Here is a 72,089-nt window from a genome sequence, read left to right as displayed (position 1 = left end):
CATGGGGTATAGTAAATGAACAGACTGGTAGAAAGTTAAGGATAGAGGATAAAATCACACTAAATATAGAAGGACAAAAGACTGAAAATGCACATAAAAGTGCCAATAAATTCAACAGCTATCTTTCAGAAATTTCCACAAATCTCCCAACCAACTCTTCAAATACTGTTCACTCTCCTCCCACAAATCTCCCGACTAACTCTCCAAACACTGCACACTCTTGTCTCAAAAATAATACTCCTCTGAACTCCTTTTTCCTATCTCCTACAACACTGTATGAAATTGAAGATATTATTAAATAAAGAGTCAGAAAGATTTATTCTGCAGGGCATGATCTGTGATACCCTGCTTCTTACTTCATAAGTGTTCAAATTACATCAGTGGACCCCTGTCAGATATCATAAATACCTCATTTCTAGAGGGAACATTTCCAAACCAGCTAAAACTTGCTAAAATTATACCTCTCTACAAGAAGGGAGAGAAAATGGACATGACAAACTATAGGCCAATTGCTATACTATCTGCCTTCTCAAAAATATTTGAATACTGTATGTTAACTAGATTAGAAATGTGTTTAAATTCTAACAACATAATCACATCTTCCCAATATGGATTTCAGAAAAATTGGTCCACCACACATGCTCTGTATGCATTTCTAGAAAAGTGCTCAAGGTTTGTTGACCATAAACAACCTGCTGTCGGTATATTTCTTGATGAGTCCAAGGCCTTTGACATGGTCGACCACAAGCTGCTACTTATGAAACTCCATAAGTATGGGATTAGAGGTGTAGCCCACAATTGGTTCCATAGCTACCTTAGTCAAAGAAAGCAATATTTAGAAATAAGAAAATCAGAGACATTCAGGCACTGCAGGTCAGATATACTACATACAACAAATGGCATCCCTCAGGGATCTGTCCTTGGCCCTGTTCTTTTCAAATTGTTCATAAATAATCTCCCAGAACACATACCAAATGCCAGCTCCTTTGTGTATGCGAACGACACAAATATCCTGATAGCCAGTAGAGGTGACACATTGCAACAGGCAGCTAATGAAACTACTTGTCATTTACAATCGTGGTTTGAAGCAAATAGACTACTCATAAATACTCAAAAAACTGTAAGTATGAACTTCCATACTAGACAAAATCTAACCCCCTTCAATTCAGTTATAGTTATTGGCAAAGATGACATTACGTACAGGCAGGACACCAAATTTCTTGGACTTACCATCAGTAACACACTAAATTGGCAACCACATGTTGAGGCATTGTCACAAAAGCTTTGTAAAACCTGCTATCTATTACGATCATTAAAAGACACAGCCAGTGTAGATACCTTGAAGCTGGTGTACCATGCCCTGTTTGAGTCTGTCTTGAGCTATGGCCTAATCTTCTGGGGAAAGAGCTCTGATTGTCTCACAATTTTCAAGTTACAGAAACAAGTAGTAAGAATAATGAAATGTAAAAAAAGAACTGAACACTGTTAACCACTATTTCAACAGCTAAAAATCGTGCCACTGCCATGCCTCTATATATTGGAACTAGCTTGTTTTACAGTACAGCACTTGGGCACCCTCGACAGAAATGCAGACCGCCACACAAATGACACCAGAAACAAAACACAGCTACAAATTATAGCCCACAACACAAAATTGTATGTGAATGGGGTTAAATGTATGGGCATTAAAATATACAACCACCTCCCAACTGACATAAAAACAAGCAAAAACCAAAAAATGAGAACTAAATTAAAGGAATTGCTACTAAATCACTGTTTCTATTCCGTGCATGAATTTCTTGAAACAAAATTTTAATTACTTGCAATAAGCTGTTTATTCAGTTGTAGAAGTTTCTACTTAGTAAGATAATTTAATTATTGTTTGTCACTCATATTCTGTCTGTATCTCATATATGTATTCTGCTATGTGAACTATGTACCACAGTATTTTAATTACTTCTAATAAGCTGTATATTCACTTGTAGATATTTATACTTAGTAAGATAAATTAATTATTGTTTGTTATTCATATTCTGTCTGTATCTCTTATATGTATTCTGCTATGTGCAGTATGCACCACTGTCATCTCTCATCACACACAAGCTTTTTTATATTTTGTCTATATATCCTGTATGAATTCTGCTATGTGAGTTATGTACCACTACTGTCATCTCTCGTCATATACCATCTTAACATAATTTTTCAAATTGACTTGTCCTATATCATGATGTGCTTTGCTGTACAAATTGTATGATCTACAGGACCAATAATAAATCAAATCAAATCAAATCAAACAGTTCAAAAGATTTAGTGGCACATTTCACACTGGTATCCCCATATTATAAAGAATGTGCATCAAATGAAGCCCCAACACATGCTACAACTCCCTGACTTTGCCCTTCGTTTTCTGACACGCACCGAAATGGATGACAAGTGACCAGGGAATATTCTTTGCACTGACAAGGCACATTTTACTCTGTGAATGCACAAAACAGTTTCGTTTGGATTTCTACTCTGCCACATGTCGTACAAGATTATCCATTGCACTTAGCTCTTTAATTATCAGTTTGTTATCCTTCGAGATGGTACCTCACAGGCCTATACTTGTATGCAACCTCATTGTTCCTACATCTGCACATTATAAGGATCTCCTTGTGCAACACGCAATTCCAGCTTTGCAAGAACGTAACTGTGTTCACACCACGCCGATGACTTTGTAATTCTGTCAGAAACAGCAAAGGACTTGGAAGAGCAGTTGAATGGAATGGATAGTGTCTTGAAAGGAGGGTATAAAATGAACATCAACAAAAGCAAAACGAGGATAATGGAATGTTGTCGAATTAAATCGGGTGATGCTGAGGGAATTAGATTAGGAAATGAGACACTTAAAGTAGTAAAGGAATTTTGCTATTTGGGGAGCAAAATAACTGATGATGCTCTAAGTAGAGAGGATATAAAATGTAGACTGGCAATGGCAAGGAAAGCATTTGTGAGGAAGAGAAATTTGTTAACATCAAGTATAGATTTAAGTGTCAGGAAGTCATTTCTGAAAGTATTTGTATGGAGTGTAGCCATGTATGGAAGTGAAACATGGACGATAAATAGTTTGGACAAGAAGAGAATAGAAGCTTTTGAAATGTGGAGCTACAGAAGAATGCTGAAGGTTAGATGGGTAGATCACATAGCTAATGAGGAAGTATTGAATAGGTTTGGGGAGAAGAGAAGTTTGAGGCACAACTTGTCTAGAAGAAGGGATCGGTTGGTAGGACATGTGTTGAGGCATTAAGGGATCACCAATTTAGTATTGAAGGGCAGTGTGGAGGGTAAAAAATCGTAGAGGGAGACCAAGAGATGAGTACACTAAGCAAATTCAGAAGGATATAGGTTGCAGTAGGTACTGGGAGATGAAGAAGCTTGCACAGGATAGAGTAGCATGGAGAGCTGCATCAAACCAGTCTCAGGACTGAAGATCACAACAACAACAACTACTATTTTAATCCAAGGTGGGGCAACATCACACATTGCTTGTCAGGTGAAAGATCTGCTTTGAGAAATGTTCAGTAACAACCACATTATCTCTAGGCAATCTCAAGATGTATGGCCTTCCAAAAACACCAACCTATATCCATGTGATATCTGGTTGTGGGGATATCTGAAAGATCAGGTCTGTCAGTTGTTCATCTGGACTCTTCCTGATCTGAAGGATAGCTTACAAACTGATTACACCAGACATGCTGCTAACAATATGCCCTGTTATGGATGCATCATGCTGCTGAGTCAGAAAACCATGATGAAAACATTTTGTAACTTGTGACTATATCCTAATAAAAGTTCCAGAACCACCATTATCAAGTGTTTGATTGTTCCTCTATTTTTTATGTACCCTCACCATATTCTGATCACGTACAGTGCCATATTTTCACATAGTGGTAGAAAGTGGAACTATCCAGCATCCTCCTCGACTGCCCCGATTAACGAACACACCTATGATGTATCAGCTTCCTCCAACAGATACAGCTTGCACTACAGCACCTTGAACACCATCAGTTTAACGGTATATATTTCTGAGAACACTAACACACTGGATCATTGTATTCTTTGTCAAGGTGTCTTAATAGAAATGTTGTTGAAACTGACTTAAAAGCATTCGCAAAATCTGTGAAGCCCAGGCAAAGCAGTAACTCAGGGCTTAACAACTGGCCGGTTTTGAGCACGAGTACTCGCGTCTGCTCAGGCACATGCTCGCGAGCAGGTGCAAGGTCGCGGAGTAGGGAGGGAGGGGAAATGCGCGCGCACGTTTGAATAGGGCCGCAGCTTGACTATTGAAATCGCGCCGACTGTGTAACGTTTAAAGTACTACGATCAGCTCTAACAGTCACTTCGCTAGTTAAGAATCATGTCAAGTCGCCGTTGTGTAACCCCAACCATGCTTTCGCAGTTGGGAGGAATTGTATCTGTTTACAGAAAAAGATGGTGTTGCAAAATGTTTAGTATGTCACAAAACGCTGAATTCTTTTAGGAAATTTAATTTGCAGCGACATTATATGTCGTACCACGCGAAAGACTACAGAAGTGGAAAATGTGATGGACCAGATCGTGCACAAGAAGTTATTAAACTTAAAAGAAAGCTATCCGAAGAAGATCTGGATGACGAAGAAAAATCAACTGAGGCAGCTCTTAGAGTGAGTTACAAAATTGCTTTGCTTTTATCAAAATCCCTGCGCCCCTTCACTGATGGCGATTTAATAAAAGAATATTTGGTAGTTGCAGCGGAACATTTGTGTCCATCTCAAGTTGAACAGTTTCGGATTGTGCCATTATCTAACATGACCATTATGCGTCGCATACAGGACATGGCAGACGACGTCCAGAGCCAGCTTGCAAATATCTGTAAAGATTTTATGGCTTATTCTCTAGCTCTGGACGAAAGTGGTGATATCACTGGAACAGCGCAACTTGCCATATTTATTAGAGGTGTTAAAAGAGATCTTCATGTGAGGGAGGAGCTCCTCGATGTAGTAGCCATGAAGAACACTACAACCGGATGTGATATTTTAAGTAGTATTGAAGAAAGTGTTGAAAATATAGGATTGTTGGGGAATTCTTTAGTTTCAGTGTCTACAGACGGTGCACCAGCGATGACAGGGAAAAAATCAGGTTTCGTTGCGCTGTTGAAGGAGAAAATGCAAAAACTGGCCGTGCCGAATGAAATATGGGGCGTTTACTGTGTGATCCACCAGGAAAACTTATGTGCAATGAGTATCACTCTAAAAAATGTGATGAGTGTTGTTGTTCGTACAACCAATTATAGAAGGAAGCATGGGCTACAACACAGGCAATTTAAAAGCTTTCTTGAGGATGTAGAAAGTCAGTGGGGTAGCGTGGTAGCCTGCCTTATTACAGCGAGGTCCGCTGGCTTAGTCGTGGCGAATTATTAAATCGATTTTTTTGCCTATTAGATGAGATAAATATGCTCATGGAAATAAATAACATGTGTGTTCCTGAATTGAAAGAGCCTTCATGGAAATGTGATCTCGCATTCTTGGCAGATTTAACTAGCCATCTGAATGCTTTGAACATTTCACTACAAGGTAAAGATCTGCTAATTACTCATTTCACAGATCGAGTACGAGCTTTTAAAATGAAATTGACACTTTGGGTGAGTCAGCTGGAAACAGGAAATCTAGCTCATTTTCCTAAATTATCATCCATGCAAGATGTTCACAAAGACTGTGAATGTCATTCACACAGTTTAGTTGCCCTTAAGGAAGAATTTGATCAACGCTTTCAAGATCTGACAGTACTAGACAGTGACTTTGATCTGTTATCCTCTCCATATTCAGCGAATATTGAAGAGATTCGTCCTGAGCTGCAACTAGAAATTATTGACCTGCAGTGGGACAGAGAATACAGAGACAAATTTCAGAAGAAGAAAATCATTTTGGAATTCTACAGACATTTCCCTCAGGATAGATTTCCTCGTTTGCACAAACTGGCGGCTACAATAATATCAATGTTCGGTTCCACGTATGTTTGTGAACAACTGTTCTCTGCAATGAAATGTAACAAGACGCGCCTGAGAAACGCATTGTCTGATCGAAATTTAAACTGCACGCTGTGCCTACGATGCACAAGAACAGTTACTCCGAACATGGACGCAATTATAAAGGGCAAAAAGTACAAGATAACCGAGAATCCCACACTTCAGTGACACCTTTTATTGTGTAATAGTTCACAAATTAATACGAATGTAGAGGCATACACTAAGCTAATAAAATTATGTGGCAGGTGTACATTCTCCTTTATTTGTTTCATTTGTCACAGTAATAATTCGTGAGTGATATCCCTGCAGGAGGCCGCGGATTTACATTGACTGGCGGCAGCTGTTGTGTGCACCACGTGACTCTCCCCACTCTCCGCTCTGGTCCGGTAGTGGGGGTAGCGTGCTCGCGCTGCTCCGTGCTCACGCCTTGCTGCTCACAGCTTGCTCCGCGAGCACGTATGTTGTGAAGCCCTGCAGTAACTTATACTCATTGCATTCTCAAAATCTGTGAAGCCCAGGCAAAGCAGTAATTTATACTCATTGCTATGTTTAGTCATTTCATTCATGACTTTCAAGTAGTCTGCTGTGCTATATCCACTTCTAAATCCAGTTTGTTCCTTTGCTTGATGATATATTTCCCCTGGCTACTTTCTTGTGAAACACACTAAGTACAGCATTGTTCCAATTTTAGGGGCTTTTCTTCCTCTGCAGATACTCTGTAAATAATTTAATGCATTTCTCTTTCATTGCTTTTGCTCCAGCACAATCAAGCCCATTGGAGCATTCCCATCAATATTATTTTTTGAATGTTCTTTCTTTACCCCTAACTTGTCATACCACCACACCACTACTAACTTCTTATGTTTTCAAATCTCTCCTGTTGCTAGTATTTTATTGACGACTGCCTTCTCATTCTGCACATATTTTTGGAGGCTGGTTTATTCATGTGTGTCCTTGTATTGGCCAAGTACACATGCTACTACAAATGTGTATGTGCCAAATATCATATGTAAGAGGGTAGCCTTTCCTCAATTTTCTTTTCTTTTTGTGTGTACTACACAGTGGTATACACATCAGAGAAGCAAATTTGGTTTTTTATCCTCTGAATGAATTTTTCACAGTTCAAACAAGGAATACTGTCACGTAAGTAAAGACAGGCTAGGAACTAGGGTTCAGTTTATCCCAGTGGAAAAAGGACACGATAAGAATACCAATGCAAGTCTACTGTAAGATATGTCTGTGATTCTTAGACAAATAACAAGTACATCACATGTGCCGAATAGAAGATTACAGAACACAGTACATTGTCTTGATAGCGAGTGTGCATCAGAAACAAGCGTAAATTCAGTAGTGCCCCAGGGAACTGTGATAGAACTTGTCTTATTCTCCATATAAATTAATGATCTGATAGATAGGGTGAGTAGCGATTTACAGCTGTTTGCTGATGAAGCTGTGGCGTATGGGGAGGTGTCATCATTGGGTGACAGTAGGAGGATACAGGATGACTTAGAATTTCTAGTTGGTGTGCTGAATAGCAGCTTGCTCTAAATATAGAAAACTGTAAGTTAATGGAGATGAGGACAAAAAACAATCCTGTAATGTCCAAATACAGCATTAGTAGCATGCTGCTTGACACAGTCACATTGGTTAAATATCTATGCGTAACATTGCAAAGCAATATAACATGGAACGAGCACATCAAATAGGTAGTAGGAAGGCAAATGGACATTAGTTCTATTGAGAGAATTTTGGGAAAGTGTAGTTCATCTTTAAATGTGACCACATACAGAATACAAGTGCAACCCATTATTAAGTACTGCTTGAGTGTTTGGGACTCCCGCTAGGTCGGTTTAAAGGAAAACATCAAAGCGATTTGGAGGTGTGCTGTTAGATTTGTTACTGTTAGGTTCAATCAGCACACAAGTATTACAGAGCTGCTTCGTGAACTCAAATGGAACTCCATGGAAGAAAGATGTTCTTTTCATGAGGCACTACTGAGGAAACTTAGAGAACCAGCATTTGAGGTCATTTGCAGAAGGAGTCTATTGTCGCCAACATTTATTCCGCATAAGAACCACAAAGATAATATGAGAGGAACTAGGGCTTGTATAAAGGGTTATAAACACTCATTTTTCCCTCACTCCATTTGCGAGTGGAACAGGAAAATACGCGACTAGTAGTGGTCCATAGTATCCTCCACTACGCACCAAGGGTGGCTTGTGGAGTATGTATGTAGATGTAGAACAGCTCACAGTGTGGCTATCTCTGGAGACATTAAAAGCTACTTTAAGTCCCATGTTTTGATGACACTGTGTACCTACTTCCGTGTAAATCACACTGTCAAATTCCTCTTAGGTCCAGTTCACACAGAAATGGTGTGGCACTGTTTCACACCACTTCCATGTTAACAAATGGAGTAATTTGCACAGAGATGGTATGGTAACGATGTGCAGCTTCATGGTCCATGCCACATGTTTCTTGCCACTGGTGGCGCACTGCAGGGATGCATGGCAGAGACGTCCAAGTGGCGCGCTGCTGGTTTCATTAACTTAAAGTCTTATTCTGTGTTCCAACTGTTTTATGCGTACCTATTTTACGCTTGCATACATAGGTTATCATGATCCACACAGTGCATGAGGTAAAACACCATTTTGCATACTTTCGAAACAGTTATTACACAATTACTCCTGTTATATTTGAAGAAAATAGCACTATCTTTTTTCTGGATGAACAATATTGAATCTATGCAGTTACAACATCATGCTGCTGAAACACACTGGTTTCTCTGTTACTTAATGCAGGAATAGAAATCTTATTCCTAGAAAAGTACAATGCATATAACATTTATTGCAATACAAATCCGCCCAAGCAGCATCAGAAGTTATGGTGAAATGTAACACCATTCCTGTTGCAATTACATTAAACATAAACAATCAGAATTACATTTTCAGGGTTTTGCCAGAGACATGCAAATCTATTAATCACTTGAAACTTGCTCAGAGAAATTCTGTTTTTCAGCTGAAATATACTATCACATGTCAGTTAAGGCTTTTTTCTTGGCACTTTTAACTGGCAGAATTTTATCATATGAAGTAGGGAAACTGTATGTTCAGTAGTGGCATATTTCTTTCCCCAGCACTTCGCTTCTTTGCAGTGATTTGACAAATCCACGATTGCTGGATATTATGACTTTCTCTTGCTCTTAGTGTAGTAGGGTTGTCTGATGAAATGTGTAGCCAGGCATACTCAGTTATTCTGAATATGCCTCTGTGCAGGCTGTGGTCTAGTGCGCCAAGATCTCTGAAATCTTCTGGTTCCATCCTGCACATAGGGAATCTATTTTCCTTGGCATTTGCAATGATTGGAATCCAGTCTTCTGGGGGAAAGGATATTATGTTTCTCTCTATGAGGGCAAAATCTCTATCACATGCTAGGAAACTATGCCCTGTAATGAAGAATTTATGGTATACAGGGGAGTCATGAGGTTTTCCCCAAGTTTCTCGAGGGTATTTCTTAGGTTATTTGGGAGAAAAAAAATGTAAATAAAGCAATGGGATCAGATCCATAATTAAGGAGCTACAGTAATTGAAAAACTCATGAAAATGGCAGAAAAAACTTTTATTGAAGGATTTCACAATAAAAAATGCACATAATAATTAATTTAAACTATTTTGTAACAGTCTCTTGCAATCACAGTGGATTTAAAGCAAGTGATCAAAATTTCCTCCCTGCATTTGAAGGCAAAGATTCACACGGGAGTGAACCGCCCAAGTAGAATTTCGTAATTTCAAATGCTCGTTACTTATTGAGGTTGTAGCATCAACAATGTGTTGTATCAATTCTTCTCTTGTTCCAACCTTAACTTCATACACGATGTCTTTCATCCACCCCGCAATGCAGTAATCTAGAGGTGTTAAAATCTGGGGATCTGGCAGGCCAGTTGATAGGGCCCCCATGATCTATCCATCAATGTGGGAACTGCTGATTAAGATAAGCTGTTACCGCATGGTGGAAATGTGCAAGTGCTCTGTCATGTTGGATGTACATGTGACATCTTGTTTCCGGAGGAACATGTTCATTAAGCTGTGGTAAGTCTTCTCGTAAAAATTTACCGTACATCTGACCATTTAAATTTCCTGGGAGAATAAATGGTCCCAGTAACTGGTCACACTCAACACCACATCAGACATTGACACTGAATCTGCATTGAAATTGAGATACTACCACGGCATGGGGATTTTCATCTACCCAGATATGCATGTTGTTGATGCCATCTCTTGTAAAGGTTGCCTCATCACTGAACATCATGAAGCAATAGAGCTGCCGATTTCCATTTAACCAGTTACAAAAGTGCAAACAGTTGGCACAATCATGTGGCTCTAAATGGTGAACTTTCTGCACATGAAAAGGATAGTCTATTCTCATGAAGAATCTTACTTACCCTAGATTGTGAAACATTTAAGGGGGAAGCTAGGCATCTTGTACTTGAACGAGATCTGCGCTCTACTAAATTAAGAATGTTCTCCTCTTCTTGAATGTCACGATGTCTTTCGGAGTGAATACGAATACTGGGAAGAGTACCAGTTTCTAGTAATGTTTGATATGTTCCACTAAATGTTTTGGCACTCTGAATCCTACGATAAGGATACCAATGGTGATATTCGGGAACAGCAGCTTTCGCATTAACATCACAGAAGCCCAAAATGTACACCATCTCTCCATACTCCTGCGATGAAAACTTGTACAGCATCACAAAGTGTACTATACACGGGAGACAATAAAAGAAAATTTGACTGCATTATCAACAACGTAGTTATCATGCAAACGTACCACTCGCTGCACTTGTCTACCTAAGACTGATTGTGTCCTGTGAACACAAGTGTAGTGCTCCATACATTGTGCCATGTTTCGGAACTCTTTTGTAGCTCCTTAATTATGGATCTGATCATATTACTGTATTTACATTTTTTGTTCCAAATAAGCTAAGGAATAACCTCCAGCAACTGGGGGAAAACCTTGTGACTCACCCTGAATAGCAGCAAAATATTTCCAGATGATCAGATTTTGGAAGAGTGTCATAATATTTTTAACATCTTTCACAAAATCAGCAATGTTAGGATTACATTTAAATGAATATCACACGAAAGACAGGTATTATGATTAAAAACATTCCAGTTTTGTTGCTTTTCTCTGAATGTCATTTCTCAATTTGTCTAATGCAATGTAGAAATGAAACTTCCTGGCAGATTAAAACTGTGTGCCCGACCGAGACTCAAACTCGGGACCTTTGCCTTTCGCGGGCAAGCGCTCTACCAACTGAGCTACCGAAGCACGACTCACGCCCGGTACTCACAGCTTTACTTCTGCCAGTACCTCGTCTCCTACCTTCCAAACTTTACAGAAGCTCTCCTGCGAACCTTGCAGAACTAGCACTCCTGAAAGAAAGGATATTGCGGAGACATGGCTTAGCCACAGCCTGGGGGATGTTTCCAGAATGAGATTTTCACTCTGCAGCGGAGTGTGCGCTGATATGAAACTTCCTGGCAGATTAAAACTGTGTGCCCGACCGAGACTCGAACTCGGGACCTTTGCCTTTCGCGGGCAAGCGCTCTACCAACTGAGCTACCGAAGCACGACTCACGCCCGGTACTCACAGCTTTATCATATCAGCGCACACTCCGCTGCAGAGTGAAAATCTCATTCTGGAAACATCCCCCAGGCTGTGGCAAAGCCATGTCTCCGCAATATCCTTTCTTTCAGGAGTGCTAGTTCTGCAAGGTTCGCAGGAGAGCTTCTGTAAAGTTTGGAAGGTAGGAGACGAGGTACTGGCAGAAGTAAAGCTGTGAGTACCGGGCGTGAGTCGTGCTTCGGTAGCTCAGTTGGTAGAGCGCTTGCCCGCGAAAGGCAAAGGTCCCGAGTTCGAGTCTCGGTCGGGCACACAGTTTTAATCTGCCAGGAAGTTTCATATCAGCGCACACTCCGCTGCAGAGTGAAAATCTCATTCTGCAATGTAGAAATATTTTTGAGACACACTGTAAAAAAGCTGGAAATGTTTGGGATACATATTCAGTTCTTTAATGATGTTGAATGTGCCACATTTCTTTCCTTTTTCTACCATAGTGGATGTACCTGGTATCGTCTTCACTGCTCAACTTTTACAAGTTACAATATTTTAAGTGCACCAATATCTTCATTGATAAACATGACATATTTTGATCCATTTGTAGCACGACTGCCCCATGTCTCTCTGACATAGCCACATCAGTGTGAACTGCTCATGTCCTGTCCGTGCCACGTCCCAGACTTGCCACCGCTAGGCATCTGTGCCACGCCATTTGTGTGTGAATTGGGCCTGATACATAATCTGGATGAGAAACATTTTAAATAACAGAAAGGGGGTCAGTTTACTTGTCAGAAAAATGAGAAGTTTTTTTGTTGCTTCCTTGTAAGAACTAATATTGACCACAGGTGGAAGGGGGCTAGTTGACCAGTATATAAAATCGAAATTCAGAACACTAAGAAAGACCTCCGCAGTGGGTAGCTGACGAAACAGACAAGATTATGATCTGATGAGAAATTTTACGGGAAGATAGAAACTTAAAACATCAGTCAGAAAGTGAATGCTCCTGTTTTATGATCATATTTTCAGAAGTTTTGATTGTTGAAAGTGAGGATGATACACTACAACTGGCTTGCTTACAAGACTGTTAGATGGGAAGAGATATGGCAAGGTCTGAATAGACTGTAACTGTCAAAAAGAATGCACCTCAGAATCAGAAACATGTATACAAATGTCTGAATTGTGTTATTGTGTTATAACAGACACGGGGGAGGGGGGGGGGGGGGAAGATTTACAACAGACGGAGAGGCTCAACAAGGAAGTGTGTTTTCATCAGCACTTTTCAATACAGTCACAGCCAACATTATAAGAAGAATTCACAAAGGGTCAACAGCAGATGATATGAAACTCATGTCATATGCAGATGATATGGGAAGACAATGAGCAGAAATTGCAAGAATAACCAAATATCCGCCAGAGGGTAAGTGAAGAAGCAGGCATGGAAATAAGCTTAAGAAGTGACCTAATAAAAATTAGTGCGGAAAACTGAAAAATGATGGAAGTTGTAATAAAAAATTATTAATGAAGTAGATGCTTTCAAATATCTACAAAGTAAACTAACCAGGAAATAATTCAATAAGGAAAATTTTTTCGAGAGGATAGAAAATTTCTTAGAATTGTATTATTCTGTATCACACATAATGAAGAATAGGAAAATACCTGCCAAAGCAAAAATCATTATGTACACATCAATATCTACCAATTTCGACTTATGGATCAGATTGTTGCACCTAGACAAAGAAAGAGCTGTGTAGAGCACAAGCAACAGAGATGCACTTTCTACAGTATGAAGGATCCTGGGTACAATGAGAAAAGGCAACATAATATATGAAAAAATATGAAGCACACTTCAGTTCTCCTAAAAGAAACTATGGAGTGAAATAGGCTGCCAAGTTAAAATAATGGGAAAAGAAAGACTACCAAGAAAGGCTCTGGAACTGACAGAATATGGAAGAAGACCAATTGGAACACCATGAACAAGATGGTCAGACCACGTATAAGACTATGTAAATCTGAGAGCACTGCAATAGGAGAAAATGCTGAATGATAGCCTTTGAGAGAGGACTGGAAAATGCTTTGTCAATGGTAGCATTAGTAGAAACGTTTCAGGATGATGAAGAAGAAGATTTACAGAAAGTCTGAAGACCAGTTGAATAGGATCTGGAATTTCAAAAAGTAAAGAAAACAGAGTTGTTACTGGAACCATACCCAGAAGATGGACAGGACTTTCTCAAAGTACAGAAGAAAGCACTGACAGGACAGATACTGCAACGAGGAGAATATCCAATCACTGACTGTAAATGCACCATCTCTAGAGGCTCAACACAGTAGTAAAATGAAAATATTCCTGATAAAACTAATTATGCACAGAGAACCAGTAAAAGATATACCTGATAAAATCAACACTAATGTTATTTATGGTACAATTTATTATTAACATGAATATTTGTACATCTCTTCCTCAGTTTTTCTTTGACTTCTCTTTCTTATACACACACACACACACACACACACACACACACACACACACAAATAATTACATTAACATATGTTACATACCTTTGCTTTGCTGGTAAACATCAATCGTAATACAATGGCAACTGCAATGAAATTACAATCTGTGAAAGGATATTACTGCATACGGTAGTAACTACTCCACAACTGATTTAAATAAATATATTTTTTGTACCAATAGGTCCAGAATACATACAGAGTTCATCCCTTCCATATACATGCTGGAAAACTTTTTTATTTGTTTACTCATAGTTGATAGTGAGAAGCATAAAACCAATAATGATAACAAACGGATACTGTGATTATAAATCTCTTCATGGGGGCAGCAAATAAGGTTTACTTTCAACTTATGAAAGAAAAACAAAAGAAAATTTCTATAAGCAAGTGGAAAAAAAAAACCTGTTGATAACCTTTTCCTGAAATATTAACGAAATATATTACTAAATAGTTTATTTCTTTTATTACAAGTGCCCTTGGATTTAAATGGTGCTAAAAATGGAAGATGTGTCTTCATAATCTCACGTTTATTCTGCCTGCTTTATCCCAATATGTATTTCAAAAGAGTAACAATAATAAAGCTATTACGAAGTGGCAATGCATTATCAGTTTCGGTAATTCACTTTTCAAGTCACAAGTAGGAAAGACAAAAAGCAAAGTTCAAAACCTGTGCTATTGAAAAATGGATGAAAATAGGATTAAATGCAATAATGTGAATAGCTTAAGAGAAAGGAATGTGCCTCTCTATATACCCAGTGAACTCTCAAAAACTGCTGTTTTTACAAAGGAAGAAGAGATTAGGGCATATTCTACAATAACCTATTCCTTTCTTCTGAGACTGGCATACAGCAAAATGTGACTTTCCTGTCACTAGATTTCTGAACAATTACAAAGTCTTCTATTGGCAATTTCAGAGGCTATAGAAAACTGAAGACCATCATTATATGAATAAACTGAGTTTGTTAAATAACCAGCATTGCTATCGGTAACACTGCATACACTGTCATAAATTTCATAATGTTTAATGTTAAGATACTTAGCTTGAATTGAAGCCACACTTATATGTGTAAGTCAGAATTTTGCCAGATAGCGACAAATAATCAGTACCACATAAGAATAATAAACTGACATTCTCAAGTAGATGCCAATGTGTACATAGTATCAACAAAAATAATCAATTTTTGAAAATAAATAACGTAATTGGATAGGAAATTTGAGGGCTTTCGGAGCCAGTGGCTCCTCCTCCTGGCAGAAGGGTTGATGGGAAGGAACAGGATTGAAGGAAAAGGACTGATGAGGTTTAGGACATGGGGGGAGTTCAGGAAAGTCATTGAGAACCCTGGGTCATGGGAGACTTACCAGATGGGAGGAGAAGGAGAGACTGTTGTCTTTTCATCCTGGCAGGCAAGTCTCCCCTTACCTCTGATTCTGGGCGACTTTTCCGAACTCTCCCCATGTCCTAAACTTCACAAGTTATTTTCCCTTCACCCATCTTCCTTGCCCTTCAACTCTTCTGCCAGAAGGAGCCATTGGCTCCAAAAGATTACAGGTTACAATTTTTTTTTCTCTCCATATGGGTGTGCTCTCCTGATGGTGCTTGGTGAGTGGATTCTTTTTATCTATCCAATTACAATGCGTATATCATAGTTCATATGTTCTACCACTTTTCTTCATCTGACAAGCTCAACACCATAATGGAATGCAGTGGTTGGAATTAAGCCAAAAACTAAGTGAATCATGGTACATTGCATAGTTCACTCTCTTAATAAACCTGAGTAAATTACAATGAGAACAAATTTTTGTAAAGACAAATGCTTTCCGAGAGCCACAGATAGAATCCTGGAACTCAGCATAATTACACAGTCATCTACTTAATGAAACATATCGTAAAATGAAGACTTTTGTTGGGTAACATATAAAGAATGTAAAATGTTTAATGAATATATACACAGACACACACACACACACACACACACACACACACACACACGGCACACCATACAGACAAGGGCAGTAAAAATGACTGGCAATACAACCAGGAGAAAGATTTCTGATATTATAATTCCACAGCCTCACATAAGAAAATCAAAACATGCATAGCCAGAAGGAGAAAAGAGACTCGCCTAAAACATTGGACTTCTGGAACCTGCAGTCAATATGTTTCCTTCAGACTGCCATTAGCATAATTCACTCAAAGCTTAATAACAAATAGAACATACTGTACATTCAGAACTTAATTTCTGAGCAAATGTTTTGGAGAATACACTCTGAATCAGTTGTCTCAAAGCAAAATTTACAGAAACCCATAACTAAACTGAAACGGCAAATTATATTTCTATCTGTGAAGCATCTGGAAATCTATTCATGTGTGTGCAATGCCCCCACCTACCAAAACTCGCACAGTCAAAAAAACCTGACAAAAATTGAGATTAAACAAGTGCAAACAGGAGGAGGAGGAGGAGGAGGAGGAGGAGGAGGATAACAGTTATTTATGTTCCCTAGGTCACAACAGAAAATCACAGAACACACAAATTCTAGAAAGATTACTATCCTATTCTGGTTATGAGTGACATTTCAATAGTAATTGTCCACGTCACACGCACTACCACATCATTGTATTTGATCTGAGCAGCGACTGTAAGGATAAAGGAAGCTCAATAATTATGTTTTTGTACTGTGCATTTCACATTAAGGTATAGAGTGTGATACACAAGAAATAACTCAACTTAGTTTCACAGTATTTCAATTCAATTAGAGTATAAAATTTTTTTAGTATGTTACTTATGACCCTTACAAATGTATTTTCTGGAAAGAACAAGTGAACTTCTCTCTATGACAAGTGAACTTGCCTTAATTTGTGGATTATATAGCAGTAATGTCAATGATATACTGTCTATGAAATGTAAATATACATACCTACATATAAAATAGAGAGCAACGAATGAAATGACTGAGGTTATGTAATGTTCACGTAACTTTTATAGTAAAATATCTCTGAAAATTATTCACGCTTTGACAGTAAAAAAAAAAAAGTAAATCACAAGCCTTTTTTAAAGTTTAGTTAATCGCAAGCCATTTTTTAAAGTTTTTAGACACATGCACAAACATACCAAGCTCAAACCCAACAGCAAAAACACCTCTTAGAAGCTGGTAAAAGAATCCAAACAGTGTGATTTTCAAAAGTTAGTTAGCTCTTAGTGACATGTTGCCTTCAACATTGCAACATTCTGCAGGTTTCAAATTACTGTCGCATCTTTTCAAATCATTTTCAAACATGTTTGATGACACAAGAAATGGTGTTCAATAAATTACAAACTAGGGCTTAACACAGATTTATTTTCCTCGCTGGCTTTGTTTTTCAGTAACATTGAGACAAATAATTTCAACTTTCTTTGCCTGATACCTTGGACATCAGTAATTTTACTTTGCATGATTACAATATTGCCTCCTGACATGCCACATATATTCCCTATCACATAACAAAGAGCGATTGAGCTGGGGGGCTTCAGAAAACATTTTTTTTTTCCTCAGAATGGGTAAAAGAATATTTGAACACTCAGAATTTGCATATTATGAAGAAAAAAGTAAAGCTGTCATAGCACTTTACTAGCCATTGTTCGGTTAGAGATGGTATGCCATTGCCTTCCTTCAACCTCCAATCTGACGTATCCAACTGTAGGGGAGGAACTACAGTTTAATATAAACTCTGAACAACGATGCAACTCGGCATTTTTCATTTTAATAGATACTGGAAGAGGTGAGAGTAGTGGTAAGTGACAGATACGTCATAGAACCAACTTAGGATCAAATTCGATACCACTGGATCGTCTGTCACTTTTTCATTGAACCACACTGTATTGTGCAAAGCTATTGAAAACCTTATGATGCTTTGGAAACTTCATGGATAAAAGATAAGTATCTGCAGAGTTAAAAATGGATCTATACTTTACATCAACCAAAACAGTTAAATGAAAACTGATATCTTTGGCAATAAAAAACAAAGATCCTGGATGTGTTCATTTTCTTGCAATCCATATCAAAGAAAGTTTTCCTCCAACTCAAAAAATTGTGGTACACAACTGATGCACACATGTAAATCAAATCCTCAACACTGCAGAATGAGATTGGAAAGAGGTGAAACAACAACAAATATATATTTGCTTAAACATGAAATTGTACAAAGAAAAAGATGATATTTTAAGAGAAAGGACAAGAATTTTGGAAATGTGGAAGAATGTGATCCTAGACAACAAGAACATGTTAAAATCTACTGGACAATATGAACACTTTGAGATATTAAAACCATTTATCTCAGCTCTTGTCCTAGAAGATACACTTCTGGCTTCCAAACCAACATTGTATTAACTGCCAATAAAGTAGTAATAATTCAGATATCTTGAAGCCTATAATAAAGAAAAGATAAAGCTGTCCTGAAGTCAAAGACTTGTTTGAATACAACAATGCTCTCCTAGGCATAATTCTGTTTCAACTCATATACCCAGTGATTTAAAGAAAGAACTGTCATTCAGCACAAACTCTGAGGCATGAAGAAACTTTGACATTTTTTAACATTAGCAAATCACTGAAAGAGAAGCCAACAGCTGAGCAGAATAAACTGATAGTATTGTAATTCTACCCTTCACCACAATTTGAAATAGCCTGCTACAAATTGAGAGGTAGAGATTTAGATAACAATGTCAGCCTTGCCCCCCCCCCCCCCCCCCGCTCCTCTCTCTCTCTCTCTCTCTCTCTCTCTCTCTCTCTCTCCCCCTCACACACACACACACACACACACACACACACACACACACAGGGAGAAAACTATTGACTTTTATTCAAAGTTTAAAGAAATCTATGGTATTAAAAGACTGGAAACAAAGAAATGTAATTACAACATAGCAATTGTGTGCAATCTTTTACGTGAAAATGACTAGCACAAAGAAACTGCCATGACAGCCTAATATGTTGTGCTAAAACAATGCACTGCCACTTCAAGCTTATGTAATGTACTATCCTCCAAAATAAATTACATAGTGCAACGCTAACAAGGAAAAAACATTATCCAATAATTCAAAATACATCTATTTTGGTTTTAAACACAATTAGTAATGCAGTACAGTAATTGGTTTATTTTGAACAAAGGGTTACTTGATCTGATACAATGTGAAACTTAATATGCTGTGCTCTTTCAACTGGCTGAATCTCACTCTCTAACAACTCTCCTTGCCCTCAATTATATGTGTAAAAAACACCACTGATAAAGATTTGTGTATATATTTCAATAAAAATAATTTACAAAAGTGGAAACTATATAAGCATGTACAATTCATACTTGAAAATTATACACTCCATGTAGGCCACTATGTACAGGACATGCCTCAAAAATTCTATAAATAATATTTTTAGAACATTGGAGTACCTAGCCTTTCCCCGTAACACTAAAATGAAATCAGTAAGTTTCCATTGTATTTATATTTGAAATTTTTCAAGACAAAATAACAAGTAGTTCTGTAGTGATTTAAATAACATACAGGAATACACAAAGTAAAGAAACATAGACACACAGGTTAACATGAAGCTATGGGACATGCCAGACGATATAGTCAACAACAAGGTCCTCACGTGTCTGATTTAAACAGATATTACTGAACACACATTGCTGTTTGTCAATCATTTATGTAAAGGATTTACCTTTTTGTCTGCTTCAGTGGGGTGACAGAAAGTAAAGAATTTTGAAACACAATCACTTTGCATCACAAACAGGTACAGTTTAAGATAATAGGTGCTGAGTGTGGTGCGTCTGTTGGCACAAAAGCAACTATTAACCATGATTCAAAATTAAAAGTAAAGTAAAAAGTGTCCAAGCAGTGTTATTTAATTTTTGCAAATTTGCAAATAAAATATCAATAAATACTTTAAGTAGATGAAATAAGGAAAGAAACAGGATTTAGCTTTACAAAGAATCTTATGGAATGCAGTGTCATGAGGAGCAAACTCAATGACTTATTTAGAAGAAAACAGAGAGCAAATTTTCACTGTGAAGGATCCAAGATAGCATAACGCATCGTAAAACACATAAATGTTATACTTCATCTTTTTTGCAACAGTAGGAGTTTGCTTACAGACATCGGATTGATTTATATATCCCTGCCACCTGCCACTCAACTGTATTATCTGATGACTGAGACATATACTGTTCAATACCATACTTATGACTCTGTTTATTCAACAATATCAACATTCTACGTGGTATGGCATAAAACAAAACTTCTATGCATTAAGTGATCACACAAGATAAACAAAATAAAGTATTAAAATGTACGACTAGGGTAGCAACTATGTATTCTGGACAGATCTTTGCTTTGGCAAATTCACTGTACAAGTATCTACCACTTAGATGTCTGTCGATTCCTGCCGTAGTACAATGAATGTACGAAGTAGGATTACATGGTGCTAAAAAATAAACACATTTTCACCAAATCCAATTTAATTCTTATATATATATATATTATATATCTGTTTATTATTCTGGACTTGGCAGTTAACTATACACATCTGTGTTAACACTATCTGTAAAACAATGAAATATTCATAAAATAACAGGAAGTTACACTCCCTATCATAATATTCAAAAAGGGCTGTAAGCCCACTGTGATGTACAAAAAGATGTACTCCATAACATACCTGGTAATTACCGTTTAGTTGGGATAATGTCCATATTCAACAATTATTTGCAGTAAGTTTTAATTTATAAATCATAGTGATCCCCCTCTCACACTGTTCGATCATTCTGAGCTCGGTATAAAATCATAAACCTGTACCACACACATAAAAGCTGTGTATATGATTTATCAAAAACAGTACAACAGTAACTCTGCAGCACAAGTGATCACTATCCGTAAGCAACATATGCAAAAGTTAATAGAAGGTGCTAAATATTAGTATATACAGCTAAGAAAAGTACAACGGTCTCAGGAGTACTGTCCTCACCCAGCATATTCCCTTTAAGGCTAGAAAATTTGTGCTTCGATTTTTTCAGCGGTGATGCTGCAGCAGCATAGCACCTGTTTCTGCTGCAGTTGGTAAAACCACTGTTGCAACCATGGTAGCAGCAGGGGCATTGACTTGCTGAGCCTCATGGTCTGTTTGGTGCTGTTGGTGTTCCTGTTCTATCTGCTGAGGCTGTTGCTGTTGCTGCTGCTGTTGTTGTTGTTGTTGTTGCTGCTGCTGCTGCTGCAATGGTTGTTGCTGCTGTGGCTGTGCCTGCTGTTGCTGTTGTTGTTGTTGCTGCTGCTGTTGTTGTTGCTGCTGCTGCTGCTGCTGTTGGTGTTGCTGCTGCTGCTGCTGCTGCTGCTGTTGCTGTAGCAGCTGCTGTTGGTTGTTAAGTTCCTCTTTCACGCGTTTTGTAAGATGGCTGCGTGCATGTTTTCGTAAGTGATCTTTTCTGTAGAAACCTTTACCACACTCTGGGCAAAGTTCTGTCTTTTCTCCTGAATGTATAACGAAATGAAGATTTAGATGCTCTTTACGTTTGAAGCCTTTAAGGCAAACAGAACAAACAAATGGACGATCTGGATTATGACCCAACTTGTGCCTCTCCAAATGTTCCTTCCGTTTTAAACCTGCACCACAAATATCGCAAATGAACCTCCGTTCTATCTTGTGCCCGACAAGATGCTGTTCTAACAGCTCTTTTTCGGGATATGCCATATGACACTCGGGGCAACAAAATAATGTCGTGCCGTCCAACGCTGTTGCAATGTGCACTTGACCTGGCCTGGGCCGCCGGGGTTTTGGAGGTTTTTTCTTATACTTTTTCTTTTTCTTTGTTTTTGTGTTTGTTGCAGGGGCAGATGGCTCCTCAACTGCTGCACCGTTCGCTACTTCGACAATCTCGGGGTTTGAAAGGGGGGATGATTCGATGGCTGCTTCCCGTTTTATCGTTTCGGCAGAAAATTTCAAGAAGTGGTGCAAACTTAGTGGAAGTGTCGATGCTGGGATACGTGACAAGTAGTCTGCCACTGTTGAACCTGGGGTTGCAATACTCTGCCATGCAGCTGGCATGGCAGCAACTGTAGCATGCTGAGCCCCATTTCCATTAAAATCATCCTGAGAATCTTTATCATTTTCCGATTTAACAATAGCCAGTTGCAAAGTTTCCTTGCCTGGTTCCCCCTGTATCTTTTCAATTTCCATTGTGGCTATACCGTCACGCAAAATTAATTCTTGTGGAAGATGTGCTACAACGGCTACTGGGAAGGCCTGCTGGTGCTCCTCTGGCTTATCATCTGTTGCAACAGCAATTGTGTGTGTTTGGATCTGCTGATGATGATGCTGTTGCTGTTCTTGAGGATGCTGCTGTGGCTGCTGATGTTGATGTTGCTGCTGTTGGTGATGCTGTTGTTGCTGCTGTTGCTGCTGCTGCTGCTGCTGTTGTTGTTGTTGTTGTTGTTGTTGCTGCTGCTGCTGTTGCTGCTGCTGCGACTGCTGCTGCTGTTCCTGTTGAGGTGTTTGTTGTTGCTGTTGCTGCTGCTGCAACGAAACCTGTGCTTGAGAGCTGTTATTGGAGGCATCTGATTCACTCTGTGGCTGAGCCGGTTGTGGCGTTACCTGAATGTGAGGATGCTGCACTTGCAACTGAACAATTTCACCACCTTGCTGTTGACCACATAATGTTAAAATCCCTTGTGAGAAGAGAGGAGATATATACTTTGGGCCCACATTACTAGCAGCACCATTAGCACCTAGCGTTGCGTTGGGGTTAACTACTTGAATGTGAACTGCTTGCTGTGGCTGTCCAGGTTCACCAGGCTTTCCAGCAATGCTGATAGGTAGGGTTATCAGTGCTTGCTGCGCCTGTGGATGCTGGCTGTTTATGGCACCTTGGGTTGTCAACGTAAAACCGTTTGGATCAACAGGGCGCAAATAATGCACTGCACCATCACCACCACTAAAAACACCAAGAACTTGGCCACCAGCAGCAACATTGTGAGCAAGCTTTGCAGTGGCAACTTGATGAACAGTAGCTGTAGGAACTGATCCAGTGAACGGACTTCCAAATGGTGTGAAGTTCATTTTAGCTCTGTCAAAAAACTGTAAAATTACAGAACCTGCAAATAAGATAATGCACAGGATTAGAACACAAAATATACAAGAATTTTACTATTTTCTACAGAATTTTCCACTGTCACTTTTTGCCCCCCAAACACACACACACACACACACACACACACACACACACACACACACACACACAAAATTGTTGTGGAGAAACAAAGTTTTTTTTCTGAATATGTAACAATTATTATTTACAAATGAAATTAGTTAAAAGTGATTGAAAAAAGTCTTGTTCACCACGGCATCCACAAGGTAATTACTTCCTGTTCTTTCAAAAGTATTCTGTCCCAAGCTAAACATGGAAATCTTAACAACAGTGCTCAAACCAATTAGGAGACCGATACAGATATCTGATACATTTTGGATGGAATGATACATAAATTAAGAGAAAGGCAAACCCTCACCTATAGGAGACTTGTAAGTGGTGCATACACATGCCTAACAGAAAACAGTGTTCCCCAGCTTTTGAGCTCTGGTTCTCCTTCTAGCAGAAAGTACACACATTCAGACACACCTATGCAGACGCCCAAACACACTATGAAGACACAATTCCCACCTATGTAGTTTGGAGGAACTTGTGCTGTCAGAGAGTAACCAAATGGTGCATGTAATGAAGCAGCAGTTAAAGTAATTTGTGTTGTGGTAGGCAGCATGTTTGGCAACTGGATGGTCAAATATGGATTTGGTCACACTTTGGTGGTGGAAATTTATGCAAGGAAACAGTACCTGCAGAATAGCACATATATGTGGCTGCTTCCACATATGGCCCAATTTTTTTGGGTTTGGCCTTGGTTTGTTGGTGGTCATTTGCACAATTAGATAGTAATTGCAACATAGCTGATATATAACATGGCGCTTTCACATGTGGTACTGCCTTTTATAGGATAGCAAATTCCTGAGACTGGAATGTGATAGGAGGTGATGGGTGGGTGTATGGGACAGGTCTTGCACCTGGGTCGTCCACAAAGGAATGACTAATGGCGTGCAGGACTGGAGTAGGGCTAGATAAGGATATTCTGTACATTGGGGGAGTGGCTGAGCACTACCTTGGGTGATGTGGTTACTATTTTGCCTGGGATATCCCTTAACTCAGAGAACGATGAGAGATAACCAAAGCCCTGGTGATGGTTGTACTTGAACTTTTCAACATCAGGGTGATACTGGGTGATAACAGGAGTGATGGTTGGTGGCTGGTTAACATGTTTACTCATGAGAGAGGAGGATATGGCAGGGGAGATATGTTTATGGATGAGCAGAGTAAGACATTGTCTGTCAATAAAGGCTCTGGTAAGATTATCAGTATATTTCAAAAACTGCTGCTTTCCACTGCAGATACATTCACAGGTGGTGAGGTTGTAAGGAAGAGTCTTTCTGACATGGAACAGTTGACAGCTGTCAAAGTCGAGATACTACTGATGGCTAGTGTGGTGTATATGAACAGACATCTTCATGGAGCCTTCTGAGAGGTAGAGATTGTCATCTAGGAAGGTAGCTCACTGAGTTGTCCTTGGCATGTGTCCATAACATGAAAATGTCATCAATTAATCTGAGGCTGACAAGGGATTTTAAGTACTGAGTGGATATAAAGGATTTCTCCACATCGCCCATAAATAAGTTGGTGTAGGATGGTACCATGTGACTACTCGTGGCAGCAACACAGATTTATTTATAGATTTGGCCTTCAAAAGTGAAATACTTGTGGGTCCACATCTGTTTTTCAAAGAGGATTTGGAAAGAGGTAATGGCTCTGGTATAAGGAGGTAGCTGGGAAAGATAGTGTTCATGGTCGCACGGTCATTGGCACCCTCTTAGAACTCCTTTTGTCTTTTTGTGCAGCCACTGAGTCATCTGTCTTTCCCACTCTTGCCTTGTACTACCCTGTTTCTCACTCCTTGCCTTGTGTGTCCTTCCCTAACCCCTCCTCACACCCATCTGCTCAGGCAACCGAGCTCAACAATTGATAATCAATAATTAAAGTCGCCACAGCCACAATAATGCGCATTTGTGTGTCTGTGTGGTTGTGTGTGTGAATGTGTGTACTTCTTACTACATAAAGAGCCAGAGCTTGAAAGCCAGTGAACAGTTTTCTTTTACATTTGTCTTTGTGTCAAACATCTGTCTGCTATAAGTGTCTGGTTGCCTTTCCCCTATTTTAAATAATGTTGACATGAATGTTGTGACTTGGTCAATTTAAGGGTAAACACTGCTTGGTATTGCTACAGGATCAGGAAAAGTCATCTCCACTCGCCTAGATGCATAGGCCGACGTGTTAGTATTGTGACATGCCCAAATCTCCAAAAGTATGGTAGAAGCTAGTCAGTTGCAAGCAGAGGTAGCAAATGACATTTGAGCTTCCAAAGTGTAATTTCACAGGTGATCAGTGAGGAGCTTAGGTCATGGTCAAATAAAGGCCCACGTAACTTTAACTCTGTTGACTTCGATTTGGATAAAAGTCCAGTTGCCTGGAAATTAATTATTGCATTCACACAATGGGATATTGGCATACACAACATGAATATCAGCACAATATCTTCGATAAGCCAGTCCATTTACAAACTGATGTCTCTTGCTCAAGGCCATCACAGGAGGTAGCAGACTATTACACAATTGTAGGAAACAGAACGCAGAATATCACAGAAAATGCTCATTTTTATTTTTGTGAAGCTAACTTCTATGCACATAGGCTTCGGTGTGTATCCCATTAATTAAATATCATATCATCCTAGTACATAAACGATGATGGACAGAGGAACGTTGTGGGTAGGGATATACTGAATGCAGCCATATTTTATTCTTTGAAAAGTCACAGTTTAGTACTGTCGGGTGAGGTGTGAGACCAAGGTACTACTGAGCTGTGATGTATGCTGGTGGGATGGACCACCAGTCTTAACTTTATTGCTATGAATGGCTCCAGAGAGACCACTTGATGGTTTGATGTTGTCAGGAGATGTCCTTCCAGTGCTATGGTCACAGCAATATCATTTCACTGGTGCTGGAAATGTCAGGGATTCACTTGGAAGACATACTGCAAGAACATCCCATAACTTTGTACAATATCCACACTTGCCACACCCATATGGAGCATGAAATAACCCACACATTTTGCCTAACTTGCACCTTACAACATGCCAGATATTTCAAAGATTTAATAATTGGAGAATGCTGTTTTCTTGAGCAGCACTAAATACATAGATTTTAATAACCTGTAACTGGGTTAGGGATTGTCCCTGATAACGATTATGCAGGCAGGATAAAAACACCATCATATTGTCCTTTTGTGTCTTTTACAACTTGGTGTGAAGTCTGATCATGTATGAATAGAGGCTTGAATTAATTTTAAATTTGTTGTCTTTGATGTGGATAAAAGTCCAAATGCCTCAAAATCTAAATCATAATTTTCTAAAATTGGCTGGGTGGTGTACATATAGCAGAGCTCAAGACTGCTTTTCTGTAGGAGCAGCAAAAATCACTCAGGAAGTCAATGATAATCTAACTGAAGCAAGGTTGGTCATTTGTAATGGCCACATATACAATGTTATGGAACTGTAATGGTTCCTTCTCCATTTTATTGTTATTACACTACTCTACAATTTGTCAATCGTAGCCTCCAACAATACATTCTATAACAGTATAAGTTATCCAAAAGTATATCCTTCTATGGATTGTCTCCTAATAATTCTGATGAATGTCTACACATCTGCATTGCTACAAAGGCACTGCTTATATTCTAATGGCAAAAGCGAACTTCACTAAATATTATATGACAGTAAAATGTTTTATAAAAGTAAACTACACAAACATCTCAAACAACTGGTGCAACAAGAATGAAAAACAGAACTATAACAAGAGCTAAACAAGTACAGCTCGCTTTGAGTATTAATTAACCTACAATACGGCAATCAAGAAATGACTGAATGAATGGTTATCTGAAAGGTATTTTTGCAGTTAGTGGATATGAAATCTGAACAGGCTATTTTAGTTCTGGAATTAATAAATGAAAAGTGAAGATTGGCACAATTCAAGAAAGAATAATGTGAAAGTGCACAAAAACTAACAATCAGAAATATACATACAACAGATTCATTCACAGCACTTGTCAGGGACTACGGCTGGCAGCCTTGCAGTCTGGACAGCCTGAATGATCAGAATCTAATTCCCCAAAAGACATTCCGCTCCTTTGGAAATGTTCTGTCGGTCAAGTCCTGCAATGAGAAGTAATATGTATGAAAAACTAGGCACATAATGACATTCCGAAAGCAAATTCATGATGTATCAGAATGAAAACTAAAACCTAAAATAGTTCATAGCTAAGAAGACAAAACTGGGGTTCCAGACATATTCGGAAAAATCAGTCAGGGAATAAATAATTAAAAAACTGAAAATATGGCATAAAAGGGCACTTATAAGGTAACAAAGCTTCAGTTAGCAAAGTAATTCACCAAAAAAATTACACCTGCAAAGGTCCCTGCAATTTTCTGTCACAAGTTTGAACACAAAATTAATTTATATGCAAAAAAAATCCCCCAACACAATTTCATAACATACATGTAATGAACAGAAAAGCACTAAAATAATTTACAACAATAAACAGCAATTATTTGCCATTGTTAGCTGCAACTGGCAGAAGGTGTGCTTTGTTGGTGCTGCACATTTTTCTAGATTTTGACAAAGATAAATTCAAGCTGCAGTGTTCTTCTTTGGCATGCCAGAGTAGAAAATGTCACAGAAACAATAAGTAAAAAATCTGCACAATTCACACATTTATTTATATGTAAAAGCAGACAACGTAATTTTCCTTTGTATGAGAATGCGAGTGCAAGATTCATGAGCAGATTTGAAATTATAGATTCACATATTTTACTGATTGCAGCAATACCCATTTGTACTGTTTATATAATGTAAAATATTGAACATTCGGCGAGTATTGTGATAAACTCCTACTGTTATTGTCAATTTTAGGCTTAAACTTATTTGTACTCTTTTAAAATTTTTGGTAAGGGTAGGGCTAGCTTCATTCAAAACAATCATTCTCTAATTTCATTGTATAATTACAGGTGAAACAAGTTATTTCTGAGAATTTTCTGATGCCTACAAAACTTTATTATCATAAGTTACTAGTACGAGTATTTTTACATAACTTACTTCATGGCAACTCAGCATTGTGATTCACAATTACTGTCAAAGAACAGATCACTCCAAATTTCATTGTATATCAACACAAATAAACACCCATTTTTCAGAACTTTCGGAAGTTACCGTTGTTCTGTACATAATCTAATATGTAGTAAATCAGCATATATGATTTAGTTACTATAGCAGATATTATAATAAATGTATTGTGTTACATCTAGTTTTTCCCTTAAACAGGAGATATTCTCTACATTTATTATAAATCATCTCTATTTTCAAGTTTGCTAATAACTATAATAAACCTCAAAAAGTTTTAGGAAATTAGTAATTTTTACCAAAGGTTTTTCTGTTGCCTTAATAGAAATCTTGTTTTGGGTATTTTCTTCAATTTTTATAGGGAATTACTAAGTTTTTAGCTCAACAGCATAAAAGATAATTAGCAGGCTTAGCTCAAAGTTATTTCTTCACAGTCCCGTAATACACTGCACGAGCCAAAATGCAGCCCCAATAGGAATGCTTTCTCGAATACAGGATGAGTTAGTTGATGATTATAAGCAGCTGTAAATCATCCTGTCTACTGTCGAACGATTGGCAGGTGCTGCGAATTGATGTGCTGGCAGAGCTCCAGGGAGCCATGTACCTGTGGTACTGGTATCAAAGGTACCTCAAGTACTATGCTCTCCTGTGGATACTATCTCCTCTGCAGAAAGTACAGGATCTGCCATTACTCACCCACTTGACTGCGAGTGGTGTTCCAGTGGTAGATCTAGGCCTCCTGCACAGCATGGAAGGGTACTAGGGAGGACTCAGGATGTTATACTGATCCCCCTAACCAACAAGTTTGAGGTGCTGTCTTTCACTGAAACTGACCCAGTGGGACTCACTTCACCTGTTTTGGGGAAACGTGTTTTGTCTGGTGTCGAGAGGAGGCAAACACAAAAGGGTAGGGTTTATTAATTGTTGGCAGTTCAAACATATAGCAGCAAGGGACAGGAAAGAATACTAGATGCATTCAATATGTATGCCTGGGGACCTCATTCAAAATGTTGAAGAGGCTATTCCGGCAGCCACTGAGGGAACGGGGTGCAAGCAACTGCAGATTTTGGTGGACGCTGGAACAAATTATGGTGTTGTTTGGGCTCTGTGGTCATACTTGGATTATTCCAGTAACTGGCAGAGAAGGTTGAGAAGCCCAGCCTTGTGCATGAAGTTTCAACTAAGCTCACAATTTACAGCATTGTCCCCAGAACTGATCGTGACCCCTTGGTTCTGAGTTGAGAGGAAGGAATGAACCAGAGACTTCAAAAGTTCTTGACGAGCTAGGTTGCAATTTCATGGACTTGCACCATACGGTTGAGAACTGTAGAGTACCACTAAATGAATCAGGTGTAAACTTTTTTTTTTTTTGGCAACTCTCCATCCAATCCAGGTAATGAGAGCTGTAGTGAAACCCAGAAGTATCAATGTAGGATCGAAGGAAATTCCACCCATAGGTGACAGTACTGAAATCCTGGTGGTTAACTGAAAAAGTATTTGCAACCCAGTGCCAAAGTTTGGAGTGCTCCTGAAAAACAGTGAAGCTCACATAATACTTGGTATAGAAAGCTGAGACAGAAACTGAAGATGCATATGAGATTGTTTGGGCAAGACTCAATATCAGGGATGGGCATAAAATGAAAATTGGATCCTTCTATTGCCCAACACCAGACTCGTCTCCTGATGTAACTGAAAACTTTAGAGAACACATGAGTTGGCTTGTATGTTAAGTTTGTACTACCATCATCGGTGGAGATTAATCATCCCACAATCAATTGGGAAAACTATAGTTTTGTTAGTGGTAGGCATGACAAGACAGTCTGTGAAACATTATAAAACTACATAGATAAGATAGTTCGGAACCCCATAAGATAGTTCAGAACCCCACTCATGATGAAAATATATTACATCTAATGGTAACAAATAGACCTGACCTCTTTGAGGATGTCCACATCAAAACTGGTACCAATGGCAACGATGCAGTTGTGGCAACAATTATTACCAAAGTACAAAGGACAACTAAAACAAGCACAAAGATATAGATAAAAAAGCAGTAGTGTCATACCTCAATGAGGAGCTTGAAACTTTCAGCACAGGAAAGGAGCATATGAACAAACCACAGATTAAGTTTAAAGGAATAGTTGACCATTAACTGGATAGATATGTACCCAGTAGAACAGTTCATGGTATACTACCACTGTAAAGAAACTTCTACAGAAACAGAGACTACTGCATAATAGGAGTAAAAAAGGATAACCTATAGATAGAGAGATGTTGAATGAAATGTGTTTGGCTGTAAAAAGAGCAGTGTGTGAAGCATTCAGTGACTATCATAACACAATACTGTCAAACGATTATTCACAAAACCCAATGAATTATGGTCATATTTAAAGGTTGTTAGTGACACCAAAGTCAGTGTCCAGTCACTCTTGAACGAGACAGGCACTGAAATTGAGATAGTAAATCAAAATCTGAAATGCTTAACTCTGTTGCCAAATGTTCTTTTACAAAGAGAAATCCAGCAGAATTGCCTCAATTTAATCCTTGTACCACTGAAAAGATGAATGAAATAAGTATTAGTGTCAGTGGTGTTGAGAAACAAATGAAATCATTAAAAAAGAACAAAGCTCGAGATCCCAACTGAATCCCTATCAGATTCTATACCGAATTTGTGGCTAAGTTAGCCCCTCTTCTAACTATAATCTACCGTAAAAAAAAAAAAAAAAAAAAAAGGACTATGTTCAGTAGTTGGAAGAGAGCAAAGTTCCTGCCGGTCTACAAGAAGGTAGTAGAAGTGATCCACACAACTACTGTCCAGTATTACTGACATCAATTTTTGTAGAATCTTGGAACATATTCTGATCTCAAATATGATGAGGTGTCCTGAACAGAATGATCTCCTTCATGCTACCCAGCACAAATTCTGAAAACATCGACCATGTGAAACCCAACTCACACTTTTCAAACATGACATACTGAAAGTTTTGGATCAAGGCAGTCTGACAGATGCAGTATTTCTTGATTTATGAAAAGCATTACCACATGTACACTTATTGTCTAAAGTATGATCATATGGGGTATCAAGTGGAATTTGTAACCGGAATGAGAACTCTTTGGTAGGGTAGGTGCAGCATGTTATCTTGGGTGGATAATCATCATCAGATGTAGAAGTAACTTTGGATGTGCCACAGGGAAATGTGTCGGGACCCTTGCTGTTCATGTTCTACATTAATGACCATGTGAACATTATAAATAATATCCTCAGAGTTTCTGCAGATGATGCAGTTATCTGTAATGAAGTACTGTCTAAAAGACGCTGCATAAATATTCAGTCAGCTCCTGATAAAATTTCAAAGTGGTGCTAAGAGCGGCAACTCGATTTACATGTTCAGAAATGTGAAGTTGCATTGTAAATAGCCTTTCACTCCCCGTACTTTACCCCACCTTCAGAATTTGAAAGAGAGTATTCCAGTCAACATTGTCAAAAGCATTGTCCAAGTCTACAGATGCTAGAAATGTAGGTTTGCTTTTCCTTAATCTATCTTCTAAGATAAGTCGTAGGGTCAGTATTGCCTCACGTGTTCCTACATTTCTATGGGATCCAAACTGATCTTCCCCGACATCAGCTTCTGCCACTTTTTCCATTCATCTATAAAGAATTCATGTTAGTATTTTGTAGTCATGACTTATTAAACTGAAAGTTCGGTAATTTTCACACCTGTCAACACCTACTTTCTTTGGAATTGGAATTATTATATTCTTTGTGAAGTCTGAAGGCATTTCACCTGTCTCATTCATCTTGCTCAGCAGATAGTAGAGTTTTGGCTGGCTCTCCAAAGGCTATTGGTAGTTCTAATGGAATGTTGTCTACTCCCAGGGCTTTAAAAAGCCTTTCAATGCTCTGTCAAATTCTTCACTCAGTATCATACCTCCCATTTCATCTTCATCTATGTCCCCTTCCACTTCCATAGTATTGCCCTCAAGTTCATCACCTTGTATAGACCTTCTATATACCCCTTCCACCTTTCTGCTTTCCCTTCTTTGCTTAGGACTGGTTTTCCATCTGAGCTCTTGATATTCATAAATGTGGTTCTCTTTTCTCCAGAGATCTGTTTCTAATTTTTCTGTAGGCAGTATCTATCTTACACCTAGTGATATATGCCTCTACATCCTTACATTTGTCCTCTAGCCATCCTTGCTTAGCCATTTTGCACTTCCTGTCGATCTCATTTTTGAGACGTTTGTATTCCTTTTTGTCTGCTTCACTTACTGTATTTTTTTTAATATTTCTCCTTTCATCAATTAAATTCAATATCTCTTCTGTTACCCAAGGATTTCTACTAGCCCTCACCTTTTTACCTACTTCATCCTCTGCTGCCTTCACTATTTCATCTCCCAAAGCTACCCATTCTTCTTTATACTGTATTTCTTTCCCCTGTATTTATCAATCGTTCACTAATGCTCTCTCTGAAACTCTTTACTACCTCTGGTTCTTTCAGTTCATCCAGGTCCCATCTCCTTAAATTCCTGCCTTTTTGCAGTGTCTTCTGCTTTAGTCTACAGTTCATAACCAATAAATTGTGGTCAGAGTCCACATCTGCCCCTGGAAATGTCTTACAGTTTAAAACCTGGTTCCTAAATCTCTGTCTTACCATTATATAATCTATCTGAAATTTTCCAGTGTCTCCAGGCCTCTTCCATGTATACCACCTTCTCTCATAATTCTTAAGCCAAGCGCTAGCTATGATTAAGTTATGCTCTGCGCAAAATTCTACCAGGTGGCTTCCTCTTTCATTCCTCAGCCCCCAGTCCATATTCACCTACTACTTTTGCTACTCTTCCTTTCCCAGCTATCGAATTCCAGTCCCCCATGACTATAAAATTTTCACGTCCCTTAACTATCTGAATAGTTTCTTTTATTGCATCATACATTTCTTCAATCACTTCATCATCTGCAGAGCTAGTTGGCTTGTAAACTTGTACTACTGTGTTAGGCCTGGGCTTCGTGTCTATCTTGGCTGAAATAATGTGTTCACCATGCTGTTCACAGTAGCCTATCCGCACTCCTGGTTTTTTTTTTTTTTTTTTTTTTTTTTCATATTAAACCTACTCCTGCATTACCCCTATTTGATTATATATTTATAACCCTGTTTTCACCTGACCTGAAGTCTTGTTCCTCCTGCCACCGAACTTCACTAATTCCCACTACACCTAACTTTAACCTATCCATTTCCCTTTTTACATCTTCTAACCTACCTGCCTGATTAAGGGATTTGACATTCCATGCTCCAATCCGTAGAACGTCAGTTTTCTTTCTCCTGATAACAATGTCGTCCTGAGTAGTCGCTGCCAGGAGATCTGAATAGAGGACTATTTTACCTCCAGAATATTTTATCCAAGAGGACACCACCATCACTGAACCATACAGTAAAGCTGCATGCCCTCGGGAAAAATTACAGCTGTAGTTTCCCCTTGCTTTCAGCCATTCGCAGTACCAGCACAGCAAGGCCGTTTTGGTTAACATTACATGGCCAAATCAGTCAACCATCCAGACCGTTGCCCCTGCAACTACTGAAACGGCTGCTGCCCCTCTTCAGGAACCACACATTTGTCTGGCCTCCCAACAGATATCCCCCATTGTAGTTGCACCTACGGTACGGCTACCTGTATTGCTCAAGCACACAAGCCTCCCCACCAACAGCAAATGGGGGCAAATTAGATTAACAGGGGATATTTAACATATACAGAGAAGGGCAGCACATATGGTTACAGGTTTGTTCGACCTGCAGAAGAGTGTTATAGCGATGCTGAAGAAACTGAACTGGCAGACTCTTGAAGATAGACATAAAATATCTTGAGAAAGCCTGCTTACAAAGTTCCAAGAACAGGCTTTAAATGATTTTCAGAATATATTACAACCCCCTACTTGGATCATGAGGGCAAGATTAGATTAATTACAGCACATAGAGGCAAATCATTCTATCTGCACTCCATTCAATAATGGAAGAGTAAGAAACCCTAATAACTAGTACAATGGCATATTCTCCCTGTCATGCACTTCACAGTGGTTTGCTGAGTACAGATTTAGATTGCAAAATGCTTTCCAAAATGTCACTGTTCTCAAAAACCCAGCCTGAAATTGTGATAATATCTTTGATTGCTGTTTTCTATGATTCTCAGTTTTATTTTTTAATTTCTCTTATATTTTGTCACCCTCTTCTTCAACAATGTTCTACTGTCATTTCGTCTTTTTTCATTTCCTCTAGCCAACCACAGTCGCTTGATAGCGCTTCCTTTATTATCTGATCTCCATTCTCAGCTGCTTCTTGTCTTCTCTCTTAATGCTGGTTTCTGAAAGACTTCATTGCTGCTGTCCTAATTTGACAGTTCCACATGACTGTCTAGGCAGTACAGCTTTTCCACATAGTTTGCTTACTATGAACTTTCATTCTCCACACTGGTTTCTACGTTATGGAAAATAACAAGAAAGCAAAATCGTGGGAAAACAAAAACCAACTGACAGAAAAGCTAAATATACTGTAACCACAGTAGCGATGTACCAAACTACCACATGCAAACTAGCAGTGCTGCTGTCTGTTTGCGTAATCTGAATATATCAAACCGCATGTAATAACAGTGGAAAACGAACTTATTAGTCAATACATAAACTACAATCATGCAACAGGAAACAGAACAGTATTGGATACCATTGTTGGATGGTAGGAATTTCAGCAACTGGAATTGTTTAGTTAGTGGAAAGGCCTACACAGAAATGGCAAGAGTCTATTCACAACAACAAAGTTGAACAACTTTTCTAAATGTAGTGGGTCATTAAATAAGCTGCCTTCATCTATAGCATTTGTATTGCAGCAATGTCAAAGAAAGCATCAAGGCATGTATGGTGCAAGGTCTAAATATACTTGTTACGGGCATGGGAAATATTGGGGCACAATGTAGAGCATGCAAACATAAAAGGAAGAATTCCACAAATATAACGGCTAAGGTACAAGACACAACTGAAGTGAAGACAGTTTTTCTTTGTCAGCTGCTTCTGAAAGTTTGTCAGATAACAAACTGGAGTGATTTCTGACATAGGGACAACAGAACATGTTTCCTTTGACAAATGTGAGGGAATTTGAAACTCCAATAAGAATTATAGTAGCCAGAACGGATAAATTTTTGTTTGGCAGAAAGTTTCGAGAAGTCGATGTTGAAAGCACAGTTTATGTAAATAAATTTCAAATAAAAATAAAAGTCATTCTTGCAGTACCACGTTTCCTAACAATCTTTTGTTGGTATGTAAACCATGGGCTACAATATTGTTTTTGAAAGTTAAGTGGGCTCAGTTCAAAGAGGCAATGAAGTTACAGCTGTAGCTCAAAGGAAAGATTCAGGTTTGTATACCCTTTAGTGTATACTTACTATGAATGCTATGTTTAGTGCTCCAGATTCAGACAAAAGCTTAGGACATTTGAGCTTTGAAAATATGAAAAAACTTCATTATCTAGCAGATGGACTGGACAAAGTACAGTTTTATGAACCTGTAACTAAATGTTTGATCTGCTCCGAAAGTAAAACAAACATGATTATTACACAATGAGTCTGATGTTTGAGCAGGTGATCACACAGTAATGTGCATGGCCCTATACTGCCCATCTATTTTGATGGAATGATGCAGTGACTTTCACTGATGATCCTACTCACTTTCCAGTAGCTTATATAGTTCAATCAAAACTGTAAGTGTTTCATTATTTTAAAGTATATCATGAAGGGGCTACTGCTCATTTTGAGATGAAAATCGGGAGATTTAGATGTGGTAATGGTTGTGAACACATTTCGAATGAAATGATGAAATTCTTTGTAGGAAAGGGTGTGCAGTTAGAGTTTACAATAAAATACACACGTCAACGAAACAGAGTGGTAGAGCAACTAAATCATACTATAACTGAAAAATCTCACTGTGTAGTTCTTGCATGCAAACTTGGAAAGAAATTTTTGTCAGAAGCTGCAATTGCAGCTATTGTTACCATTAACCATTGTCCTATGTCGGCTTTATGTGAAGAATCCAGCAATGCTGTGGTATAGAAGGAAGTTAAACTTGAATAAACTGCATGTGTTTAGGTGCACTGCATACCTGCACACTCTAAAGGAATTAATGACAAGAAAGCCTGATAGTAGGTCATTAAAGTGTTTCATAATTTGCTATTGTCCTAACAGTTATAGATTATGGTATACCAAAGAAGATAAAACAGTATTTAGAAGATATGTAGTTTTTAAAGAAGACAAATTTTTGTTTGAAGGAGGAAGTAGTGATACTGGATCATTGTGGAGACCATTCAAATGGGCAATGCAGCACATAACAAAGCAGAAGATCAGGGTCATCAGACTGAAACAAACTTTGGGGAAACTGAATGAACTGTTGAAGATAACTCAGAATTTATGAAGTTGAAGAAAACAGAACCTCTGTGGAAAAACACAACAGCTACATCACTATTCTGTAATTCACACTCGGGTCAGAGGGTTTATAGCACCACCTTCAGACTATTTCTCTACCGCTCTACTCTCGAACAGCACATGAGAAGAGCAAGCACTTAAATCTTTTTATGGGAGCTCTGAGTTCTAATTTCTTTATTTTTTAAAACAATGATAAATTTCTCCCTATGTAGCTTAGTGTCAACAAAATTATTTTCATATTTTGACAAAAATGTTGGTAATCTGATTTACCATGTAACCAAAATATAACAGATTTCTTTTAGCACTCATATAGACGACCTCATACTTTTCTCTATTTACAGTGGTTGGTTGGTTTTAGGGAAGGAGACCAGACAGCGAGGTCATCGGTCTCATCGGATTAGGGAAGGACGGGGAAGGAAGTCGGCCGTGCCCTTTGAAAGGAACCATCCCGGCATTTGCCTGGAGCGATTTAGGGAAATCACGGAAAACCTAAATCAGGATGGCCGGACGTGGGATTGAACCGTCGTCCTCCCGAATGCGAGTCCAGTGTCGAACCACTGCGCCACCTCGCTCGGTCTATTTACAGTGAAAGACCACTTTTAGCACCATACAGATATGTTGCCTAAATAACCATGCAATTGGTTTTAATCTTCTGATGACTTTACTACAAGGTAAATGGCAGCAGCATCTGCAAATAATGTGAGAGGGCTGCTCAAATTGCTTCTAAATAGTTTACATAGATTAGGAACAGCAGAAGGTCTATAACACTTTCTGGAGATCACCAGACATCACTTCATTCTACCCATTGACTTTCTGTCAATTACTGTAAACTGTGTTTTTTTTAATTGGAAATCATGAACCCAGTCACACAACTGAGATTATACTCAGCAGGCATGCACTTTGATTTCACGTCATTTGTGAGGATTGGTGTCAAAAACCTTCTGGAAACTAGAAATATGGAATCAATTTGAGATCCCCTGTTGATAGCAGATTGTTTTCTTTGAAGTAATTCATAATGTTTGAACATAGTATATGTTCCAAATTCCTATTGCAAATCATCATCTGTGATACAGGTCTGTACTCTAGCATGTACTTTAATTTCCTTTCCTTTCTTGGGTGTGACCTGTGCATCTTTCCAGTCTTTTGGTATGGATCTTTCACTGAGTGAGCAGTTGAATATGATAGGTAAGTATCGAGCTATTTATCATCATACTTTGAAAGGAACCTAACTGGTATACAATCTGGACCAGAAGATTTGCCTTTATTAAGTGATTTAATCTGCTTCGCTACAATGAGGATATCTACTTCTGAATTACTCTTGTTGGTAGCTGTTCTTGATTTGAGTTCTGGAATATTTACTTCATATTCTTGGGTGAATGAATTTTTCCGAAAATCATGTATAGTAACTCCGCTTTTATGTCACTGTCACTGGTAACAATACCATCGTTACTGCACAGTAAGGCTATTTATTGTGCTTGCCACAAGTTTACTTTGTATACAACCAGATCCCCTCTTGATTTTGTCGGATTTCAAATCAGAGTTTTGTTGTGGAAATTATTAAAGCCCAAGTTTTGAGCCTCAGTGAAACATCATCAGTCTTGAATATTTTACTTTCTTTTAAATTTGGCATTCTTTTTTGGTTGCTATGTCAATCCAAATGAAGTGATCCAATGGAAATTAAGTTGTTTGCTTGACCATTTTTAATTATTTCGATTTTTTTATATCTGATTACCTTATAATAGAGAAGTTTTTTAAAAAAAATTTCCTTGTGCCGTTATTGAATGGCCGCGATTCAATTGTAAGCACACGACCCTTTTTCAATTTGGAGATATTAGCATTAATTTGAATATCTCAGCACTGGGTTAAGTTACAACATTGCAATTGACATGATTGTTCTTAGAAAAGTCTTCTCTACAACACTGTTTATTACCCAAAATACCCTAATTCAAAAATAACCAGTTGAAATGATCTCCAAAGTTGGTACTGAAAATTTAGAAAATCCACTTTTGGAGACCCAAAAATAACAACTAAGGAATGACTTATCAGAGTGTGTTTCTTTCTCTAGTTTGCCTTATATAGAGCAAGAACACTGACAAATGTTTCCTCAATTTTTTTTGAATTTTTGAAATTCAAAAAAATCTTTATTTTTTGTAAAGTTTGTGGCAAGATCACCAGATATATCTGGTGGGACCGTATATAAAAATTTGTTTTTGCACATTTTTTACACCTGTTTGATAGCAAAGTACTGTAAAATTCCAACATAGCTATTTGACTGTGAACAAAGATATGAATTTCTCAAAATGAGGAAATGTTCACATTACACTACAACTGATCTTACGGCTGTTGCCTAATTCATCTGTGATATTGGTTACATGTAATAAATTATTACTGAAGTTATGGTACTGAATTATATCCAAAGACTTGAAAAACTACTGAACTAAACACTTATATTACCTTGACAAATTTAAAATAATTATTTTCAATTAACACACTTTTGAGATACAATGCTTCCTAATCCTAGTAGTGATGGACAAGAACACTTATTTCTTCAGACAGCTTTAGTGATATAGAGTAAGACCTCCCAGTTGCTGTCATAAGTTCACACAGAAAGCTCCCTTAACACATTCTTCACTGGTATCCAAACTTTGTCCCTAGAAGATTTATCACTAGTAGACTTATTGAATGATGCTCTTGGATTAGCAGGGCGGTAAAAATGTGCAAAAACATCACTGTTTCCCAAACTAATTCTTTCAACCTGTGCTAGCCACCACTGTCCATCATACACACATGCCACTATGTCATTCAACGTTAAAGACAGATATATAGTTTTACTGACAAAATGATCCTTGTAAGTTTCAGTTTCTGATGTTACATAGCATCGAAATACGTTTTCTGCAATGCCAAGGAATTGGTGGAATTGCTTTGTCCCTTTTATTGCTATACATTTTTGAACTCTGGTTTGAAGTGTTGTTTTGATGTGAAGAACTACCTCTTATTTCTTGATGAAAAAATAGGTGATGCCTTTAATATTATGCTTGCAATAAGCATACATATCTTCTACTGTAAGAATTTGGTCTGTGGTCTTCCTTTATAGGCTGGCTTTACTCACATCACATTTTGTTGTATCTCCTACTCCATCGCATGCATTTTTACCATGGCAAGAGGCAAAAAAGTGCCATTTGGCTTCCAACCCAAAATCTACTTTGTGGTTGCAAAGATTTGAAAATTTTTTCTTGTTCTTGTACTGACTACCACTTCCATATGAAAAGTAGATGAGCTTCTCAGCCTTGGGCAACTTTTATGTAATTTTTTACATACTTTTGAAACACAAGGACAACTAAAGTGTTGTGCTCCAAAGTAGTCACTTAGACTGCAAATTGAAGAATAGCAAACTAAGTCTTTTTCATTTCTGAAGTACAGAACACATGGGCACACTGTTGCCTGGTCACTGACCCAATTTTGTATTTCATACTGAACCACAAATTTAAAGTTTTCTGCAAAATCAGCTAGGATTATGCATTCAGTTAAATAAAATCATGCTTCTTTAGCCTAAAAAAACTTAATTGTATTTCAGAAACATAGTGGTGACTTTTGAGATTTTTCTAAATTATCAATTACAGATTCAAATCACTCTTCCTGAGATTTAACCACTGTTATCATTTCAACCCTGTCGGTTGTGACCCACTGTTTGAAGGTAATATTGTTGGGCATTTCTTCCTTAGACTTCTTAAACAATTCTTCCTTAGACTTCTTAAACAATTCAAGAGCAGTTTCTTTACTATGGCATTCATCACACGCACTCATCACGCAGCCATAATTGTTAGTGTCACAGGACATTAAATATAGTAACTCTTAGTAGTTAACATCAATGAACTTAGCACCTGCAGTCATCAGCCGGAAATTTTGATGATATAAACAAACACATAAGGATTGTGTTACTGAGGAGCCGGCCAAAATAAACCGCTTAGGCCAAAGGCAACAAAATTTTTACCTTCCAATTCTGCATTCGGTATGAGCATTTTTGAAAGCTACATAAAGTTCATTAAAATCTGACAGCCCTAGTCATTTCTGCTTTGCTACTTTAACTCCATTTATAACATCTCTTTCGCTGTCTTTGTTACCTGTGCACATTCTACTGTTATCATCACCTTCAAAAAAACTGCTGAATCTTTCCAGTTGTTTCTTCACTTACACCTAATCCTTTCTTCTTTCCTAAAACTTGAAGAATGCCTTGCTCTTCCACTAATTTTTGGGTTGGTCTAACCAAACAATCAGAAATGGTGAACTCATGAACCATTTTTTTCTCTTGACCATGAGTCAGGGAGCAAACTTAAAATTTTAACTTTTTCTTCTTTAAGTGTCATTGAACACTTACTTCTTAATTTCTAAATTAAGCTCAAATATTCAGTGTCACGTGATTATGGAGATAGGTTTTCTTCTTTTTTAGAAATACTGTTGCATCTGTATTACTAAGGCATGATTCTAAGTCTTCTCTAATTTTGTCTGAAATTCACTGTACCTTGCTTTCAATAGCTGCTTTTCTTTGTCCGCTACTCAATTTTCTTTCTTTCGAAGCAGGAGATACCTCTAAATAAGAACAATTTGCTAATAGCTTCCTCATTAGTAATACAAATGTCATTAACAAGGTTACATGATTCTGGTTCTGGATTCACAATAAACATTTTTGAGTAACAATTTGTGCACAGGGAATTTCCAGAAATCACATTAAGTTTCACTCAAGAAGCTTTTTTATTCACACTTAACAAGGACAAATGTTTAAGTTTTATTTCCCTCAAACCTTTAGTAACTGGCTTTTTATGGACTCTGAGTGGATCAGAGCATTTTTTTTTCCAAAAATGTGATTGTACTTCAGAATAAATTTTTTCTCATGATACAAACAGCTGATACAGAAGAACCTACTCATAATTTACACAAAGTTTGTCTATCTTCATCAAAGTCATTAACATTTTTTAAGTTTTTTGAAACTGAATCATAAACTGTTTCGTGACACACTTCCCTTACTATATGTCCAACAGAGCATTATTTGTCCACTTTATTGCATTCCAATTAGTCTCTCAAATTTATGTATTATTAAATTTTAAAATTATTTTAGTTGATTAAAAAATTACATTCATGACAAAAGCACATAAAATATTCTACACTCTTAATGAAGTATATAAATCCAGTCTAACAGAGGTTTTTGAACAGACTGACTGCAACAATGCCACACCCAGCAAATGTAGTGGAGGTATGCAATTGATGTACAGACTTGTCACTGACTACTGAGCTTCTGTGCAGACTTGTAACTCTGTCCACAGAGCTCCTGTACACACTTATCTTGAGGACTAAACTCATGCGCAAAACTGTAGCCTTCTCAACAACAGAGAAATTTCACATGTTTATTATTTTACTTTTAACATTTTGAACTTGTAATAATGTGCTACTGAATTGAGAATAAACCTACATGTAAACTGATAATTTTTTCAATATAGAACTAAAACAAAAAGCTCTTATTGTGTAATATTTTACAATCAAAATAAATAATACTAACTAAGCATAGGATGATAGTGTTAACTAAATATAGATTACAACTAAATTTTATTACAACGAAACATTTAAAGACGCAACAACCATAAGATCAATTATTTCATCATTTTCAAAAATTTGTATCTTTGTTCACAGTCAAATATCAATGCTGAAATTTTTACAGTACTTTGCTATCATATAGGTGTACAAAATGTACAAAAATCAAATTTTTATATTCAGTCCCACAAGAGATAACCAGCCCCAAACTTTACAGAAAATAAAGATTTTCAAATTTCAAAAACTTATAAAAAATTAAGGAAACATTTGTCACTGTTCTTGCTCTATATAAGGCTAGTAATTTATGATATCTACCCAGAGGACAAAAATACACTCTTGTAAATCATTCCTTGGCTGTTACTTTTGGGAAAATTTATTTTCTAAATTTTCAATAACAAACTTTGGAGGCCATTTTGACTGGTTATTTTTGAATTTAAAGTATTTTGGGTAATAAACAATGTTGTAGAGCAGAGGTTTCTAAGAAATCATGTCAACTGCAATGTTGTAACTTGACCCAGTGCACAGATATTCAAATTAACGCTAGTGTTTCCAAACTGATAAACTGTCGTGCGCTTACAAATAAAAATGGGGGCCATTCAATAATGGTGCAAGGTAATTTAAAAAATAAAAATCTGTCCTGAACTTCTTTGTTATAGGGCTATCACATATAAAAAAATCAAAATATTTAAAAATGGTCAAGAAACCCTAATTGGATCACTTCACATGGACTGACCCTGCTGCTGTTCTGTGTACCATGGAGGATCAGTACCATCTCTTATTAATTTACAAGAGATAAATCTCTTAAGTGTTATCAATGCTGTTTCTTTGAATTTAAGCTGTATTTGGTATACACATACGTAGTTAGTTCGGAAGTTTTCTTCTTTCTTTCAATAGATATATTTTGTGTCCGTTTTTGGTGGATTATAATGTTATGGGATCAAGTCTCGCTACAATGACAATGTGGTCTAACCCCTGGATCTGACATGATGCTTCCTATTTGCTCAAAATTATTTTTTGCTTAGACATCAAGCACGTAAACTCCTGAACTAACTGTTCACAATAATAGAACAATACACAGATACCTGGATGACTACAGAGTGTTGACACTGAATGCAGAAGTTTGAGGATGTGAAGGATCGGCATGGTAAGGAAGAATGGCCAAAAGCAATAAAGGAAGAATTGGACCTCAGTTTTCCAGAGGAACCTGGACTTATGTGCTATTCCCAATAAATAAAAGGACTATTAACAGCAAATGGTGTTAAAAGTAAAAAGAGATGCATCTGGAAATAATGAAAAGTATTAATGCATGTTTAGTTATTACAGGTTGTGTAAAGGTAAACACATTTTTTTTTTACAAAGAGACATACACTCTAGTTGCTTGACTCATTGGATTGTATGTGATGAATGAACAAGATATTTTTATGGAACAATTGGATGTACAAAATGCATTCCCACATGGAGAGTTAACTGAAAAAAGTGTTAAGAATTAGGAGGGGATTGTACATAAACTCAATAAAGAGGGAATTGTACAGGGTGCAGCACGTAAAACCGGCCCATAAAGTCAACACATGAACAAACATAAATGACACTCCTCTTCTGTCAAGTTTGAATAAAACTCCTACAGGATTCCTAAATACACATCACTGTTCACTGCCATCTCAAAGAATGTGGGCTCCGTAATGCATGTGATGGAAATGGCACACCAAACACCAATCTTCTCATCATGCAAATGTACCAGGTGGATCGTGTGAAGATTTTCTTTTGACCAATACCGAATGTTTTGGGAATTTATGTACCCAGACAGGTGGAACCATGCCTTGTCAGTCATGATGAGCCTTAGTGGGTCCAAGACAACACTGGCAACATCCCTCAACAACTATGAAGAGAAATCCATTCTCTTCTACAGGTCAAGCTCATTCGGTTCTTGCACAAGACTTATCCAGTACGCTTTTAACTTCAGTCCCCTTAAAACACGTCTGCAACTTCTCTCACTTGCATGAACCTGTTGACTCAGTCTCCTGGCTGACTTCTTGTCATTATCACCTGTGCCAGCCTCTTTAATTCCTCTTTAATTCGGGTGTTCTGACAGGTGGTGATCTGTTCCTGGGAGCTATTTGAACCAATCCTGTATGCTCCCATTTTTCAATCAATTCATGTATGATGCTTTTTGCTGACCAGAACATGTTGGAAGTTTCTCCTGAAACAAATTTCTGTTTTCACACAAGATCCTGTGCGAACAAATGCTTCAACAACGGCAATATGCTCGGGTAACAAGTATGGCACGCGTGCACACACACACATTAACCCGGCTTCACATAATGCGGCCCTTTTCTCAACTGGTTTTGACAACTTTCACTGGCTGGGACTGCAGCTGCCTTATACAACAACAAAGTTCCTCACAGTGTCTGTACATCAGAGGAAATGGCTAGTTTGAGCGCGACTGGACGGTTTTTATCGTTTTACTTTATTATAGACATGCGCACATGCACTGAAACATTATCGATGTGCACAACAGGCCGGTTTTACATGCCACAGCCAATATGTAAACACAATATAGCTTTACATGGATACAAGCAGACACCAAGAACTTGGAATTCTACATTTGACAGTTTTCTAACACAATTGGTTTTCAACAACCCAAAGTTGAAAAACATGAAGGTTCCAATACATATTTGCTGATTCATACAGATGATATTCTAATTGCTGGGAACTCTAAAAGTAAATTCGCTGATATTAAGAATAAGTTCAAAACAAAACTTTGAATGTGAGAACTTGGTGGTCCAAAATCTCAGAATTGATGTACAGAGAACCAGTGGCAAAAATGTTTCTTAGTCAAAGTGTTTATCTTCAAAACTTACTAAAAATATTAACACGGAAGACTATTAACCCTGTAAGGCACTGATGGAAGTCAAACCCAGTGAACACACTTGTGGAGACATAGTTGAAACAAACCATGCAGAGAACTGGTAGGTTGTGTGATACTTGTAATGACAGCAACAGAATCAGACATCAGTTAACTACTTTGGTATGCATCAAAATAAACCAACAGAACTCTAAAGTAAAATTCTTTTATATATTAAAAGAACAATTGATGATGATATGTGTTACAATGAAAGACACATGGATATCAGCTCCAAGGAACAAGTGGCAAGTATCTTAACAAAAGACATTTTGATTATACAAATGTAGTTCAAAAGACTATGTCTCAAGATGGGAATAGTGAAATTGTGAGACACTTGAGGTTTTAATGTTTGTGCAAATAAGTTGTTATTACTTGTCTAACTATGGCTTCCCATGTTTTAACTTGAATTTTCCAGTTATAACAACAGATTTCATCGTCTAACCACTGACTTTATCAGATCCAATAAATTTCATTAAAATCCTTCTAGTAGTACCGTCATTTCACTTTACAGAGAGCTTCACACAGTAGGCAAAGCAAATTATTTTAGAAGACAGTAGAACAGACTAATACAGTCTCATCATCACAATCCCTGCAGGAGTGACATGTAATGGTTCTTGAAACTTACTAAAAATGTTTTCACAGTATCATTTATACCCATCCTCAAGCATTTGCCAGTTACGTTCTTTGACGTCTCTGTGATGCTTAACCATGAATCAAACAAACCTGTGACCAATTGTACTGCCCTTCTTTACATGTGTTCAATATCCCCTGTTAGTTCTATTTGTTACAATCCTACACATTCGAGCAGTATTCTATGATGGATAGAACATTTGTTTTGTAAGCAATCTTCTTTATACACCAATTGCATTTTCCTAACATTCTACCTATGAACTACTGTTTGTGACCTTTATCTATGACCCAGGTATTTGCACGAGTTGATTGATTCCAACTGTGACTCACTGATATTGTAGTCATAGAATACTATGTTGTTTTGTTTTGTGAAGTGCAAAATTTAACATTTCTGAACATTTAAAGCAGGTTGTAAATCTTTTCACAACTTTGTGGAGCTTTTTTAGGCAGTACCTCATTATAGATAAATGTGTTATCTTCAAAAATCTTGAGGTTAGTATTAATATTGCCTGCAAGATCATTAATATACAATTTGAACAGCAAGAGTTTCAACACACTTCCTTGGATGCCTCTAAAGTTACTTCAAGGTCTGTCAATGACTCTCCACTGCATCCCCTCTGCCAAGAAAACTTCAGTCCAGTCACAAACTTCACTTGATATCCCATACAACTATATTTTCAGTAATAAGTGTACATTTTATACCGAGTCAAGCACTTTTCGAAAGTCAAGAAATACTGCATTTATATGACTGCCTTGATCCATGTAATTCAGGATGTAGTGAAAATAAGAGTCAGTTCGATTTTCACATGACATATTTTCAGAATTCATGCTGGTTTGCATGTAGGAGATTATTCTGTTAAATATATGTCATTACATTTGCACTTAGGATTTGTTGTAAGATTCTATAACAAATGGGTGTCCAGGATTTGGACAGTGTTTTTGTGGAACACTTCTGTGACCTGTGCATTCTTCCAGCCACTGGGCATGATTTTTTGTTCTAGGGATCTATACTATATTATCGTTAAAAGATGGTCTAACTCAACAGCATATTCATTACACAATCTGATAGAGATCTAATCCAGCCATACAGCTTTGCTCACTTTTAACAATTTCAGCTGTTTCCCAATGCTACTGCCCTGTTTTACTCACCTTTGCAGTGGTACGAGAATTAAGTTATGCCCATACTCCAACTTGTAAAGGAACATTTGAAAATGGATTTCAAAATTTCTTCATTTGGTTTGTTACTTTCAATTTCAGTTCGTCTTGTTCATCAGTGTTTGGACACTAGCTTCGCTATCACTAACAGTACAACCGTTACAACGAGTACTGCTTTCGATTTTGTGAGAGATCTTATGGCTGCAGTAATCATCGAAAGCTTCATGAAATCAAAAACGTTTCCTTCAGCAGCTCTCTATTTATTGTGATACACTTTGTTTTACACCCATTATACAGCAGTGTTTCTTCACAGTTTCTTTATAGTGATGGTATATTGTGGAGGACCCCTATCATCATGAACTGTTTTGCTAGGTCATTGCTGTTCCAACTGCCTCACAGTCACTGGTCACATGATCAACCCTACTTGTGTCCTAAGAGCATCAGTCTCTGTTTTAAATATTTACTGGCCCTAAAATATCACTAGCTTACAATAAGAACAGGAAGAGGGCATATGTGACCATTTTTATGATTTTCCAAGCCCACTGATGATTGGTAGCTCTCTATCAACTGGCAATTACCTGACAAAGTGGCAAAAATACAACAGCGGTTTTGTCCAGAGACAAGAGAACAAAAGTGACTTCCGTCCTTGAAATAAAATAATGTTACACACAGTTTCCAACTTTTTGGTTCCAGCAACAATTCTCCTTCTCAGGTAAAGTATTCTATATCAAATACTGATGAACTACAAGAATGATTTTTAAATTACTTGAATTATTAAAAGACTGCACAATACTGGTGTACTGTTCAACACTTGATTTACAAAGTTATATTAATAAAACACAATACTACTGACTGCTTTCATAGCTGAATGGTAAGTACCCTTCGATGCGGAAGGACCTGGTTTCAGTACCCAGTACAACAACAAGCCTGGAACAGAATACACTGTCTCACGAGGTCAAATGAGGAGCTGCTTGAATAAAGAAGCAATGGCAGCATCATGTGTCATCTACTTAAACAGGCACAATAACAGCTGGAGGGCTTGGTGACAGGTTGATCATAGATCACTCCTCATACTGCTTTGGAGGCAGCAACCGGTCAGTCATAACAGGACTAATCCCTGAGGTTTCTACTATTAGGTAGAGAGCTGGAGTTTTAATTACACTACCTTTTCAATCATTTTTGCCATCACCAAATCTTATATCGCCACACTTCATATTTAAAATGTGTTCTTTTTCTTTGTTAGTGAATTTCTAACTGTGTTAAAATATCGTACGACTAGATATGATGATGAGAATACAATGAAACCTCCTTTGCTGTAACTCATCAAGGAAGATATACTACCTTAGAAGCCAAAAATCTTAATGTCTATTTCTTAATTGTAATTTTAGCTCTTAATTTGTTCACATTCTATCAAGTCCCTTTGATGTGATAACTCTGCTGTTATCAGTTTTAGAAAGGGTCTAGTAGCGAACCAAAAATGATCATGTTAAGGAAATGGTGAAACCTAATCTGTTTGTGCAAATTCTTCAACTTTTCCACTTCTCAAACTTCAGAGAAATTCTCTTGCATACCTTGCAAGACTAGCACACAAGAAAGGATGTTCAGACAAATGTACAATTTTTTAGTGTTATGCAAAGCACAGCTGGAAAATTCAGTTATTGTTATTGCAAGTAAACTGCAACCAAAGATCCAGAAACAGATATGACACTTTTAAATAATTAAGCACTAAACACAATGATATTATTCCCACCTGCAGCACTTGAAGTCAGAAAAACAGTATAAAAATTGAGAAACGAAAAGTATCAGATTCTGAGCTGAAACAAAATGTAAAAAGCACAGAAGTATCTTTAACAAAAAAAAAAAAAAAAAAAGAAGTGAGGAAGGGAAAAAAGGGAATATTAGGGTTTCACGCACAGTGATGCAGATGATATTAGAGACAGAGGTCACACATCAATTGGAAAGAATGGGAGAGGCATTTGACCATTTCCTTTTCAAAGTAAGCACCTGGCACAAGTGATTCCCGGAAAACATAAAACTGGATGGCTAGAGATAACAAAACCTCAAATATGGCTAAACTTTTAGTGAAACACTTGCCAGGACCACAATACATTAATCTGATGGAATTACATTTTCCTATCCTTATCGTAGATAAATTACATTAATGTAAGAACATCGCAGGGTAGCATATTAGGACATATAACCTCCTAATACACAACAATGAATTTCTCAATATTTTAGCCATGGGAAAAAAAGTCTTTGCTGCTGAAGGTAACACTTTAGTCACTAATCGTTTGTCATTTGGATAATCGAAAATCCAGGTAACCAAATTTATGAAGAAAAGTAATATTTGCATTGTTAACTCTACAGAGGTAATCTGTCACCAATGTATGGTTATCTTTCTCAGATTAGTACACAGGGTAATGTTAGGTGTTTATTTAAAACAACAAAAACAAATTAAACCTATTAAAATAAAAAAGCAATATTTATTAAAAGATTAGAAACACGTTTTCATATGTCGGTAAATTTCTTAAAATTACTAAAATACTGCAACATTAATTATGTATTAGCCAACAAAAGCCACATAGGACAGTCGGTGTAGTTTAGTTAAAAAAAAATAATTATTATGCAATTATTATCTGATGTAAATAACTTCTTCTCTTCATTGTTGCTACATCACAAATTTGCTTTAACTATAGTAAACTCCCAGTATCATACTCTGTTCTTTTATGAACCTTTTGAAAACTGTATCCAGGGCTTGAAATATTTTCGCATGAGATGGTCTTCTTCTGTTTCATCTTTTTGGCTTTCCTACTGTTCGTTTGCCTGCAATATTTTTTCAACAATTTCGTCATCTGACATGATTTGAAAACCTTGATCATTACTGTCACAAGTGAGTCAGTCTTCCATATCTTAGGCATCACATTCCTGGCATATTTGCATGTTTGACATTAGCTCACTTATGTCATCAACAACAGACTAATCCATAGCAGTCTGAATTTTTGTGCTCCCGTTTTGAAATTCTGTTCTGAGTTTTGTTCAATGTCTTCATTTCAATCAAATCCCACGCATCTAAAACCGTGTAAGAGAACTCCTTTAAATTCAATCCCTTTGTATAATCACAAAAAGACTTCAACATTTTCTTCATCAACAATTACAATCTACATAAAAGTTGTTTTCTATGAAACTGTTTTAATTTTTCAGTAACTCTTTGACCCATTGGTCGTAGAAAGGATGTCACATTAGGAGACACGAATTTTTGTGTAAACACCCCTTATTCTCTGTCTAAAAGTTCAGATGAAGGACAGGTTGGCACCTTATCCAGTAACAATAGGACATTTCCTTGTTTACCAATTACATTTTGAATTTTTTTTTACTTCATAGATAAAAATATTGTCATACCAATCAATGATATTTCAGTGTTCTACCATTCCCTTTTTTTGGTGTTTATAAATTATGGGCACCCTAGTATATAATTGCGAATCTGAGGTCCGGATAACCAAGTCTCCACAGTTCCAAATCATCAAAGTACCTAAAATCCAAATGTGTCAAATTAACATGGGTCTATAAACGAATCACCACTGTACCACAATGTCGCTTAATAAGAAAGATATGATCACATGGAGATTCTTCACAAATGTGATAGGTTTAAAGCTTTTTTGACTGATAAAGTCCTGTATGTTACAGTAGACGGCAAATGTTTAAGAGAAGCAAAAGTGACATGAAATGTGTCACAGAAGCACAATCTAGGATTACAAATGAGCCAGTGTAAGAAGATGACAATTGCAGTGGGCTGGTTGCAGCAGCTTCTTGCGCCTTTCTTAACCATTCAAGTAATGCAAATTTGTAAACATTTCTATGTCAACCCCTTTGTTGTCGCAGCTCCATTTAAAAAATGTGAAATGTGGGTAGTGCATTCTTTGGCCATGGAGACCCCATCTGAGATATTTAGTCCCCTGGTACAAGTCTTTTCATTTAACACTACTTTGGTGACATGCGTGTCAATAATAATGATGAGGACTGCATGCACACCCAGTCCAAATGGAGAATATTCTTATCCCAGTCTTGAATCGAATCAGTAGTGCCATGATCGAGAATCAGCAATGCTAACTGCAAGGTCAAGAGCTGCTGATAAGGCTTCAAAGATAACTGTTGTTTTTCACCAGCACCCATTGGCTGAAAGCTAGCAACAGAGCAGCAAGCTGGCAGAGATATTTTTACATCTACTCAACAATAGCAATGATCTCGATATACATAAATGGGCTATCAACAATGATGGAAAAGATAGATTGCTACTTACCGTACAGAAGACACGTCAAGATTCTGAAGCTGGCAAGTGTATGTGTGTGTGTGTGTGTTTGTGTTTACTGACAAAGGCTGTGGCCGAAAGCTTTACATGAGTGTCTTTTAATCGTGCCTGTCTGCAACCTGACATGTCTTCTTTACAGTGAGCAGCAATCTATCTTTTCCTAGATTGTTGATATTTCTACCTGGAATTTCCATTGTTTGAAATGGATTATCAGATATCAACCATACATTAAACACAATTAATACTTTATCCCTAATTCATACATGGTCAGTGTGTTCACAAAGCATAAAAATCAGGTACCATATCTGCTACCCTGCATCCTTTAATTCAACAGACTGTCACTTGTTATCCACCACACAAAAGAGTAGAGTATGCATACCACCTGCAGCAAATGGCATATGTTGTTATCAATGATAACAGATTCCAATGAAAGAGGCAGTGGAAAACCAATCTCACGAGACAATGTGCACAATTCCAGAATATAGTACTCATGAATCACCATGGTTTTATAGTCATACTTTTCTTAGACACTGCTTCAAAGTAGAAGCTTTAAGACAGTCTGCTGATTGGCACTGATGCTGAAAAACAGTTAAACTTCCAATTATTAGCACAGAATTCATATGACGTGCATTCGTGACATTCAGCATTAAGGTTTTAATATAGCCGATCAAGTTATTCAGTAACTGGATTTAAAACAAACTTCATGTGAAATTAATAAGAGTTAGGGGCATACTCATCTAATAGTTATTACAGAAATGCAGTAGTTCCTATATTAAGATGTAGTGCACACTGTATTTTATTTTTATTTAACAGAACTTTTTAAGTTGTACACAACACTTTCTTTCAGCATGCAAATGACAACAGGGACAAAAATCAGATTTGCAATCAAGATTCTGATGGTGTAGATTTCTTTCATTACTCTAAATAATAAGATTACCATAAAATAATACACATAAAGCTGAACAATACACCGTGGTATGGAAAAAAAAATGCTCATCCAAGAACAATTCTGAATAACCCAGGGCATTAGGCCTAAAAGAGGAAATAACATACTCAGTTAAAAGATAATAAGACTATATGAGATTTTAAGTTAATCATATTAATTCACTATCAGTACACTGAATATAAATGACACAAAACACCTATGAATTTCCAAAACCTAAAGACACATGAAAGAATGCACTTCACAATCATGCTGTAAAAGTAAGATAATCAACTGAAAGTTGCTCTGTAATCACTTTCGGAATACATCTGCAAGACAAAATTCAAACTTTTGCAAATGAAAGACAAAAATAAAACAATGAGTTACCAAATAACTAACCAAATATTCACCAGTTTTCCAGATCATCGTTCTACCATAAAAGTGTAACTTAACATCACATTAAATATGATCATACCATAAGAAATAAAAAACAGACCATAAGAAATAAAAAAATGCCCATATTTAACACAAAACTACAGGGATCTCTGATAAAACACTGTTGCTCACTGTAATAAAGTTTATTAATACACAAAACAGTATTGCCCTTCAAATTTGCCTGATAAAATAAACTTGAATTGTACAAATGTTTGTAATCCTTTATTCTGATGCTTCTGTATGTTATGTTATACATTGACAACGACAGAAAACTTGCTTTGACTGATGATGTCAACTACATAGCAACTGTCCTTGAAGTGACTGTAATCTCTAAACATTATTGTCTTCTGAACTGCTACTTAAAACTGTTCAGAAACGACAGCCAAGTTGCTTCTAGTATTTTCTCATTTGTTTCAGAAACTCACAACAAACCAGCTGTCAACTTCCAATTTACCCTCAATCTCAAGCTACAATATAGATCAATCTGTCACCGCAACAATTCGTTCTATACACTTGCCACTGCCACCATTTGTCGACGTTCAGTGCCTTCCACCACTATTAAACAAACTCCGTTTCACTCAAAAACATGGCTGAGGGCTCTGGAGGTAAAATATGTACAAGTAAACTTGATGAAATACATTGTACTTGCACATTCTTCATTTATGAAACACACATTTTCTCTCTTTCATGACAAAGTTCATATCACATGCCACCATGTAAACAAATACAATCACTGCATTTGTGAAGTTTGTACACTATTTTGCCAATCAATCACCTTTCATGAAAAAAAAACAAAAAACCCTTACTAAATATTAATAGAAATCGTAAAAATTGCTTTATTTCAATAGTATGGTGCTATACGGGTATTCTCTAATGCCTCCTGTGCATTTTGTTTATCTGATTTACACAATGCAACAGTCTATTCACATACAAAAAATATAACAAGGTAAATTTCAGTGTGCAGCATATTTTATCCTTAAAATCAACTATGGCCATTGCATTAATTTACTGTAAGCTAAGCTACTGATCAACTGTCATTATGACAGTTTACAGTTAAATCTTCAACTACGTATAAAAAAAAAAAAAGGTCCACATATAGCTGCCACACAAAATATGCGAACCTTTAAGTGACAGAAAAGCAGTATTTCATGCATTAAATGTTTTTGCACAAGAACGTACGTATTAAGCAAATTTAAGAGGTAACGTGTTGACGTGGTTACAAGTAACTTTGCTAAAATATGAGACAAGTTAATGTCTTTAATTTGCTGAGATATGCCATTAACAATTTATTACGCAAATTAAAATTTTAAAAATTTCACGGGAAAAAATGTGTCTATGGTTATTTTCGATTAATATCACTATCAAACGACGAAATGAAACTGAACTTGTTTTTTTGAACTATTTTTCACAAAACTTGTAAGATAAGAGTCATAAACCACATATTAGCAATTCGAAATTAGGAAAGAAAAATTAAAGTAAACCAACAAATAACTTATATGAATTGACTACAACATTTGTACCACAGACATATTCACCACTTCTACCGGTTTGTGTACGCGTATTCACGGAGACCTACTTACCTCAAAATAAGAACAGCTCTCTACAATTTCACTGCCATTGCGCTCCCACATAGTCATCTGAAATAAGATTACATATGTTACGTTTCTTAGTCATGCAGAACAATCGCGCAGTCCATCACACACAGGAAAACAATTTAATACTTCACGTCACATAACTGTTTTGCAGCCACAAGTTAATCCGTTGTCTCCTAAAATAGGGTCACAAGATGGCATTAAAACCACAAGTATTAACCACTTACACAACTAATCTGGAGTTCACTACAATCTTCATTGCCTCTTAAAAGTACTGATGATTACATTCATGTTGAATCTCCAGTCACATAGACAAACAATACTTTGATACACTCAAATTTCGGAAACTGACAACAAACACGAAAACGAAAACACCTGCTGTGCTTCACGATATTGCGTTGTTTTCTTATCGACATTCAGCGATTGTTCTTTCGGATAGTAGTATCGATATACAGTCTCTTACTTTCCAAATTTCGAAAACGAGGTATACTTTTTGGTTTCTAACTGTAGTAGTAGTAGAACAACGAGCCCGGAACACCTCATTTCGTAGGAAAAGCGTCTAAAAATCAGGACTGAGGATTTTAAAGTGAAGAACAAATGTCACATCTATGATTCCATTAAAAAACATAGACATGCAACTGACGATCAATACACATACAATTTTTAAATATTATCGCATAATAAGAAACATTTATAGATCAATAAATAACTGTTATCACTACTAAGACACAGCGATTGGTTATCTCTATACCTACACTTACAGGCTAACCTGTAGTTAAAATATGTGTATCACCATTAAATTACTGTGAATACTACAATTTCCCCGAGTTTCCTTCAAATACAATGTGGGAGTCGCTAAAGAAGGTCAAAGTGTCGAAAACAAACAGGCCTCAGATGATCAGGACGCTGTGTTTCTTTATGACTGGTATCAGCGATTTGCGGCCTATTGCTGTGCACTGAACAGTGTAATATCGGAAATGAGTAGCATACCAAGTAAATCCACCAATACTGAAACCAAATGGGAACAATTCGCATTAAGTATTAAAACTTGATGTAAATTAGTTGAAGGTGAGTCAGAGTTGCACGTAATCATTTTTTAAATGAATAAAGACCTTTCATCAGGTGTAACCGTTTACCATTAATCTAACATATCCTGTGTTTTAGTACAGCCATGAAGTTCCTCCATTCACTATGAACAAAGTACTGACTTTCACTTTCACATTTTCATCATCTATGCCAGTCCACATCTACACTTATACTCTACAAAATACTGTGAAGTGTATGGCAGAGGGACATCCCACTTCGCCAATTATTAGGGCTTTTCCCGTTCCAGTCAAGTGAGGAGCACGGAAAGAGTGGATGTTTAAATGGCACTGTGCTTGAAGTAATTAATGTAACCTGGTCCTCACGATCCTTATGGGAGCATTGTGATGGGATTTGTAGTAAATTCCTAGAGCAATCATTTAGAGCCAGTTCCTTAAACATTATTAGTAGACTTTCTGGGTATACTCTTCAAGAGTTTGCCATTTCAGTCCTTTCAAAATTTCAGTGACACTCTCCCAGTCTTCAAACAAACCTGTGACCATTTGTGTACTGCCCTTCTCTGTATACGTTCAATATCCCCTGCTAGTCCTATTTGGTGTGGGTCCCACAGACTTGAGCTATATTCTAAGATGGATTGCACCAGTGATTTGTAAGCAATTTTTATGTAGACTGATAGCATTTTCATAGTATTCTACCAATAACCTGAAGTCTGCCAACTGCTTTACCCGCTACTGAGCTATGTGATCGCTCCACTTCATGTTCCTACTAAGCGTTATGTCCAAGTACTTGAATGAGTTTATGGATTTCAGTTGTGACTCACTAATATCATATTGATAGGTAGCTATGTTTTTTCGTTTTGGGAAGAGCATAATTTTACATTTTTAAATGTTTAAAGCAAGTTACCCATCATTAAACCACTTTGAAATCTTATAAAGGTCTGACAATAATTATACAGCTTCATTCAAACTATACTTCATTACAGATTACTGTATTACCTGCGAAAAGTCTGAGGTCACTATTAATATTAAGTACAATGTCATTAATATACAACATGAACAGCAAGGGACCGAATACACTGCTCTGGGGTAACACCGAAGTTAGTTGCACAATTGTCAATGATTCTCCATCCAAGATAACATGCTGTGTCCTCCTTACCAAGAAATACTAAATCCAGTCACATATATCGTCTGATACCCAATATGAGGGAGCTTTTGCTAATAAGCTTAGGCATGATACAGAGTCAAATGTTTTGCGTAAACTGAGAAATACTGCATCTACTTGACTGCTTTGACCCACGGCTAACAGCTTGTCATACGACAAAAGTTCGAGTTGGATTGCACATGGTCTATTTTTTCGAAATACATACTGATTGGGATGGACAAAGTCGTTCTATTCAAGATACACATTATGTTTTAGCTCAGAATATGTTCTAAGAATGTACAATTAATGGATGTCAAAAATACTGGAGGGTAATTTTGTGGATCACTTCCGCTACCCTTCTTGTAGACAGCCATGACCTGTGCTGTTCCAGCTACTAGACACAGTGTTTTGTTTAAAGGATCTAAGACAGATTACAGTCAACAGAGAGGCTAACTCAGACGCGAATTGGGTATAGAATCTGATAGAGTCCCTGGAGGTTTGTTCAGTTTTAGGAAATCGACCTGGTTTTTCTTTGTAAAGGAACATTTAAAAATAGGGTTAAGCATTTCTGCTTTTCCTTTGCTACTCTAAATTTCAGTTCCTTCATTGTCCATGAGAGACTGGATACTAACTTCGGTGTCACCAACAGCCTTTACACACGACCAGAATTTCTTTTGGTTTTGTGAAAGATCTTTCGATAGCAGTCTGCTACAGCAGTAATTCAAGTATTCATGCATTGCTGTCGTAACTGTCAAATGCGTTTCATTCGGCTTGTCTCTATGTATAGTCATGTACTTTGTTTTACGCCTCTTAAGCAGTAGTCTCTGTTTCTTTAGAAGTTTCTAAGTTTCTTTAAAGTGACTGTGCACCATGGCCAGCCAACAAGTGATATATATATATATATATATATATATATATATATATATATATATATATATATATATGTATATATATATATACACTAATTTGTATGCCACTGACGGCCTTAATATATGATTACAATTCCTGACCAAAGAGTATGCTTGCAGAATCTGGGGCCGCCAGGAATAGACGGGAATTTGGAGAGCATCTTCCATCCTGCTCAAGTTAACATACCATCAGAAGGTCTTGACGCTGTAGATGAAATACAATAGTGGGAGGTGGATGCTGAGGCTGGTGAAAAAGTAGTTGGTAGAGTCTCTTACGCTTCTGTCTATCGGACATAAGTCTGTGCTGGGTGAATGAGTGAGACGCCCAGCGTTTACTGGTTGGTATGTTTAATTTTCGAGCCTGTTCGAATAACAAAACTTGGTGGGGATTGATCTTTGAAAGTCGGTGAGTTGCATGTTGCAGGTATTGCTGATGGAACAGTACCATTGATGGCCTGATATGGTGCAGCTGCAGTGGTGTTCTCCTCTGAGGATTGTTTGTTTTGGAAAAGCTGCATATGTCATCTCTGAACATTCCTGCTCTTTGACATAAGCAGGCTTAACTCTCTCAACAGGCACTGTTGTGGCCTTGGCATCTTGCAGTATTATGATGGTGTGCAAGCTGTGTTGTAATACTGGATATGATCCCAAGTATGGAGGACACAACGGTGGTTTGACTGCATCAAATCATAAACACATGTGCAACCAGTTGTGAAGGTCATTATAAAAAAATGTTCACTTGGTGCCATGACGGGCTGGTGCTGCTGGAATGAGCCACTGCATTGAGTGCTGCTGTGTCCATACGAACTCTTGCAGTGTGGTGGACCAGGGAAGTTGTAACCTCCTGGCTCTCTGTGATGTCTGCTGGAATATGAATTTGCTCTCTGTAAACAAGTTGCCTCGGGGCCACATCAAGGTATGTTTTAATAGCAGTTCTCAGTCTGAGTAGTACGACAAGCAGTGCATCACTCCAGGTACTGTTATGGTACATGAGCGCTGCTTTGAGTATTCTATGTGCCCATTCCACATTTTGTTACTTGCAGGGTGGCACCTCTACTCTTGAGGTGTAAGATTCCACATAATTTTTGAGTTCCATAAAAAGTGAGCAATTAAATTGACGATTACAGTCCGCAGTCATTGTACCTGGAACTCCAAATCTGCCAATCCACGTGTGAACAAACTCTTCAGCCACAGTTTCTACCAAAATATCGGTAATAATGGAGTAAGAGAGTGGTCCAACAACGTCGAGGTGCCCACATGTAAATCTTGTTGCTGGGGTGACTATATGTCCAATAGGTGTGAATATGTGCTGACCGACTTCGTTTTGCTTGCAGTGTAAACAAGCTCTTGCCAGCTTGCGGCACTGTTTAATTGCTCCTGGCCATGTAAAACATAGAGTCATCATGCATGAAGAAGCATGAACGTCAGGGTGACAAAGATCATGAACAATGTGATATATTTTCTCATTGTGAGTTGAGCGAATGTATGGGTGTGGTTGGTCTTGTGATCTGCCGCATAATAAGGTGACTTGCAATGCCTGACAAAGATTTCCTTAAATCTGTAACTGGAATTACCACTGTTCAACAGCATTTGTAGTTCTGGATCCATGCACTGAGTGTCAGCGATGTCTAGACATGACACTCCGCTGATTGCACGCATATCGGCGAGAGTCAATATGTGACAACGTTTTTTTTACCATTTTATATGGCGAATGTCTGTAGTAAACTGTCCTATATACTCTAAACGTCTTATATCGCGAGGCGGGCTTTGCTGACTAATTTTCTAAAAATCCATGTTGAGATATCAGTGACCCATGAAGACGGCGAATGTCCATGCTTCAAGTTCACTGCAGAAGTGTTTCACCACTTCGTACATTGCCAGTAACTACCAGTCTATTGCCGACCGAAGGGTTTCAGCCTTTGTACTTTTATGAGGAAAAAATGCTCATAGCCGCAAAGGTCCCAATACACATTGTTGTAATAATGCACTGATGGCCATTTAGTTAGGGAGTAGGGACTATTGTTAAAGCTAACAGTGCAGAGTGACTTCGATAAAAGAGCAAGTAGCCACTGCCAACGCATCCCTAAGTCTGTTGAAGGCTTCTGACTTTGTTTGTGCCCATGGTGACAATCGTTTGCTGGTGGTGTATATTTGTTTAGGGACGGCATTGAGAAGGACTTGGATTTGTGCAAAATTTGGTAAATGTCGTTGGTAAAAGTTTACCACGCTTACGAAACGTCTTAGCTTTTGTAAGGTTTTGGCTGAGGAATATTCAAAACTGCCTAAACACGGCCTGGGAGTGGTTTGATACACTGTACTGACACTTCATATCCTAAAAATTTAATAGATGGTTTCCCTAATGTATCCTTGTGTTTGTGTTAAGGAAGACACAGCATTGCTGGAGATACTGAAATAGTATCTGCAAATGCTCCTTATGGTCTTGCTCATCACATGAAAAAACCAGGATGTCGTCTATATACGAGAAACAAAAATTCAGACCTCTCAGAACTTCACCTATAAAGTGCTGCCACGTCTGGGCTGCCTTGCACATCCAAAAAGCATGTAGTGGAATTTAAATTACCAGATATAGGTAATGAGCGCCGGCTTAGAAATGTCAACGGGGGCGACTGGAATTTGCATATAACCCTTGTCACAATCAAATGCAATGAAAATCGTAGCACCACATAAAGAACATTAGAATTGGCATAATGATTTGCGACAGTCGTAGCATTCAGAGCCCTAACACGGCCACAAGGTCGATAGGCAACGTCTTTTTTACTCGTCAAATGGAGCGGTGCAGCTCAGGGGCTCTCCCATCTCTGTATAACACCTCTGTCCAATCATGTGCTGCTTCGCTGCAGTATAACGTTCTGGTGCTAAGCAGCGGATACGGCCAGAGACAAGCTGTTCAGGAATTATCCGAATTTAGTGCACTGTTGAATGCTGCGCTTCCTTTCAGGGTACATCTGGTGTGATTGAGTTTTGGAAGCTCCATAGGAGTTGTTGAAATGTACCATTGTCCTCACTAGCAGCGGTGGTTATATTTGTTGCAGAGATTCACCGTTGTAAAGCCATCCTGATTAGCTGACGAATATGTACTTCCACAAGAAGCTGGAAATTGTTTAAAAAATCCACTCCTAAGATAGGGTGATAGATGTGGGGACTGTAAAAGCCCATTGCATTGTATTTGTGTGATAAGGTTCACTGGCAGGCAATCTACACTGAAGATGGAAATGATTGTATCATTCACAGCTTTTAGTGTGCATCTCTGCTGATAATGTGTAGGCCTAGTGCACGGTGGAGTCACAGTGCTAATATCTGAACCATTGCCAATAATTGTTCAGTGCTGTTCACTGTCTCTTTAATAAAGACACACTTTATTGTAGCACTTGACACTTGTGGATATGCACGTCATGAGGAGGTGGAATTGTGTCATACACTTGTTTTCATTTAGTGTATGCAGGGCAACTGAACTTTTGTTTGCAATCGAAAACATTTCTATCATTCGCTTTTGGCGATTGGGTAACAGGACAGTTGTTTGCACTTCGACGTGATACCAGCACCACGTGGAACTGTCACTTTTGTCACCCTTCATATTCTGTTATTGTTGTGCAGGCTGAAAACCATTTGTGAGACGGTAAACAGTGATATCCTCTTCTAAAATACTGAAATCAGTATGAACTTCCAGCGTGTTGCTTTCTATAACATCACCATGCAAAGAGCATCCGGAATTGAGACTTTTTACCGCAATTATTGCGGTAGGGGAAAAAAATGGAAAACTGCGTCCGCTTTCTCTGTTAAAATCGATAACGGTAAAGTGTCACATAAGGTCAAAACGATACACGTCGTTGATGAAAAGTGGGTGAGTCACATCATGCGTAACGCGCCTCCTGAAAAAAAGTTCTGAACAGCCAAATTATGCAGATGCCACATTAGTTCTGAGGGGTTTCTAATTCGGATGGTTTCCTCAAGTACGATGTGTTGCATACGTTGTTCATTCAGCACTGATAAGCACTATATTATTGTGCCTTTAAAGCTTTGCTATGACTGCTCGGTAACTGGCAGCAATATCAAGTCCTCCAGCTCTTTAACTAGTTCCTAATCCATGTTGGCGACCATAAGGTTCAGTTTGTCTTTTCAGTAGTGCATACCATATTGCTGAAAGATGCATTCTACTAATGGAAAATGTAACACGATGTATTAGGAGCAAAATTATTAGGAGAAAGAGCTGAGAATGAAACATCATTTACTGTAAAAGTACTTTGTCATGGACTTTGTTCAGTGACTAACGAAAAAGCAACAGGAGTCGACGATGTGTGTATGGAACAAATAAAACAGCTCGGCCTAAGAGCCAAACAATGTAATTTACAACTCTTTAATCACTGTTTAAAAAAGTACAAAATTTCAAAGATGTGGAGGATATTAAAGATAGTAGTGCTACTGAGACTTGGTAAAGATGCAGCCCAACAGAAGAGCTACCCTACCCTCGCCCCTCCCAAATAGCGCTCCTATACAACCTGTAAGTCACGTGTGAACAAATAATTTAAAATCATATAGAAAATATCGCAGACCAAAGCCTCACTCTCAATAGGATGGATTCAACATCGAAATCGTGTATCAATCAAATCCTGTCCCTTTCAGATCACATAGACAAAGAGCTCGAAAACAAACAAACAGCAGGTGCAACTCTGGTAGATTTAAGTCCTGCATATGACACTGTCAAACACAGAATGCTCATAAGAAAACTGTACAACACAACAAAAGCCTATCATATCATAAAAAATACTAAATCTCTGTTATAAAACAGACAGATGTATGTAACACTGGAGGGCAGGAAAAGTCGATGGAGCCAACAAAATAATGCCCACACCCAGGACAGTGCTCTGGTCTCCCTTTTGTTTATTCTGTACACAGACGGTCAACCAACATGAGATAGCAGTGCCAATTTCTTGTTTGCTGGTGATCTGGCTATTACTGTGCAAAGAAAGATATTTGAAAAGTAGAGATGAAACTGGCAAATGCATTAAACTTAATGTCTAAATATTACCTAGAGAACTTCCTCAAACCAAACCCCTCAAAGACAAGTTAGCTCTTTCCACCTTTGCTCAAAATGGGGTAACAGAAAGCTAAGCATCACCTGGAGTGGCAGAAATCTGAAAATACAGAAAAACTTACATACCTGGGTGTCATGCTGAACACATCACTGACACACATATTATTGGGAGAAGACCTGCCATAAGGTTGCTGCCAGCAACTCTCGAGAAAACTAGGGAATAGTAAATGGAGAACCAAATCCAGTGTACTAAGAACAAATGCCCAATCACTTTGCTTTTCCATAGCAGAATATGTGTACCATGTATGGTCCAGATCTGAACATGCCAAAAAATTCAATTGGAACCTAAATCACAGATGCATGTTAACAACAGGATTCATGAGGCACACACCACTTGGGAAACTATATAAAGCCGCCAGACTCTCAGATTCTGAATCCCAAGGAATTGCACATGAGTGTACAGAAAAATTTAAACAGATCCTTGATCAGCCCTATGTGGTGCTTCATGTGGACCTGGCAGACTTAAAGCTCATGACATATTCCTTAGTAATGAACGAAATGAACCACTGAAGGACTACCCTGCCTCACAAGATATGCCCAGTGGCAACAAATCAAGCTGGAAGACTTGGAGAACGCTCACCCATATTAGAAAAGGTGTAGTGCCAGTCGAAAAGAAACCTACTCAAATGAAGTTTCAAAGATGTAGTAGATAACAAATGCAATTATAATGAAGTCCTAAATGTGGAACATCTTCTAGTATGTTCCAACTGCCTCACAAGAAACAAAGAGTTGACAAGAAAGAATCACTTGGTATGGCCTGATATTGGCTAAAAAATTTTAAAAGAAATTTTCCAGGCATTAAAAAGTAAAGCAAGTATTCATCTATGGTACATTGTACATTCTATGGATGTAGTCAGCAGTTGTTAAAAAAGTCCTTATTAAATAATACACATAATTTCATACATTTTTTATAGTTATGATAATTAGCCCTATGGCATTTCTAGCTACATATTATATTGTTACATATGACATGTTCATAGATATCAAAATTCCTACTACGTGTTCAAGGATATTATACGTTTATCAAGAGCTATTTTAAATATTTATTTAGAGTGTATTAACCTTTATTTTATATATGTTTTTAAGGCTTTGGCTAAGGCTGCTGGGATCAATTACATCTTTAATTTCCTGTGGCTTCTGTTGTACAATTTAACTCTATGATATAATACACTGTTTCCTAGTTCAGATCTTTTTCCTGTTTAGATGTGAGTAGTGACTTACTCATGTATTTCTCGTGGCATATAGATCAACATATTATACTTTGAAAGACATATGCATGTGGAACAATAAGCATTTCTAACATGTTAAATAACTCAACACAGTGAGCACTACTGCTGCAACTTTACATTATTTGCACAGCCTTTTTTGGTACATTGTAGACCATCAGTAAGTTCCTAGCACTTGCTTCCCAAAACATGATCCCATAACTGAGGATTGCATGTATACATCCAAAATACTCCACTTTGAGGTATGAAATGTTGCAAGGATTCTGAGAGCATTACATACTGTAGAAATCTTCTTTGCCAGAATCATCACATTTTCTGCCCGTTTCAGCTGGCAGTCTACATTCATCCTCATGAATTTTATAAGAAATTTATCTCATTTACACATTCTAATACACATTGTTGACTTTAAGTCTAACACCACTGTGTTTTGTATTCAATTGCGAGTTTGTGACAGTGTCAGTGTGTGTGTGTGTGTGTGTGTGTGTGTGTGTGTGTGTGTGTGTGTGTGTGTGTGTGTGTGTGTGTGTGTGTGTGAATTAATAGTATATACATACATGCATACATACACTCATGCTCATAAATTAAGAATAATGCTGATACATAGTGAAACAATGCTCTGGTGGGCGGTTTGCAGGTTTAAATCACCTCGGGGTATGACCACGGTTTGCATTTCACATGCGATTGTCGCACAGTGGCGCTGGCAGCAGTCCACATATGCAGAGGTGTGGTGGTGCATGTCAGAGTAGAGTGCAACGAGTAAGTGTGCAGACGTTTTCAGACGTGCTAATGGTGACTGTGTGTTGAAAATGGCTCAAAGAACACATATTGGTGATGTTATGATGGATATAATACTAGGGCGGCTGGAGGCTGGTCAAACACTGCAGGTCGTAGCATGGGCCCTCCGTGTGCCACAAAGTGTGATCTCAAGATTATGGCAACGATTCCAGCAGACAGGAAACGTGTCCAGGCGCTACAGTAAGGGTGTACAACACCACAAGAAGACCAATATCTCACCATCAGTGCCCGCAGGCGGCCCCGGAGTTTAACAGGTAGCCTTGCTCGGGACCTAACCAGAGTCACTCCAGATACACAGTCTACAGACGACTGAACAGACATGGTTTATTCGCCCGGAGACCTGCAAGGTGCATTCCACTGAACAGTATATGGTCATTGGAACAATGGTCCCAGGTTATGTTCACAGACAAGTCCAGGTATAGTCTGAACAGTGATTCTCGCCAGGTTTTCATCTGGCGTGAACCAGGAACCAGATACAAACCCCTTAATGTCCTAGAAAGGGACCTGTATGGAGGTCGTGGTTTGGTGGTGTGGGGTGGGATTATGACTGGTGCATGTACATCCCTGCATGTCTTTGAGAGAGGAACTGTAACAGGTCTGGTGTATTGGGACGTCATTTTGCACCAGTATGTCCGCCATTTCGGGGGTGCAGTGGGTCCCACCTTCCTCCTGATGGATGATAACACACGGCCCCACCGAGCTGCCGTCATGGAGGAGTACCTTGAAACAGAAGATATCTGGCGAATGGAGTGGCCTGCCTGTTCTCCAGACCTTAACCCCATCGAGCACTTCTGGGATTCTCTCGGTCGACGTATCGTTGCATGTCTAACCCCTAGGACACTTCAGGAGCTCCGACAGTCACTGGTGCAAGAATGGGAGGCTATACCCCAGTGGCTGCTCGACCACCAGATCCAGAGTATGCCAACCCATTGTGTGGCCTGTGTATGTGTGCATGGTGATCATATCCCATATCGATGTCGGGGTTCATGTGCAGGAAACAGTGGCGTTTTGTACCACATGTGTTTTGGGACGATTTTCTCAACCTATCACCAATACTGTGGACTTACATATCTGTGTCATGTGTGTTCCCTGTGTGCCTATGCTATTAGTGCCAGTTCTGTGTAGTGCCAAGTTGTTTGGCACCACATTCTGCAATTATCCTTAATTTATGAGCGTTTAGTAATAATATGGAACATGTCACTTTAACATAAGTTTTCTTTACACAAAATAAATAATTTTTTCACAGTTACTGCTTCATAGCCAAAAATTCATTTATTGAGTAGAACGAGTTGTCATTTACAAATTCTTTTAATTTGTTTTTAGATGTTGGTTGGGTATCTATCAGACTTTTAATGCCATTGTCAAATGACTAAAGGTTTTTGTGCCACCATAATTCAGCCCTTTCCCCGTCAAAGTCAGATTTAACCCAGAATAGTGATCATCCTTTCTTCTAGTGTTGTAGCTATGCACTTTGATGTTATTTTTGAATTGAGATGGGTTATTAATAACAGATTTCATAAATGAATATACTTATTCCGAAGTTACTGTGAATATCCCGAGTTCCTTAAGTAAATGCCTGCAAGATGATCTTGGGTGGGCTCCAGCTATTATTCTGATTATACACTTTTGTGCAATGAGTGCTTTTTCTCTTAATGATGAATTACCCCAAAATATGATGCCATATGAAAACAACGAATGAAGATAGGTAAAGTAGGCTAATTTACAGATATGTTTATCACCAAAATTTGCAATAATCCTAATAGCATAAATAGCTGAACCATTTAAGCAGATCATCGATATGTTTCTTCCAATTCAATTTCTCATCAATGCACACACTGAGAATTTTGAAAATTCTGCCTCAGAAACAGAATTCTGTTCATAGTCTATATAATTCAATGGTGTTACGCCATTTGGTGTACAGAACTCTACAGACTGTGTTTTCTAAAAAAATTAGTGAGAGTCCATTTGCAGAGATCCAATTAATAATTTTCTGAAAGACATTATTTACAATTTCATCAGTTGATTCTTGTTTGTTGGGTGTAATTACTTTACCTGTATCATCAGCAAGAAGAACTAGCTTTGCATCTTTATGAAAACAGAGTGGTAAGTCATTAATATACCATATTAAGAACAATAAGGGACCCAAGATTGAACCCTGTGGGACACCATTCTTGATACCTCCCCAGTTAGAGGACGCAGCTGATTTTTGCAGACCATCTGTACTGTTAATTTCAACTTTCTTCATTCTTCCAGTTAACTATGAATTAAACGTTTTGTGCACTGTCCCACTCATGTCACAATATGAATTTAGAAGTATTTAATGATTCACACAATCAAAAGCCTTTGAGAGATCAAAAAATATCCCAAGGGGTGATGTTTGGTTATTCAATGCATTTAATATTTGATAAGTGAAAGCATATATAGTATTTTCTATTGAGAAACATTTCTGAAAACCAAACTGACTTCATTTTTAAAAAATATGTGATGCTAGTCTTGAATATATTACTTTTTCAAGAATAATTGGATAAAGCTGACAGAAGCGAGATTGTCCGGTAATTGTTAGCATCAGACCGATCCCCTTTTTTATGCAATGGTTTAACAATAGTGTATTACAGTCTACCTGGAAAAATGCTCTGTTTCAGTGAGCTACTACATATGTGGCTGAGAATCCTACTTTTTTTTGCGAACAAGTTTTTAGTACTCTGTTGGAAATGTCATCAATTCGATGTGAACTTTTACTTTTGAGTGAATTTATTATTTTCCTAATTTTAGAAGGAGAGGTAAATTAAATTTCAGTTTTATCAAATTGCATAGGTTTTGCCTCTTCCATTTACTGCTTTGCACTTTCTACTTAATAGCTGGATCCTATTTTCTCTACAACACTGAAAAAATGATTATCGAAAAGTTTTCTACTTCTGACTTCTTGCTAATAAGCTTTTCATTGAGTTTGATAGAAATACTGTCTTCCTGTGCTCTCAGTTGCCCTGTTTCCTTTTTAACAATATTCCAAATTGTTTTAACTTTATTATCAAATGTGCTATCTCTGATGTAATGCACATACTTCTGGACTTCTTAATAACTATTCTTAATATGGTGCAGTAGTTTTTAAAATGTGTCACTGTTTATAGATCATTACTCCTCTTAGCAATAAGGTACATTTCCTTTTTCTGTTTACAAGATATTTTTATCGGTTTAGTAAGTCATGGCTTTATAGATGGTTTCTTGCAATTATATATCAATGTTTTCTTAGGGAAACTGTTTTCAAATATACTCACAAAGATACCATGAAACATGTTAAATTTTAAGTTAGTATCAGGTTCCCTGTCACCTCATCCCAGCCTAACTGTAGCAAGCTTTCCCTAAAATTTTCAAGTGTTAAATCGTTGATTGAGTGCACTGTTTAGGAGGACTGTTTTGCATTACTGTATGGAGCTATGTCATATACTATAACTAGTTATGCATCATGATCATACAGACCATTCTTAACAGGAAAAGTTTTTATTTGATTAATCTTATCTTGGTCTATGGAAACATTATCTATCAGTGTGCTGCTTCCTGGTACTGCCCAAGTAGGAAAATCAGTAACTGTGTCAAACTGAAAAAAGCAAGTAATACTTCAAGGTCAAGCCTTCTATTGGACTCTTCCAGAAAATCTACATTGAAATGCCCACAAACAATAATTTCCGTCCCTGTGTCTGACAGGCAGCACAACAAAGAATCCAAGTTTTTCAAAAATAGCTGAAAATTTTCCAATGGGGATATGTACATGGTTACAATTATAAAAGTACCATTATTTAGTTTAAGCTCACATGCACAGCCTTCTATAAGCTGCTCTACACAAATTTTTTAGTTTCCAAATTTTTCACACTATGACATATTTCAACATATATGGCAACTACTCCCCTCTCCATAGTGTTTCTACTTTTCATGTGCTGAAAGCTTATATCCACCTACATTTACCGTTTCCATACCTGTGACTACATCACGTTCAGACGGGCGTAGTATTTCTATTCCACCCTCAGTTCCTAAATCTTCTAACCAAATAAGAAGGTCATCTATTTTGGGTTTTAGTCCCCTGATATTCTGATGCGATACAGTAATATTATTTTTCAGTTTGGTTTTATGAGAATCTTATGACAGACTAACATTATTTTTTCACTGTTCTGTTATGAGAATCTTGCGCTATTTTAACATCTCTAGTAGCTGCCTGTCTGAACTTCTCATTAAGCTTAATTTCAATCATTGTTGCATGATTGGACACTGATCTTAGCCTAAACAAGAATTACTCCCATGAGTTTCAGTGCCCCTCCCCATTTTGTTATCATCCCACCCAATTTACACTTCCCTTTCCTACTGTGATGCAGGCCATGTCTTGTGAAGTCCCACCTTCCAGAACCATCAACAGGAACCAAACCTATGCCTGACAAAGCAGCCACCTGAAGCAACTGATCTAGCTCCATATTGACCCTGCTTACAGAGCTCTTCAGTTGGGGCTGATGATACCACATGAAAGCAGGAACTCAGCCAACATTTGTATGGTTCGTTGCGATGCTATTTTTACCAGGTCACAGTCAATATTGTAGCCCTGATCCCTATCATTACTGTTTCCCACTCCAACCACTACCACAACATGATCTTGCTTTGTAAAACTCTTGCGCAATGATCCTACATCCTCTATCACTTGGCTAAGGCATGCACTGGGTGCACCTGGTGCCTGGTGCCTGGGTGCACCTGGTGCCTGTCATCTAATTTTTCGTGCAAGTTCTGGCCCACACTTCGTCTGTGGCTATTGCCTAACAACAAAACTTTCCACCTCCTTTCCACTCTTTTTGAAAGAGTTGGTTTCCTAGTGAAAGTCTGTTGAATACTGACCACACTTACATGTACTTGAGCCTCTTCCTTAGTTGACTGAGGTTGCAAGGCAAGTCTATTGTTTGTGCCAGCGATGAAACTGTCAGATACTGTTCTCTTTCTGTGGCCCCTGTTCCTTGCTGCCACATCCCACCTGTTTCCACCCTTCTCCCACTTAATCTCATCAGTCCCCCCCTCCCCCTAGCACTATCCAGTTCAGCCTTAAGGGCATAATCTTGCCTTCCTGTTCAGCTACTTTCCTATCCCTTGAAAATTGTCTGTCACATTTCATTATAGTTTCTTTGGGGTTCAGTTTGAGAAATGAGCGGTGATCATTATTCAATGTTAATATTGTTGTACTTTCATGGTTTTCAAACAAATTTTTCGTTTCTAAAATGATATTTGGTATTTAGCCAACACGGTAATGGAGTGTGATTGATAATGTTTTCCTGCAGTGCGACAGTTGCAGCCGAGTTCGACGATAACTCGACTTTATAGAAGTGTAAAAGACGAGTCAATGGCCGAAAAAAAGGCACCAAATTCAAAAGCTATGTGGCAGAGAAAACTGGGAAATATGAAACATCTTAATGAGAACTACAACAGTGCGTGACGAAGCCTTTGATACTGTAAGTGGTGAGCTAATTAAGCCACAAGAACATGGACACAGTTACGAAACATAGCTTGCTAAATGGATCTATCTGTTGACACCAAGCCTTTTTACTTCATGTTGGGGAATGCAAGAATGCTAAAAATATTTGAAAAAAGTATGTGAAATTTATGATGTTCATTCCACAGAAAACATTGATCTGCTTATGCACAAATTTCATAACATTCTGTGGGAAGCTTCTGGTTTTGTACAAGTCCATTTAGCCAAATTTGATGAAGTGTCAGGTTGGCATATAGGTTCCTAGTGTTTTTGTTTTGCATGCTGGTATTCCAGTTGCTAAGAGTTTATTTACTGATTGTCTTTTTTTTTTTTTGTAATTCACTGCCGCTATTTGAGTTTAAATATTGCCATTAGGAGACAGTGAGTGGAGCTGTGAACGCTAGAAAACGGAATGCCAACTGGAGATATCGGAACATTTTCGACAAAAAAAAATTATTGTATAGCATTGCTGGCCGGGAGGCCCCATGCGAGGGAGTTCGGCCACCGTATTGCAAGTCCCTTTTAGTTGACGCCACTTCGGCGACTTACAGGTCAGTAATGGTGAAAATGATGATGGACACACAACACCCAGTCCCCTGCTGGGAATCGAACCTGGGCCCCCCGCAAGGTAGACGGAAACGCTACCGCTACGCTACGCAGGCGGACATTTTCGACATATTATTCTGTTTGAGTTCAGTAAAGGGGTGACAGCAGCAGACGCAGCCTGAAACATTTGCGCTGTGTACAGGGGTAATGCCATTGAACAAAGCACAGCACGAAAATGGTTTTCTTGTTCTAAGAAGGATCATTCTGACATTAGCGAGTCTCCACATTCAGGAAGACCTTCGGCGTTCGACGAAGATCGGTTAAAAGCCTTAATCCACAACGATCCACGACAGTGAATTCTAGAATTATCATCGTGCGACATTTGCATGCATGGAGAATGCTCAGAAATGGGTGTATCGGAACCGCAAGTCCTGAGCCAAAATCACAAAGATCAGCCAGTGATTATACGTGCATCTCTGCTTGCTCATCATCAATTGGCTCGTGAACAACTCCTAACACTCTAACCCTTTATCATTGTTGGTGACGAGAAACGGTGTCTTCATGCTAACGTAAGATAAATAGAGGAATGTTTGACCCAAACAAAGCAGCAACTTCCCATGCAAAAACCTGCGCGCATCCACAATAGATAATGTTATGCATCTGGTGGCGCAGCAACAGTGTGGTGTGCTACGAATTGCTTTACCGAGCTGTAACCATCACTGCTGAAATTTCGTATCAACAACTGAGACATTTTCCAGACGCAATCCAAGAACAACGGCGTGAAGTGATGCTACTTCATAATAACGTCTGCCTGCACTCTGGTTGAATGAGAAAAAAAAGAAACATTATACAGGAGTTGGATTAGGAAGTCATTCTGCATCCACCTTATTCACCAGATCTTGTGTTCTGTGATTTTCACCTTCTCCACTTTCTGTCGAACAGCCTTCATGGACTTCCTTTCTGGATGAAAATGCACTCTGAATATGGATCAACGAGATCTTTGCCTCAAAACCACGTGACTCCTACAGTCACGGAATCGAAAATTTACCCCAGCATTGGCAGACTTGTAAACAGTAAAGGAAAATATATTTTTGATGACTAAAGTCGCTGTTATATGTATTTGTTGTGATTATTAAACTTAACGAAAATAGCTGCAAACTTGTGCACCAATCCAATATAAACTCGACTTTCATTGATAGACAAGCTGACTGACGATGGTGACCTCTGCCCAATATTTTTGCAAACTTTTCCAAAAGAGTACAGCTGTATTTATATCACATGGCACAATCTACCTACCGAAGAGAAGACAAGGAAAAAGTTATGAAAACGATTTTTACATCATGAAGTCAGAATAACAGATCATGATGACAAAAGTACTGCTACA

General features: G+C 37.9%; 1 protein-coding gene across 2 annotated transcripts; it reads right to left on the bottom strand.

Annotated features, from left to right (window-relative positions):
- Positions 1 to 19,432: 19,432 nt before the first annotated feature.
- LOC126236039 (specificity protein transcription factor 3-like) lies at positions 19,433 to 54,826 on the bottom strand. 2 transcript variants are annotated; one of them, XM_049945073.1, is made up of 4 exons: positions 54,581 to 54,826; positions 54,425 to 54,481; positions 27,365 to 27,493; positions 19,433 to 23,284 (listed from the first exon to the last, which is right to left on the bottom strand). In XM_049945073.1, the coding sequence occupies exon 4, from the start codon at positions 23,247 to 23,249 to the stop codon at positions 21,210 to 21,212; it is 2,040 nt and encodes a 679-aa protein (XP_049801030.1). In that variant the 5' UTR covers positions 23,250 to 23,284; positions 27,365 to 27,493; positions 54,425 to 54,481; positions 54,581 to 54,826; the 3' UTR covers positions 19,433 to 21,209. The 2 variants fall into 2 exon arrangements, with proteins under 2 accessions (XP_049801030.1, XP_049801029.1); XM_049945072.1 differs by having other exon boundaries at positions 54,664 to 54,826.
- Positions 54,827 to 72,089: the final 17,263 nt, after the last annotated feature.

Source organism: Schistocerca nitens, chromosome 2 (genome assembly GCF_023898315.1).
Source record: "Schistocerca nitens isolate TAMUIC-IGC-003100 chromosome 2, iqSchNite1.1, whole genome shotgun sequence".
NCBI classification, from domain to species: domain Eukaryota; kingdom Metazoa; phylum Arthropoda; class Insecta; order Orthoptera; family Acrididae; genus Schistocerca; species Schistocerca nitens.
Note: the sequence above shows the minus strand (reverse complement) of the source record. Positions and strands in the feature narration are given on the sequence as shown.

Excerpts from the sequence above, each read along its gene's own strand:
- LOC126236039 (XM_049945073.1), bottom strand. The coding sequence starts at position 23,249 with ATGAACTTCACACCATTTGGAAGTCCGTTCACTGGATCAGTTCCTACA.